Below are 62,734 nucleotides of genomic sequence, written 5' to 3'. Positions count from 1 at the left end.
GCTCCATCCAAAGTCCAGCAGGCTGAAACTGTATGGTAAGCGGGGGCTGCGTGGGTTAGTGAGCATCAGAAACACAATCCAGAATGGAAAAGAGGCTCATTCACAAGTACATCAAGAAGAGGCCCCACGGGATGAACAGCTGAATGAGTATTTCAGGCAGCATAAGAGGAAGTAGAGGAAGTATCATGGAAGACTGAACTCCTTCACTAGATGTAGATAGAAGAGGTGCCTGAAACCAAGAAATCCTAGCTCAAGAAAGCTTGACTGAGGGATGTCACAGAGGCCCTGATTATAACAGTTAGTCCATGAGCCAGGGGGGTTGACCGGTATCAACGGGGGGACAAATGCTATCATATTTTTTTGGCAAGGTATACACCCCTAGTACTAGAAAAATCACGATAGCAGTGCAGGGGTGGTAGCGAAATCACTTTTTTCAGCTCATGAAGTTACTAACCCCCTAAAATAAATTCCGTTTTTGAAATCTGATGTATATTTAGTTTAGGCTCATGGTACGGATATTGTCAATATTCCATAATATAGTGCTTGGTATCGTTGGAAAGGGGACTTTTTAGGCTTTTATTTAAGCCCAGTACTGAATCTGTCTGACAAACACAGACGTCACATGACTTCTTTAAATCAGAAATAACACACATTTTCTCACAATTTCCGCCCAAACTGTATGCTATCTTTTATCCCAGTGGCATGAAAGAACACCAGGGTGACAAAACTCAAAAACTTCAATACTCAAGGGATATGTTTCATATTTTATTAAGTTATTTTACATTGGCTGTTTAGATTTTGATATTTGATAGTCGCTAACGGCTGTCATTTCAAAGTGACTACAACTAAGTGTACAACTGGCCCTCAGCACCATGAACCATCACGTTAACTCCACGGAGTCTGATTTTACATACAAAACTAATAATCACACAGACACCCACACAATCATCTTAGAAAAACAATACATCCAAAGTATTTTCACCACCGGATTCAAACCCACACATTACTTTTTCACACAGCTTGAGGGAAGCTTGATTAAAACAGAGGTTGACTGAAAAGCGCTGGCCTTCTCCAATAAGTGCTCCGTGCTGGATAAAGAAATAACATCGCTGTCGAAATGAATGATGCGTTACCTTCACTTCTCTGCGTGCAAACAGTTGTATATCTCAAGGTCACTCTTGCTCTCCATCAGCAGCTGGAGTGAAACGGCGGCCAACTGCTGCTCCTGGTCATGCTGCATTCAAGGCTCATATACTGGGTTGTTTGGGATATGTCTGTGTCATTATATTATAGATTATGATGCACACATCAATTTAAAAAGATAAGTTCACCCAAAGATGAACATTCTGTCATCCCCCCATGCAGAGGGAAAGTCAGGTGAGGTTTCGTAGTCCACACAACATTTCTGGAGCTTTGCAACAAAACAGCATTCTCCTAAACAAGTGAGGTATATGGGGACTTGTTTTGTAACATAAAAACCTCCCAATACTCCAAAACAAAATGGCTCCACACAGCTTGTCGATCATAATCCAAGTCTCCGGAAGCCCTGAGATCTAGAATTGATTTGAAAAGATGTTATTTGCATCTTTTTAAAAAACAAAAACAAAATCTTCACTGCCGAGCTAAAGGAATAAGCAAGTAACCAGTCTAAAGAGGTTGTGAATTATGTCTTTCAACACAGTTTGGAATCACAGTTCTTCTGTTGGATGAGCTGCATGGAGCCATTTTTTTTCTTTTTCTTTTTACATTTTAAAAACAGGTCCCCATCCACCTCGGCTGTTTAGGAGCCCCAGAAATGTTTTGTGGACTACAAAACCTCACCAGACTTTCCTTCGGCATGGGGTGAGTAGATAATGACAGAATGGTCATATTTGGGTGAACCTATCCTTTAAAATGATGTAATCTTTAATAGGCCTATATATTATTCTGACATTGGCCACTTTGCATAATGAGTACTTATTTATATAGGACCTAGCATTATCATGGTAATACTTTTGCACTTTTACTAAAAAAGAGTTTGAATGCAGGAGTATTTTAAAGGTGCACTATGTAGTTTTGGGGAAGAAATGTAATGAGAAGGGAAAGATCTTCATTGTTTGATTATTTTTTACTGTCTAAACAAACTAAATAAACAAACTCTCTTTGTTTTCATGACTGACTAAATGGAATAAACAAACGGATCTTAAAGGACAACACAGTTTTTATACTATTTTACTTCGTTTACATGCGGCGGACCCTGCCACCTCTATAGCTTCAAACAGTGTTCTGAGGACCTTATTTTCCTCTGAGAACAGCTTGTTTATCCAGTATAGCGGAAAAAATACATATACCTGAGTTTGTATTATCACCTCATTAATATAATCCTGAGCTTGAATGTATTCTCCAAAACTACATAGCAGCCCTTTAACCTTGCATTTCTACTTCCATTTAAGAAAAAAATCTAAATGTGTCATTATGTTTTGGTGCCACACACACTTTAAGCATGCTGTGCTTCTGCCTGGAGAAGACCTGAGTGAAGCCTGAAGGAAATCACACAGCCTGCTCAGAGCGTCTGTGAACATTAGGTGGCGCTGTTACCAAGCTGTGGTCCTTGTGTGAGGCAGAAACCCCTGGAGGGAGAGAGCTACAGAGAGAGAGAGAGAGAGAGAGGGAGTGGGAGGGGGGAGAGCTTTGTGCCGTGCTCAGCGGACTCTCTCCTCTCTCCCTCGCAGAGTGCTGGACCTACAGGCGGCAGGTGTGCGCACCGGAGCTCCCCCTCACTTTCACCGCGCCTGGGACCCGATTCGGATACTGAACCGAGCCTGTACCTGTAAGTCGGCTGCCCGCGGTGCGTCCCCGGCTGTGAGGATGTTGCAGTGATCAGACGGCAGAGCATCTCCTCCTCTGTATCCACTCAGCCGGCATCGTCAGCTGTTGCTCTAAGCAGAGAGTCCGTGGAAGAGTCGGGAGCAACAGAAAAGGCCAAACTATGCGACTGACTTTCTGCCGGTAGCCGTCTTCCACCCTTCAGTCGAGCCGGAGCGGATGCGAGCGGAGGTTGCCAGCGAGCCTCTGACGATTTTCTGCGCGTTGTCGGTGCCGGAGGAGCCGTGCCAATGGAGAAAGCGACTCCGCCGCCCCAGCCCCAGCTCCAGCTGTCGATAGCGAAGACCGAAAGTCCGGCGGAGGACGTCTCCGGCCTGACCGACGAGGAGCTGCTCAAGTGGACCAAGGAGGATCTGGTGCGGAGGCTGAGGCGGTCCGAGGCCGACAAGATGAGCGTGATCCTGGACCACGGCAATCTCATCCGAGAGGTCAACCGCAGCCTCCAGCTGCATCTGAACGAGATCAGGGGGCTGAAGGTGAGGGGGCGCGCGTCGGTGAGGGATGAGATCATAGGTTTGGAGCGCACCTGAGAGCGCGCATAGCGGGAGGGATGTTCCGCTGCTCGGAGGATAGATGGTATCACTGAAGTTCATTGTGCAGGCCCCGTATGGCAGTCTGATACGGATGGATGCGGACCCTGAGTGAACGTAGGCTTTTGTGGGCTTTTGCTCAACCTCAGGCAGACTTGTAGTGCATTTTAACTTTTGCAGGGGAGCCGACAATTGACAAGCAAAGGGACACTTTTGGGCAAAATCAATTCTAAAATGTATCCTAGGAAAAACAAACAAGCACACAAACAGTGCAGCATGAGGTAGAAACTCATCCTCCTAATACTGGAGTGTAGGGCTTGTCTGTCTCTAAATCCACTCCTCTGTTCATATGCCAGTGCTCCAATCTGGCATCCAGATCTCTCGCTCCCCCCCCCCCTGTGTCTTAGCCACACACACCTCACATTCCTAGAAAATCCCTGCCCATAAATCTACAGCATGCGCCTTAGACCAAACGTGGCATTTCCTCTTGAAAGCACATGCGAGTAACCTTTTTCCCTCCTGCCTTCATTTTTCTGCACTCCTAACAAGAGGGTTGTCACACAGTGTTCACAATGTTCACAGGGAAAGCTGCAGCCTGAGGTAGAGCCACAGATGCAGCGCGTGGGGATCATTTGCCTTTTTTCTCTGAGACCTCGTCACCTCTCCACCCATGCTGCCCAAGCTGCCTAATTACACAGGAAAGAGCTGGAGGGAGGGTGAGGGAGGGAGAGAGCAGGGGGACAGAGGGGGGGAGGAAAAGAGGGAACTCCTGGGGAGGTGAGGAGGGGATGTTTAAGTTAGCGTCGCTGGGTGTAAAATGTTTCGGGGCGTGTGATTTCCCAGCTCTAACCCAGGTTTTATTTCTGTGTGTGGCCTCCTCGTCTCCTACAGAGCATTCTAATCTTCATTATGTACTTCACATTGAATGGTGCGCACTGACTCAGTGCTTTTATGGGCAAGGCAGAGAGGATTAGGATTTCATCTCATTACGATTGCATACAGCGTTTGACTGATATCTAAAAGAGCAGTGAAATGGATTGAAATTGGACAATGGTTGCAGCGATTTGAGTTAAATGGATAGAAGACAAACCATTTAGTTTTTATACCAAATTAAAAGCACATTTGTGCTCTTGACCGGCATTGTCTTGTTTTATAATGCTTCCTAAAGCTTAGGCCTCATTTGAACTCTCTTCCTCCTCTTCCTTTTCAGGACATCAATCAGAAGCTACAGGAGGACAACCGTGAGCTGCGGGACTTGTGCTGCTTCCTGGACGACGACCGCCAGAAAGGCAAGCGTGTGTCCAGGGAGTGGCAGCGCTTGGGACGTTACAGTGCCAGCATCATGCGCAAAGAGGTGACCCTCTACCTCCAGAAACTCAAGGAGCTAGAGCTTCGACAGGAGGAGGTCATCCGGGAGAACCTGGAGCTCAAGGAGCTCTGCCTGCTGCTGGATGAGGAGAAAGGGGTGGTGGGTGGAGGAGGTGGAGGTGGAGGAAGTGTAGGGGGAGGGAGTGTAGGTATGGGAGGGTGCCGTAACTCTATAGACAGCCAGAATAGTTTGCTGCTGGTGCCCGGGCATGGGCTCCTGATGAGAGACGTGGGAGACGGGAGCAGCACCTCCAGTGCAGGGAGCGCCGACAGCTCCGATCACCCTCATCATAAGCAGGTTCACCTGGCTCCAGGGCTGGGCGGAGTTGGTAGTGGTGGGGAAAAGGGGAGCCCTGAGCTTGTGCACAAACCTAGGTGTAGCAGCATCAGTGGACTAGGCAGTGGAAGTCTAGGAGACAGGGATGTGTCAAGCCCTGAGCACCCTGCTGGGCGCCACCGGAGTACCAGCCTGGAGTACCCCTACACCCTGCCCCAGCTCTGCCGGCCCCGCTGCGGCTCCATATCTGTGCCTGACCACAGCCGAGTCATGCGGGGCCTCAGCCCGGAAAAATACGGGAGGAACGTGGGCCGACGCAGTCCAGAGCAGCACCCCAAGCACCACAGCTCTGATCTGGTCCTGGGCCAGAGGCAGCACTTCCTGGGTCAGGGAGACAGTGGGGAGCTCTATCAGAGGCACCACAGGAGCAGCATTAGCAGTACCGGCTGCGGGAGCCCCGAGCCCAGGCTGGCACATTTAGGGGCCGGTGAGCACCATGAAAAGGGCTGCGTGGTCCAGGGGGGCAGCCCCGAAACTCATAGGCACCAGTACAGCATGAGCCCAGACCATGTGAAGTTTGGCAGCCCTGTGAGGGACGGGCAGAGGAGGCAGGCTGGAGACGAGCTGTCGCCACATCATCGGAGCATCTACAATGGCATGAATGGTAGGTGTGTGCATGGTGATGCTGCTGTGTGAGTGCAAGTAAGGAGGTCCCGCACTACAAATCCCGCACTATGTGAACAAGTGTGGCAAGAAAACACTCATCTTTTCAAAAAATGACGCCAACGCCGATCCAATCAAGCAAGCTAATGTCAGATAGGTTATTAGGCTGAGCTAAACATATATGCTAACTGTTCATAGATGCTAACGTTAACTTCCACAACTGACCAATGATGGTTGATGGAATGACGGTCAGCTCTCCGGACTTTAAACAAAGATTGTTCACGAGTCCCAGACCCTGAGACATAGTCCAGTCTCAAGTCTTTTGAGCATGAGTGCGAGTCAAGTCTCAAGCAGTCAAAGTGTGTGGCGACTTAAGTGCCAGTCAAGTCCAAGTCACAGACTCCCGAGTCCCCACCTCTGCACACAAGCCCTTAATCGCAGTGGACGACACTGCGCAACATCTTTTAAACACAGAGATGCAAAAATTCACATTGACTCAAGCCACACAGAGGGAAGACCACATACCGCAACGCCCACACACACACGAACGTGAGCACAAAAACCGCTCAAGGTTTTTCCAGTTTATTGTATTCTCTTTATACAGGAGGGATGCAGTAGAGTAGAGTTTTTCCTCTCCGGCAAAGCTGTAAAGATTTAAAAAAAAAAGAAAAGAAAAAGGGAATATGCTCTGTGATACGCGACAGGAAATGACTTGTTTGATTGAGAAAAATAGAGATACTCTTCTGAATCTTCTGACTGTGGCAAAATTTACAGCAATATTGATTTGTTTTTGCCGTCTCCAGAGGAATGTGGGTTGGCTCGGTGCATGAGAGGGAAAATGAAGGATTCAGAAATATTTATTTTGCGTGTCCTGCCTCTAAGTCGAGCAGATTCCGCCCAAATGAACCACGCTCAGATTTCAGTGCGTGGTGTCGGCTGACGTCGCAAACTGTTGGCCCACGCACGGGCACCTCCCAGACGACGAAATCACCCCCAAAACCTTTGCTGCAGCGATGCCTGTCTCAGCGAGATCAGTGGGCGTTAAGGATGTCAGAGAGAAGGAGGAATATCAAAGTACCAACTTGGCTGCTGTTTAAATACCCCACAGTGGTTGATAATGATTTCTGGAGTCCGGGAGGGAAAAAAAAAAAAGTGCTGAGTGGCACAGAGCTGGCAGAAGCTAAAGGACAAATTCCTCAAGGTGAAATATCCGCCTGAGTATGCAATAAGAGCCTGAAATTACAGGAGAAAACAGAAACAGGCTAAACAAAGCGGAGTAAATCCAGCACTTACAGGGAGGATTTCATAGGTGATCACGCAGTAATGTCCACAGTTATGTTAGATTATGTGCTGCCGTTCCTGAATGATGAGTCGTTTATGCCCATCGATTGTTCGGATGGATATTTTTCTCTCCACGCTCCTTTTTTTGTAAAAAAAAATCTGCAAAGACACACGTATGCAGGTCAGAGTGCTGTCATCTGCAGATCTGCAGCAGCTCTTTCAAGAAAGATAACCCCCGATGATGTAATGGTGATGTCATCGGGGTTACCTCAGCAGTGGTGTCGGAGAAAAATGATGGCAGTAAAGTCTGCGTTACCAACTGGAGTTGTAAAAACACGGATATTCAGGAGACAGAGCTGGTCTTTACAAAGAGACAAATATCAGGTTGCTTTCTGGGAATTGGGTGACGTTTTGTTTGACTGGTCCGCCTGCCGAGAGTTCACACGATATTTGTAAAATTTCAGTAGCTCATCAGCTGAGACTTGACAATTCAACTGTTTCTCTCCGCCTGTAGGTGTCCAACCAATTAACTATAGACTGTATGTGGCGATTCATCAACAAACCTATGTATGTCGGAATAATTTTGTTGGACTTGTACGACTCATTCAACTCATGCTACACAGATGTTCAACAGAAAACCATTACAGTAAAGGTGCACTGTGTAGTTTTTTCCCCCCTTTGTTTCCATGAGTGAACAAACAAACTTTTGTCTTTTAAACTGTGCGTTAATTGCTTCTTTTTTCGCTGACTTCATTTCTGATCCAAACGTTAGCTACTGTTGCTCTCTGTTGGCAGAGCGGAGAGAGGCACTGAATGTGTGTTAAGTCTCCTCCTCTGCAATGTCGCGGAAAAATCTGACCTGAGTCCTTTGTCAAAAAATCCCCAGTCCAGCACCGTTAAACAACAAAACTAATCGTCCACCGAACTGTATAGGCAACCCATACGATCTACTCACAGATGGTCGATAAAAAATGTGATTAGTACATGTCACATACCTTAATTACCTGTTCTCTGCGGCTCTTGTTACAAAACGCAGAAGTAGCCCTTTAAGTTATAAACACGGCCACTGTAGCCTCAGAGGCAACAGCGTCGTAGCAGACAGTCTCGCAGTCAACATGCTGTCTCTTGCCATGTTGCAATCTATGGATTGCAGCGGATTATTATAAAGACACACATAAACGTTGATTCGGATCGTCGCTCTTGCTTCTATTTTCGCTCTCTCTGCGCACTCTGTAGCTCTATAAGAGATTTCAATCTCGATGCAACCTGAAACCCGTATGATGTCTGCAAAAGGCCACGGCACATTAATGCCTCGCAAATCCTTAATTGGAAAATGTTGTGAGTGCACGGGGCACTCACTGGCCCTCGAGTCTGGTGGTTTGCCAACTGTGGCATAACTGTTGTGAACTTAGCTCGGTAGGGAAATGCACGCAGCGAATAGTCTTTAACCAGGTTCATAAAGGCTTCATTAAGCCTGTGTGTGAGAGAAATATGAGTGTGTGCGTGTTGCTGCAGAGTCATGGTGGTATATCAGGGCTAGTTGTCTGTCAGGACGGCTGTATCTCTATCACGGACGTGTCTCCGCGGGGCCTCCGCTGATTTGACAAGGACACTAACTTAAAGTGTCACAACATGATATTTACAGCTATATCAGGGTGTACAATAAGCGCTCAGCCTCAGGTTGAAGCTTTTTGGAATTTATTAAAAAATGTTACATTTTACTGAAAATAGCTGAAAATATTAAAATAGAAAAAGACTACATTGTAGAAGTTAAAGGAAGGAATAGATTTATGGGGTAGGAGAAGTGAATATTTGTGGCCGTGGCCGTGTGTGTCATCCACTGACCCATCCTTACTGCCATGTCCTTTTTTGGACGAAGAGGGAATTTAATTCCTGTGACGATGTAGTACACTCCACTCACTTGGATTATCCTCTAAGCCCTTTGCGCAGTATTATTTTTTTATGTACTTGCATGTGTGTGTCTGTGTGTGTGTGTGTGTGTGTGCGTGCGTGATTTGGATGGATGTGCCTCGGCGTCCCATGCAGGGTCACTGTAGCAGTGTAGGTCTTCATTTGGACAAATGAGTGTCTCACGTTCACGTGCCGCTCGACACTACAGAACCTCGGGGGCCATTTCGGTTCCTGACAAAATCCAAACAGAAAGCAGCACAACACTCTGCGACCTCTGCCACCTTTTAACACAATCAGCTTTTTACATCTTTTAGGAGACTTATCACACGTATTCTGTTGTGTTTACAGCAACCCCAAATTGACAAAAAGCCCTCCTAGTCTGCTTTGTAGAATGAGAGAGATGTGTAATTTTTATTTGTCAGAAGAGGCCTGCATAAAAATGACCCTTTCAAATAAAAGGTGATCCCCAAAAAGCATTTAGAGAATTCAGGGAGCGCTAAAGTGCTAAAATTAGAGCTAAAGTAAATGCACGTCACTGTGGGATGCCTGCATAACAATGAATATTGTCTTGCCCGGAGCCTGTAAAGTCACTTGAGTCCCAGCTGTTTCACCGGTCAGTACAAATAAACAATGAAACCTTCAGTTCAGATGTGACCCAGATCAAATACGTCCGGCTTTCCATGTGCTGCGTTCCCTCTTAGGGGAAGATAATCAGCCATGAAACACTGTAGTCTCCTGACCCAGACTGGATGGGTGACTGTTGGCTAAGCCCATAGGATCTCTGCACTGCAGAGGTTCTTTTTCAAACGGCCGAGAGACTTAATCATGTTTTCTGCTTTCGCGATCACAAGTTCTGCATATTAGTGTAAGCTGCTCAGATGATCGGGAGGAGGAAAAGAGGCCGCATGGGGAAAAAGAGACCCTTTCTGTGTGTAGGAGAACCTCTGCCCCTGTGGCGAAAAACACACACACACACACACACACACACACACACACACACACACACACACACACACACACAAACGCACACACACACAGTGTAAGACAATCACAATGCCCCGGCCCCCCATAGTGCCCCAGGCTTCCGGTCGTGCATGGCACATACACAGTTCACAATGATAACAACATGTTTACCTGAAAATACTTAGAAGCACTTGATGTCACACAGAAGTAAAGAAAAAACAGGCTCTTCATTTATTGTTCGCAGCCACTGCCATGTGAGATGACAACTGTTGCTCACAGATTTTAGCAGCTGTACTAGATAGGTGTCTGGATATCACTAACTTGTATGTTGAAATCTCTGTCTCTGGCTGAGTTGTTTTAAAATGAAAACCATATCAAAAATCTTCAGAAGAAGACGAAGAAAAATCGACATTCATCACAACATCATACAATCTACAACTTGTTCTCTGCATGTAACACATCCACATTATAGATATGCAATTGATGGTGCTAAGAATTTATGATGCTAAAAGACAGTGGTTCAAGATATTGAGACATAAAGACAGCATCTGCAGGAGTTAAAGGCAAGAATATGTAAGAATTCCAGTTGAAAACATTTGAAAAAACTCTCAACAGAATTTGAAGGAGCTTCGATGTTTTGACATCCATATATTGTGTTACAGAGACATCTATTTAAGTTGGCGTGCTAACTAGCTACCACTGGCATATTCCGGTCCAAAGCTCCCGAGCTAGCGGCTTAAAGACCAGCAACTCCCAGTTCAGACTGCTAGCTTCTCTGCTAACTGAGCTAACTAGCTAAAAGCAGATACAATTGGCAGCATTATCCAGTACTCTGGCTGTCCCCTATTTAGTATGAATTCAACAGGTTGAATTCAACTTACTTATTGCAACTTTATCTAATGATCCAAAAAGAAGCCATCGCCATAAAGGAAAATTGTTGCTGTTGTATTGCTAGGTAGTGCTACTTATGTGTAGTATTATAAGGAAAAATGTAGGGTCAAGCTATTATTTTGTTCTGGCATAATCCCTATTTTAAAGCTTAGCTCTTTGTAGCAAAATACTTGGACAGGAAACAGATAAATACATGCAATATTGTTCAGGACAGAGCTGCTAATGTTAGCCTTTAAACTCTGATCCAGAACTGTGGGGGAAGGGTACAGTGGATCACCCATTCATGAACACGTGTTTTTGTGACGTAGCCTGGAACCAACCAAAAATGATCTAATGCTAGCTGATGATGTGCGTATTAATGTCTAACTCTGTTCGGTGTCTTTTGATTTAACGAGATCAGACCAACGCGATTCTCCGTTCTTCAGCATAAAATATCCGATGGAATTAGCAGAGATCTTCTGACTGTCTAATCGATTCTATTAATGTGTGTAATCGCAGCATCAGTTCAGACGATCCAGCTCCTCTGGCTGATGTGTAGGAGTGCTGCTGCCCGTCAGTGCAACAGGAAATCATCACTGAGGCTTTGGCCGCAGATAATGTTCTCCCTCTCCACCACTGTCACTGAGAGCCAGGCTATCTCCCTCCCTCCTCTCCCTCTTTCTGTCTCCCCCTCTCTCCTTCCATCCTAATTGGCTGCCAGTGTGAACAAGCAGCTGTCGGACGGAGGGGAAACTCTGATTACAAAGCCCTCTCTCTGGAGGAAGTTGGAGGATGTAGCGTTTGCCAGGCTGAGCTGAGCAAAGAGGGTTGCGGAAGTATTTGAGTGGATTACTGGCTGTTTTCTTCCCCTCCTTCTTTTCTCTTTCTTTCGTTCGTTCATTCTTTCTTTCTTTCTTCCTCCTGCGGGTGGCTCTGACTGGTGTCCCGTCCACCTCTTCCCGCGACCGTATGCCAAGGAGACGGACGGAAAGCATCCCCTTGACAAATTGTGGAGTCTCGCAGCCTAAGCGGCGTGAAGAAACTCAACTGTTTGTCACAGCTGCTTGGCATGAAAGGATTTGGAGGGAGCATTAGGCCGCTGTAACTCACATGGATTAGTATTATTATCACCAGATAGCCTCTTCTGTACAGCTACCATCCCAGCGTCACCTTTCACTACGAGTAAAACACGCTGAATGGCGTGGCGTTGTGAAGATTGACACTGACTCAGACGGGTGTCGCAGCCATTATGTGCCGCCTCGTTTTTAGCTTTTGCATCCATCCTGCATGATTATTAAGAGAATGCCTGATTTAATGAAACTCCTCACTGCATTTTAACCGCTGGCTTGCACCAAGTCACAACGACAAGCAGCTTGTCACAGAGCACGAACATTAACTAGTCATTGAAGTGCGGATGCCAAGTGAGGGTTAAGGTGGGTCGAAGAAGACTCGCACAGTGAGAGTAAACTAGGCAGGTAGAAGGGAAACATGACAGGAAAGAGGAAAGGATGATGGCAAGTGAGACTAAAACAGAGGGAGAGAAATAAAGGGATGACGTGAGGAGGTAAAGAAGAAACAAGTGAAGTTGACAGTAAGGGATGAGTGAGGGGAGGAGCTCTAGCAGTAGGACTTACTGTTACTACCGTGCTGCTGTTACATAAGATGAAACAAATGGACTCTTTATGATAGCGTGAGGTTACTGGATTCAAGAAAAAGTCAAGTACATCGTGAACCTGTGCCACAAAGCTATTATAAAATAGTCATTGAATCATTTTTGAGTCTTTGTGCAGCTTTAATTATCTTCAAATATGTGATCTGGGACACTTCTAGCCACCTTGTAAAGGGCACCAGAATACATGAAATTACATTTTCGAGGGGAGAACCCCCAAACCTCTGTTGAAATTGACCTACTCACATTTAAAATGCTTCCTCCGCCCATGCGGACACATAATCCCGTCTTTCAGTTTTCCATAGATAAGAGTAGTATTTGTCGTTTTGAAGTTGAGTCATTGTTCCCAGCTTGATGTAGTTAATCATTTGAAAATAGCAAAGGAATGAGAGCCGGGGTGAAACGGTTCAGAGATAGTTCTCTAGTTCAGAGACGTGCGATTCTCAAGGTGGATGTCTGTTTCACAGCCCCGCGACGGGGTAAAATGTTACTTTTAAAAGCCATCATGGCATTTGAATTTGTAATCACACCTGAGACCAATTATCCCAAACACCCTTGCCTATAGGCCATTAGAGCAGCCATTAACCGAGGAGTGCATGATTAGGCATTTTGTTTATCTACCTCTCGTGCATATCATTGTCATTTTTAATCAAGCCGCCGTCAGCTTTAAACGCTTGCTTCTCCTGGATGGAGGGAAGAGGCGCGGATTGCATCTTTGCCTTTCAGATACTCAAACAATGCACATTGTTTTGTGGGTCCTTGCAGCCGTACATTTAGCTAAACACTCGTGAACGCAGCAATGTCAAAGGGAAACGGAGTGTGAAATGTCTCCAGCAAGAGGACAAAAATATTTTTGGCAAGCTAAATTATAAATTAGAGAGAGGCAGGAGAATGATTATGTACCGCAAATATAGCCAGGATGAATGTTTACAATACGAGTGTGTGCATGTGCGGCATTTCGGTACTTCGATGTACGCCGGCGCTATTGTTGTCCGTTGAAAGAAAAGGTGAAAACAGATAATTCAGTGTTTATTTATGAGCATGTCGGGAGGTTAGCCGCCGTCGGATGTTCCCAAACATTCCTCCCCACCAGTGGCTCCTAAGTAGCCGTGTGAGTTATGAAGCGAGCTGCCTGGCATGTACTCGCGTCGCTCCGGCTCAAACCCCAGAGGTATGTGACAAATGTTCCACAGTAGCCCCAGTCATCCGGTAGACACGCGAACCCAGTGGAACGGAGAACAGTCTTTGTCCTCTTACGTCGCGCCAGTGGGGAGCGGCCCACTGAGCTGAGAGGAAATTAGCTTGCTAGGCCAGGTAATTAACTGGAAGTTGAGTGGCTGCCACGTATGAGGGCAGGACTGGGCCTGGGGGAACCTCTGTCAGTCCCAAAGTCACCAGCAGTAACCACATTTAGCTGTGTTGCATTTACTTCAGCTGGAGATGTGTGTCACGCTGAGAGCTGGCAGTGTGAGGGGGGATCAGGTGATCAGGTGGGAGTGAAGGGAGGAGGGAGGTGAGCTGAGCCAGACAGATGCAGAAGAGAGCATCGTTAAAGTGTGGCAGGATTATTGAGCTGTTTGTTTGGCAAGTTATATCTTCCGGGCGCCTCTTCATCGCTGTACGACTCAAAGCAAGTCGAAGTGTACATTTTGGGATAATGGTAGAATGGTGGAACGCGGTGGAGGAGTGGAGCAGGTCGAGAACAGTCAAGAGTGAAAGAGAGGTGCAATGAATGTGTCCTTAAAGATATTATATGTCATTTGTGCATGAAAAGTCTGAAATCGATTAGACCTTTGTTATACTTTCATTTACTTGTTTTCTCACATAATCCCAAATGTTTCCACCAGTTTTCATACACCAAGTTGACCTGTTGCTATTGACCTCTGGGAGAGAGTCAGAGAGTGAGGAAGGAAGTTGGGGATAATGGCTTAACGTAACCTGAATCACAATTTAAGAGATTACCTCATCTGTGAACATGTCTGTCATTCTAATCAGCAATGGCTGTTTAACAATGAAAACAACAACTACCATGATCCCATACTACTTATGTCTTTTGTTTTGTCTTGACAGAAGGACCCCTAGCAGCAGAAATGACGTACTGTGCCTTTAACTGTCATCCATTCAACCCTTATTAATAATGGGCGGCCCAATGACAGCAGTTAGTCTCTTTTTCCTGGTTGCCCTGTGTAAACTATTACTTTGGTAAAAGTGAAAGTCACCCATTAAAACTGTACCTGAGTAAAGGTCCGAATGTTCTTCACATTTAATTATTGTATCATTATATTATTTAGCATTTTTTCGATCATTGGCACCAGTATTGCTGTGCTGCTAAAATGTAAAAATGTGCTTCTTTGGCTCTGATAGAGTACGGACTGCACAGTAAAGAGTCACTACAGTTACCAATTAAATGCAGAGGGGTAAAAAGTACAACGTTTGCCTTTGGAATTTATAAAGTGAAAGTATAAAGTAGCAAAAACTCAAAATACTCCAGGAAAGTACAAGTACCTCAAGATTGTCCTTAAGTACAGTACTGAGTCATCGTACTTACAGTCAAACACTGCCTGTGTATGTAGGACAGAAATGACAAGAATGAATGCAAATGCAAAAATACAGTAAAAACATGTACAGTATATTTAGTGTTTCTACAGTATAAACAAATCACACCAAACACTCACGCTGCTCCAGGCCAGCTAAAAGGGTCTTAAATTGGGTCAAATGGATCAGCGTGTCCGGCCCTTCAGGTGTCTGTGCTCGGTTCCACTTCTGTGCAACATAAAAGGTTAAAGCTAATTTCCTAATCTTGGCATGCGTACAGTAGTTTTAAAGGACTTCATAATCTTGGGATCTAATACAGTGTTTACTTGATCTATGAGCCTCTTATACACAAAGAAAACCAGAAAAATCTGTTTGATGGATCACAAGACACTGTGAAGTGATCTTGTTTTGTTAGGAAAAATCCTCAAAACAAGCCCACTAGCAATCAGATCACCACTCTTTTTATACATTTCCATCAGTGTCATAGATAGAAATATACATGGAGCAATTGGGCAAATACAAATTGATTGAGAATCACAATTTGATATCTTTAAGATCCTGTAATTCAAATAAATGGTGGGAACATTTATGAGGGGAGTCAGTGTGAGGGGCATCTTCACTGATGAAGACTTCGATGACAAAGTCAGTTTTTAAAAAAATCCATCACTGAACACTTTTCCGTCTTAGTATCATTAAATGTGGTACTCGCTGCTGCACTCCCTGTGGCGCACAATGTGCCAAACGCAGCACAAGCACAGTCCTGTCAAGTGTGAATGTAAGGCACAGAAAGGCATCTCTGTAACAGACGGACGGAAGACAGCAATGTTATAGATTATATGTCTGAAAAGGGATTAAAGTTAGCCAACATCAGCCACCAGACGCTATTCGCCGTTAAGAATACATCATGGCGGTGTTCGTGTTTCTGAATTCAACATTTAATCTGTGTGTGAGAGAGAGAATGTGTTATTCCCTCCTCAAAAAGTGGCATCATCTTGCTTCGGTGCTCGGTTAGCTTTGGTCTGTGGTGCCTGTCAGTTGTACATTTGTCTCGCTGATCAAGCAGCAGCGGTGACCTGCTTTGCTGCTGCCATCGCTGTGATGGTTTTTAGAGCCCCACCATCTGTTAAAACAGGGATAGAAAAGTGAGATAACACATCGTGACGGTAACATGTCAGAACCGCTGCAGCTGACAACATTATTATCCCTCCCTTACACAACACCCGGGATGTAGTTATCCATTTCCTGGGGCATAAATTTATCTCCGGCCCATATTGTGCATTATGTGCATCAGATGTAATGTCTTTCCTGATGAGGATGACAGCGAGGCACGTGTGTGCAGCTCCCATTACCGTGGACGGATGGGCTGATCCGACCAACCTGAAATGATTGGCACCGCACCCATTATATTTATATCATTATCTCTTACCCGTTCTTTTGGTGATGTCTTTTGGTCTGCGAGATTTCCTCTCAGAGATATTGAAATCAATTTCATTACCCCCCACCGCTCCAGACTGACTGGCTCATTTCCTCTTCTGTTACAGCCAAAAAAAGAGGTACATTTAATTATCTCTTTCATCTGGCTTTGCGAGAGCTTTGGCTGCAGGTAAAACATGTAATTGAGACAATTCTTGGGTCGCTCTGAATTAAAGAATAGGTCATTTTCTGTGCTGGTATGTTTTATATTTTTTTAAATAGTTTCTCTAAATGTAGGCTGATGGGGTTCTTTTTCCAAATTTATAATGATTAAACTTAAAGGGGACACATTATGCGAATGTTCAGGTTGCCCCCCCGCTGAATACAAAGTCTGCTCTGATCGGTCAACTCACACACGCCTGAGCCAGCCCGCTCACCATGTCTCCGGTTGGCTGTGTCTTGTTTTCAGCCACCAGTTAGCTCGACCTCGACTGCTGATATAGGCCAAATGATGCAAATGTCTGACACGGTGGCATAGTGTGATGTCACAAAGTCACGGAACTGAAGGCAGGACTACTCAAGAGGCGTTTCAGGCCCTTCAGGAGCAGTGATTTCTGTGGAAAAGGGCAGACTTTGGTCATTTTAACTTTCAAGACCTTTTTACATGCAATAGCTCTCCATTAAAGGGACGATATGTGAGCATTTTATATGAAAAAGTCAGTCTCCTAATAGATAAGTCTTCTATAGATGACACTTTTGACATTATGATGTGACATGTTGCAGAAGTATCTATTGAAGTTAGCGTGCTAACTAGTTAGCCCTGACCTGTCCTGATCCAAAGCTCCTGTGCCAGTGGTGAAAACACTGACACTCACCTGGGCCGAGCTCCAAGTCTGCACTGCTAGCTGCACGGCTAACAGAGCTAACTGGCCAAGAGAAGCTACAGTTAGCAGCCGTTAGCTGTTACTCTGGTGACATGCCGCCCCCTATTTGTTTTGAATTTGAGGTGGCCAGTTCTTTCATATTGCACCATTAGTACTGTACTTTTATTCTTGTGATGCCGTCTTTTTATCCCATGTGGCAGACAGATCTTACTCTACTCTTATTCAGTGTAACTGCTAAGTGTGAAGCGTGCAGTTTTTTAATAGCAGCAAAATGTAAATTCATGTCCACAGCTCGATGTAACCCCGACGCCTCCGTACACCAGCGTCAGTGTCAGCTCATCCTTCAGGCCACGTGTGATGAAACGTTCCCTCTATCCTGTATCTCATCGCGTTGTTCTGAAGCAAACGGCCTCTGCGTGTTTTCTTCTTTTTTTCATATCTGATGCAACACATCGCTTTATTTCTATCTCAACACAGAGGGCATATTAACATGACACAGCTACAAAAGGATTAGTTGATTTCGTTGGGGAGGGGAGAGAAAGTGTAAACAAGCCTCAGCCTCAGGACGTGGGTCATCGAGGTCCGAAAGGCTCGTGGGAGCTGGGAAGACGCAAAGTCATTAAATGCAGACACGAGGCAGCAAAGAGTTTCTGGGCTGCTTGAGGTCCCACATCATTTAAAGATGGAGAAATTAGCAATACCGCGACTCATCCCCACTCGTCTGAGCTACACACACACACACACACACACACAATGTTCTACACGCTGCTGTGTGCCCGGCCTGTTACATTATTCAACAGCATCGAGGAGTGATGGCTGGCGACATGCTAAAATAGGACAACAACAGTTTATCTTGCAAAAGTCTGCTTAAATATTTAATTTACCTTTGAGAGTCATAGCAGAATGCATACCACACCCATGTGACTGGGGGGCCCTTGTACGGCTGCGGAGGGATGATGATGTGGGGGCTTGAAGATGGAGGACGGAACCAACAGAAGAAGAGTCAAGGGCCGATGTTGTGACAGCTCTCGCTTCTATAAATCTTTGTGACAGTATTCTCTTTATTTTTATTTTTATTTTTTTCTCCCCCTGCTCTGTTCTGATCTCTCTCCAGTTGATTTCAGGACAAAGGTTTTTTTTTTTTTTTTTTAGCACCCATCCGTGAAGCTAAACGAGCATGTGTTTGATCACTACGAAGCATAAAAACCCCGGTAAATTTCAAAATGTGACGCATGAGGTTACGCGGTTGCACGTTGAGTGCATGCTCCTTTTTGATTGCGATGTGTGAACGTCCGCGCGAGAATGCAAAGGCAGAATAACTGTACACACACACACACACAGCACTCGTAGGCTTGATCAGCCTACAGGGCACCAATTATCCAGCTCTACTTCAGTGAGTTTCATGCTCTCGTCTCTCCACAGTCTCCCTTCAGCCTCACAGTGAGCCGAACTGCAGCAACCACGGCTTCAAGTTATTTGCTGTTTCTACCTGCTGCCACTTCATTACAGTTGTTTCGCGGTAGGCAGAAGACACTTACAGCCAATTACAGCAGCACGACAGATTTTGCTCCCTTTTTACATTTTTTTTTTTACCCCCTGACGTATTCTAATGTGACAAGAAAATGTGAGCTTAAATAATAAAGATATCGTTAAAGCGACGTTAAGATGGATTGCTGTGGCTGTAAACCCATTTTATCAGCCTAAAATACAGATAAAATACATGTGATGAAGGAGACACAAGTCTGAAAAACACATTTTCTCCTAAAAGCAGCAAGTGATTTAGGGAACTACTGTTTTATAGGAAACTAAATGGGCAAAAAGGAAATATACAAACTCTAATGATGATGAGTCCACCTGTTTCTTGCAAGGAATAGCTTCGCTCTTAGATGTTTATCCATCTTCTTGCCAAGAATGAGACTGATAACACTTTCATGTCTCTGCATTAACTCTGGCAATAGAGCCCGGAGTCAGTTAGCTTGTGATCACACAAAGAGCTTGTGGCGGGTGGTGAAAAATCTGAGTCGAGACGTTGCTGTTTAGTTGGAGTTCCAGACATCATGGCATGCTCATTTGGGTGCACGTTTTTGAGATGTGCCCTCATGTTGTTAGCGGTGGAATGGTAAGCTAACTGTAGCTTACACAGCTTGCGTACAACTTTATCTCGTGGCGTCACATTTTTGCTGTATACTGAGCAAAATCTGAGTATTTCCAAACGGGGCTTTTTGGGTTGCTTGGACTCCAAACCACTCTCTCTGCTGCCAAGTTGGGCTCTGAATTTTCTGCCATTACGATTTTCTCTCTGCCATTTGCATCTGCCACGGTTTTTGTTGCGTCTCAAATTCAACAGTGAGTGACGCTTGCAAGTGCAACACCTGTCCATGACCTGTCATGCAGTGCACCCACTCGCAAAGCAGCCGCTGATGTGTTTTTTTCCACAGTTGAATATTAATTTTCACAATTGAATATCGGTTTTTTAAAAATATTCATTATATATTCAAATTTAGAATATTCGTTAACAGCCCCAGCTCCCAGTGAAAAAAGGTTAGTCTGGAGCCCTAGGCACCATTACTACTCGGTTAGGTTTAGGCAACAAAACTCACGTAACATAAGTTACTTATGTCGTGTATTGCAAGTTGCGTCACTTACGTATGCTAACTTACTTAAGCTGCATAATAAAGTTACAAGTTACTCTTGGTCACAAATGGGACACAAATTCCAGTCTTTGTAGAGATAGTCCAGGGAATGATCCATCCAACGACTCCGACCCCCTTCTGCTTTTTAGACTACCAGACACAGGCGGGATGCATTGACAAGTCACACTGGAGCAGAAACGACAGCGTGAAACCTAGAAGCATAGGGCCTCTGACCAGGCTGCCTAGTTTGATGCTTTGGGTGAGAGAACGGGCTGCAACAACACGACTAGAGCAGGATATGTGTCATACAACTGCCTTCTCTGGTGTTACAGATGTTCAAAAGTGTTTTTTCTCCTTTCTCATAATACCTCTGCTTTAAGCATCGTAGCCATTGTATTATTGAGTTTGAAAAGGTCGGCAAATGACACCTGGAAATGTTTTTATTTTTCATACAGATTCCCCCTTAGTGTAATTCTATTGATTGAGAAGGAAAAGGTCTCTCCGACACTGACAGCGACTACGTACATGACTGACAACTAGCGAGTCGATCACTGTGTCGGCGCTGCAGTGGATGACCAAAGAGATGAGACTCCTCCCGACCTGAAGGGGTATCGACTTGGAGCCCGGGTCTCCTGTGAGACTGTAGCTACTGACCAAACACTGACTTGACTCCATAAATATCCTGCACTTTGTTTCCACTGGCTGTATGTGCACTGGCCACACATAATCTCGACATTTTGCATGCAGAACTTGCCCCTTGTGCTCCGGAGTTGCACATAAAAGCACTGACTGCAGCTGCCCGAGGGACAGCGAGACAAGCAGCTCTCCTGCCAAGCAGCCTCACGGACCGACCGACTGACTGACAGACCGACCGACTGACTGTCTGTCTCTCTGCTTGTCTGACTGACTGCTAGCTAAACGGAAGGTCACTGATCCACCGTGCATCTCCATGGGCTCTCCTGCCCAGCCGGCCTGAATAATTTATGTGGCGGATTTTTAGGAGATCTGAGGGAACGGCCATGTGAAATTACCTTGCATTGATCCTGTAAGTCGAGAGAAGGAGGGAGAGGGAGGGGAGGACGGATCAAAGAGGACTGAGAGACGAGGAGCCCCGAGGAGAGAGGCTTCATGTGTTCACTGGCTTGACGCAGACATCAATAACAACTTGATTACTGGTTTTGACACTGCTCATTCAGGATTTATTTTATTTTTTTTCATCTTCCCAGAGCTGCTTTATTGTTACTGCCCGCCCTCCGAAATCATTTATTCAGACTTATTTCACCAATTTTCATTAAAACAAAAGAGATCTCAAACAGCACTTTCTTGAACTGTGCGTTTATGAGTTGCATGGAGTTAATAATTGGTGTCTGGCTGCCGAGGGAAAAAAAAGGGTGATTTATTCACTGTGGGAGCAGAGCCTCCCCAGCCAATCTCACAGATCTCTTTGTGGGGAAATTTAGAGGCTTTCACTCGAGCCCTGGCGTACAGGGGTGGAATTTAAGGGAGCTTTGGCCCCACATTGTTCTGGAGTAATCACATTATCTATATACTCTTGCTCTGACCCACAAGGATCCCTCCTCCCTCTACACATCTCTCACATCCCGTTAAATCCAATTTTGGTTTTAATGCCCTGCCCGTAACTAAATCAACAAACACCATCCGAGTGTGCTGTATGTTTTCTCACTTCATAACTGTCCTTGAAAAGGTCGCGGATGCTGGCCCGGGCTCAGAAAGAGCCGAGTTTGAAGGTTGGCTTTAAAATGGATTCTCTGGGTTTTGGCACATGCCCGCTGTGCGTTAACAGGACTGCTCCATCACAAGACAGCAGTTTGTAATCTTGTGACCTGTGCGTGAGACAGCAAATCCATTTACACTAATTGTTCTGGTGCTTGACCGGGTGAAGCCTGAGTCCGAAGACCCAGAACTAAGTTAGCTTGATGCGTTGAACAAGTAACCGTATTGTTTCCGCTGGCTGGCTGCTTCACATCTGTCACGCAGTGTCCTCGAACAGATACCTGTGGGCATCACGGTTTTTGTATCTTGCGATCGACCGAGCGGCCAGACTGAAAATAACGCATTGAGACAAAAATATCAAGTGTGTGAAAGTGATCTAGACATCCCAGACGAGCTAATGAGCTGGGGAGCAGAAGGGCGCCAACCTCCGTACAGCAGGGCGATGACAAGGCCCCCGCCGACATGTGTTTGTTATGAGGCATAATCTGGAACACATCTGGAATGAATCTGGTGAGCTTAATATTCGTTCTGCCCCAATACAACATTCACATGCGCATTCGAAACCTGCTGGGATGTCATTGCTAGTCCACTCTACACTGTGTTCATATCGATCCATCAGAGCATGTTCAGACGGCTTTCAGATGAACCATCTAAATAGCCATCAGCTGCACTTCCTGTAGACTTTCTGTGCATTTGCGCTGGGAGGCTCTCGAAGCACCACTGCGAGGGGTCAGAAGGACGGAGACAGCCAACAGCGTCAGCGGGCTACTCTGTTGATGGTCCCGCTCGGCGCTTCATTTGTATTAATTAGTCATTCCTGGAGCACAGAGAGGGGGCTGCTCAGGCGGGTCAGGGGGAGGGAGAGAGTCAAAAAGCCGCAGTTGGCTGGGTGCGGAGCAAAAATTAAAACTGTCAACATAAAAGGAGCACTATTTATCTGCATTTATTAAAGTCAAAGCATACACAGTAATCACTGTGAATCAGCAGGGAGAGGCCCGCACGCTGCACGCTGCACGCTGCACGCTGCACGCTCTCGTTTCACCATTTTTAAGTGAGAGGCAAAAGTTTTGCTTGGATGTGCACAGGACACATTAAAAACACATCACATCACACTCAAAAACAGGATGCATTAAAACACAGTAACATAGAAACATGATAGGAGCTGCATAAAAAAAGGGCTGCAGGTACTCTATGTGTTGGACTGAGTCAGAAAGAAAGGAGATGCTGTGTGATAGAGGTAGCAGACAAACAAACCGAGATACCGGGACATGGTGGCTCTCTGTCTGCTTCCAGGTGGACTCCTGTGTGGTTTGTTTGCGGCGTTCAAGGAGGCGGACCTACCACAAGAGTTTTTGCTAATAGACATGTGATTTTGGCGCAAAATACGAAGCTATTTTATTAATAACTCTATCTGCTGGCTGTGAACTGTTCATGACATGATCTAATTATTGATCTGCAGCTTATAAGCTATGTATTTCATGGAAGTAAAGTAGCCCTGCTTGTCTTCACGGATACTTTCAGTCAAAAGCTCTTAAAGGGACAGTGTGTAATATATCAAGTATTTAGCGCCATCTAGCTATGAGGTTCTACATTGCGACACTCCTTTGCTCACCCCTCCGGTTCTGGAGACGTTCCGGAAGCTACGGTGGCCCTGACAGACAAGAAACTCATTTTCAAAATATGGACTCTTTCCCAACAACGTCGAGTATTTCTACTGATTCAAGTAATGAGGTAAAGATGTAGTTAGTTATTAAGGCTATAAAACTAGAGGTTATAACTAAAAAGCTCCCTCTCAGTTCCGCAGTCAAGCTGGCTCTGAGCGAAAACGCGTTAGCCTTACTACGTAGTACCACGTAGTGCTTTGTGTCCCTCTCGGCAGTCCATAGTTTTTTTTAAAACCGGAAAGAAATGGTGGCCTCCATAGAGCTTGCCTGTTCTATGTATATTCAGATAGGTAATTCTTCGCTCAGGAGGATAAGTCAGATTGTTGGCAGAGGTAATTGTACACCAATGAGGACTTACTTATGAACGAAGACGTTGATTTGAGTTAATAAATGACTTAAATCGTTACACACTGTCCCTTTAAAGCTGCTTTTAACCAACACAGTGTAGGATAGGTTGTCAGTTCACTCAGTTTGAGTCCATCAAAAACATGTGTACCAGCGATCCCTCAGTGACACGAACCTGATTCTTAACACATGATTCTTAACATGCAGTAGATGTGCAAGGGTTAGAATCAATTATTTCTGACCTCTCTGTGACACACCAGTATATGTGTTTGATTTCATGATGATGCAGGATGACAACCACCAGAACTGTCCGAACAGCAAGTTACCTGTCAGTCCGTATGACTTCATGTTCCCTCTTCACGGTTCGTTTGTAAGAAGTCGATGTGAACAGGAACCAGACCAGAAATAAAATGCAAAAATTGTATCATTCTTTTTCCTAAATGAACCGAACTGCAGGTGTGAAAACATCCTTAATCTGGACCAACCAGACACGGCTCTGAGCTCAGACCGAGCGTGTGTTTGTTATGAAATTCATCTGGAGCACATCTGGAACTGATCACACTGTATGGCGGGTACTCGGCCCACTATTTATTTTGAATTAATACGACCTGCATGAATTCAGACCTGCGTCTGAAGTCGTCTCACTCATTGTTTTAGATTTCGATAAGTACTGGTTTTATTTCTAGCGTCAACTCAGAACCACATGGGACACTGCTCGGATGTCACCGATGGACCACTCTGTATTGATCCGTCTGAGCATGTCCAGGCAAAGTCCTGCATTCGGATGGACCACCTGAACATCCATCAGCTCCACTTCCCCCGGACTTTTCTGCGTCTTTGTTTGTGTTGGTGCGTACGAAGGAAGTGAGACGCGACCGTATATTTACCTCCCTGCAACCGGTCTATGAGCCCCGCTTTAGCCGTGAAATCAATTCCATTCCACACACGCTGACCTCCAAATAAAAATACCCTCCGGCCCACCGCTGCATCCCCCGACTCTTTAAAGGGGTTTTTCATATCCTCGCCTTCTTGCCCCCCTCCCCCCCTTATGAAGATAAACAGAGTGAGGGAAGGGGCAGCGAACGTGGTGAAGGTGGCTACTGGGATCTTTTGCAGAACTCGGCGGTCACAACAGCGTTATGAATCTTTAATGCGAGATGTTAGCGCGCCAAGGAGAGGAAATGTGCTGAAAACATGATTATGGGCTCATGGGGAGGAGACGGTTGGCGGAGAGAGAAAGAGAGAGAGAGTGAGATCTCCAGCAGGGGAGCACGGATAAAAGAATTGTTTTGAAGGGCAAAGGAGGTACAGAGGGATAACAGTTTTTTTTTTGTTTTTTTTAAAAGAGCTCAGACCGCTTCAGGCAAATAATTTTTTCCCCGCTTCTTAACAGAACCAAGTTGTGACCAGATGTGTTCACAGAGCCGGAGAGTATGATGAGAAATATTGTGTGACCTGTACCTTTAAAACTGCTTCAGATTAACGCCCTTTTTTTCCGGCAGCGTCACTTCTCCTGCCAAACAAAATAGGAGCGGTACAGGAGCGTTTGGTCAAGGATGTCAAGATAGAGTCAAGAGGCCGCCTTGTGTTAGAGTATAGTCATTTTGAGTGTGAGTGGGTGTGTGTGTGTGTGTGTGTGTGTGTGTGTGTTACACTTCAGGTGGACAGCTGTTTCAATCTGTCACTCCTGACGCAAAATAAATCAGTCTCACTATCTGCCCCCACTTCGATAAACTCTGAGATTAAGGGCTGGATAAATCAGTCTGCCTCGTAGGTGTGCATGTGTGTGCGCATTATGATTCACAGGAAGCGAACATGTGAAGGTTGCAGCCACTCCGCTCGCTGTCACTTGCATCGTTGCAGCAGAGATTGAAACAGACGAGTGGCGGGATGGTGGTGGAAACAGTTGCTGCTCCGTACGGCAAAATCTGAAGTGGTGGCCATCCTGATGCTCCTTAACGAGTCCGTGTCTAGCTCATCTACTTGCCATCTACATTGTTTCTTTTGTCTTGCCATGCTTTGACTTTATAGCAGGAAAGATATAAGATAGTTAAATGAGATGTAACATACTGTACAAATTCACACAATTGTGCTAGAGTTAGATGAGAATAGGGATGTTGGTGTCTGTGCGTGAAGGATGAAGCGAGAGGCTGGAGGCAATCATTAGCTTAGCTTAGCATAGAGGCTGGAAGTAAGGGGAAACACCCAGACTGATTCTGTCTAAATCAACCAACTATCAGCCAACATCCGTTGTTTGTATTCAATATGGATGAAGCTGGCATTTAATAACGTTTGAAATGTAAGTGACCATTCATGGTTATCTCTCTGCTCAGCTCTGATCTGTAAAGATGGAAACCACAACACCTGGGTGTACATCCCGACTTCCACCCCTTTTCTGGCACGGTGCAATGATATGCATTTCATTTTCTTTTTGAATTTCTCTTAAGCAGCGCTCTTAAAATTCAGTTGGTGTTGCGTTTTAGAGAGAGCCTATGAAAAAGTACCCGTCATAACATTGTCACTGGCCTCCATGTCAGTACCAGATCTGTGTTGGCTGCGCGACGCACATGTACAACTCTCAGCAGAGATTAGAAGGAAACGTGATGTCTCGCTATCTCTAACTTGACGTGTCTAATTCGGAATGTTTTGAAAAACAAGTTTTAACATCATGTGGTTGCAAGTCTGATGAGTTATACGGTCTGCTGTTTTCTACTCGTCCCTGGTTTCCCGGTGCATTTGTGTTGTCTACCCTGACGCGCCAGGAAACGGAAAGGCATCTCGTCTACTGGAAATGGGAAACAAGTGCATGGCCTATTTTTCGGTGTTTTGCCTGTGTTTGAAGAACCTGCATATATATAGTAACAACAAACTAAAAATGCAAAAACTTAAATTTGTGGTTTTGTAACATACGCCCTGTTGCTATTTATTGGTGAGCAGCCGCTTGCAATGACTTTTCCACGTCTTGTCATCTTCAGTCAGGGTTGCCAGACAAGCTGCACCGAATTCAATAGCTTGAAGAGAGCCAGGCTAGCTGTTTCCCCCCGCTTCCAGTCTTTCTGCTAAGCTACGCTAATCACCTCCTGGCTATAGCCCCGTACTTCACACAGACATGACAGTGGTATCCATCTTCTCATCTAATTCTCTGTGATAAAGCATGTAGCTCCAAAGAGTCAAAGTATGATATATGGTTATGTCAGGTTGTGGAGACAAAGATATGGTCGCTGATAGCCCAAACACTCCCACCTTTTGCGCACGTTTCTGCTGATAACAAACAAACTGGTGCCCCTCCGTCACCATGTTTTATTAATGAGTCACTTTCCCTTGTTTTGGCAGTCCGAACAGACAGACGTCAGCTCGAAGTCATGCGATTAATGAGGTGCTCTTCTCTTGTCACAACAACACATTTAAAACTCACGTCCTCCTGTGTCTCTCTCCCCCGTCTGTCTTTGTCACAGCTTTGATATCAGCCGGCTGCTGCACCAACAACTGTAGAAATGTCAAGCTATGGGACAGGTAAGCACCCCTCTCCACCTTGTTTCTTTTTTCATGAGCCTCTTTTCTGTTAATTAGAGTCTTTGACAGAAGAGGAGCAGCCGATGAAGGTCATTGTGCATTCTTACCACAAGGGCCCATAATCCCGTAATTAGCCGCCATTATTCTATTTTGCCATACAGTGGGATTCGTTTAGCGGCGCCATCGGAAGCCTATTTACGTGAAGAAGTCGTCTCGGAGGGTGTTTGTGATTTATATAAAAGAACAACTAAGTCACACAAGCGCAGTTTCTCTCACTTGTATTCTGCCTTGATCCTGTGTCATCGCGGGGGTCGGTCCTTGAGTTAGTCCAGTGTTCCGGCCTCAGATGAGTAATGTGTTTGCGTGCTCGGTCTGGCCCAGGTGTAATCACAGTGGGTTTACAGTGGGACTACAGAGCTAGAGGTGACCCTACGCTGTCCCCGTGCGTATCCTACATCTTCAATCAGGCCCCAGTGGGAGGGCGAGATGGCTGTGTTAATATTTAATGACTGCAAGACAAGACACACCTCCCCCCTCGAGGACTGTCACGGCAACTCCCTCGTGCAAAAACTCACACACCGTCTCGCGGTCGTTCCCACACACGGTGACTTTTTCTACCTGTGGATGAACACGTCTGTCGCCATTCCTTTCACTCAGGTCCTTTGACCTCGTCTTTGCTTCTGTGCGTGTGCCCCGGTGACTCAGGTGAGGCGACGAAGAAGAAGGTGTTCTTTATGCAAGTAGACGATTCGTGAGCTCAGAGAGAAAGCAACAAGGATGCGCAAACAATGGCGACAGAAGTCAGGTCCCCTGGCTCTGCGCTGTGGAAACAGACGCAGGCTGGAACAAAAGGATCTGTCACCGATAAGCAACACAAAAGCCCGCAGTGATGAACATCTTACTCGCCCAAACTCTTTGTCTCTTTTATTTGCTTCAAGGGATTCCTTCAGCGAATCTATCTATCTATCTATCTATCTATCTATCTATCTATCTATCTATCTATCTATCTATCTATCTATCTATCTGTCTATCTATCTATCTATCTGTCTGTCTGCATGATGAGTTCTAAATACTGGCAGTTAAATGCCATGTAGATGGTTAATGGGTTCAGCTACGAGCCGAGAACATCTCTCAGTTGTCAGACCTTGAAAAATCCCCCTGGCTGGTGCATGTGGACCCGAATCCATTTATTAACAACTTGTTAACATTTACTACTGCAGACAAATGACTACTGTAAGAACAATGGATGCCAGGATACAATTTTGGAAGTTTTTCTGCACTTTCATATTTGTGCGTGTCACAGGCTACACATCATATTGACATTTCAGCAAAAGGCGTCAAATCACATTAACATTACACTTTCGTGAACTGAATTCCATTTGGTGGAGTAGAAGCAGTAATGGTGGAGTGACAGGTAAGAAAGCTCTCAAGCCAGTGACCACAGTTCAGGACTGTGGTTCAACAAGCCGCAAGACAATATCCGGACGTGTTTGTGGCGACAGTGACCGGATACTTTTAACCAGACCTCATGGCATCTCCAGCCATGTTTTTTTTAGCAACCTAAGCGGGTATTTTAAGTCAAAACACAATATTTTCCGAGTTTCAACTACAAGTTTCAACATATTCATGGTTTGTAGAAATGTACATCGCCCGCATTTGCTCTGGGGACTGGGCAGAGGAATACTAAACACCTTAAAGGTGCTAGATGTAAGAATTTTAGATGAAAACATTCAAAAATGTACTAAAATTATCAACTTAATGTGGAAAAACAACATTTTTGACTTCATGACGTCTACGTGTTGTGGTGCAGAGATATCTACCGTGGTTAGCATGCTAACCAGCTAGCCCCGTCCCATCCTGGTCCAAAGCTCCTGTGCTAGAGCTCCCAGTTTGAACTGCTAACTGCACAGCCAACTGAGCTATCTAGCTAACGGCAGTATAGTTAGCAGCAGTTAGAGACTATTCAATTTATATGCTGCCTGAGTATGAATTCGACAAGATGCCAGTTCTTACAAGCTGCACATTTAAAGGTTCAGTGTTTGTGTTGGCGTGAGAGTCATCCGCTTCAGTTTCAGGCGCCTTGTTTCGTGCTTGCTGGCTCTCACACTGTCACACCGCCATGACTTACCAGGGCATTTGAATAGAGCGGAGACATTGTTAATGTTATTAGTTACACCTGTGCTTTTCCCACCACGACCAAGTGAAAATGACTGCGGTGAAACAGAGAATTAGGTTGGAATTTTATCTGTTTGTATTGCTAATGGTTGAGTATTCATCACCGTGAAATTGAGTAATGCTTTCTGGGAAATGCTTTGCCGTGCAAAATGTTTGTGGTGCCGTTCTGTGCCGGCAGTTATTCAGCAAAATAACTGTGGTCTGGACTTCCTATTAAAACAGAAGAGTAATCCTGACTTCACACAGCTGAACGAAGCAGAGAGACACGGCTCATATAAAAAAGGTTCATTTAATATCGCCATTACATATTACTTCTCATGAAATACATGTGTACAAGATTCTTCACCATGCTATGAAATCATGTTGCTACAAACACGTTCTAGCCACGTTTTTTTATATATTTCTGCAGCGACAAACCAGCTGTTTTGTTTTTGTTCAAGGTGGAGGCTGGTGCTTTGACTCACCAACATGTATAGCACATGGACCAATGATGAAGTCAACGTAAAGCTCGCAAGAATTATGTGTAAAACTGTTAGGTTTTCATCTGGCAGCAGACTAATTTGCCTGATCTTCATGGTTCCTTACATCACAGTGGAACAACAATGGATGAACAATGGATGTACCTTTCATTTACCTGAAAAGTAGTTGCTGGGACTAAAAATTGGGTGGCGACCTTCACACAGGGAAACGATTACCTCTAACCATTAAGTTGTATGAGTTAAAATGTTTTAACAAGTTAGTTTTAGTCTATTTTACTTGGTCATTTTGAGGTAATTGGTTTCCTCAAATCTTTTTGTTTTACATTGTACTTTGGGTTAAAACTTTCCTTAAAACTGTACATTAAAAGTGTTGATAACATTTTTAAAAAATCTCCTTACATCCGTTTTGTACTAATACTACTTAAAAATGCTAAATTCTGAGGGTTAGATTAAAGCCCCACCAGTGTTTGCTATCACTGATGTACAGTGAAAGGACTGATCTAACATGGAGCATCTTGGGAGATGCAGTTTGACTGAATTGCCGACTATTTGCAGAATGGATGGTTTATTAAAACGATTGAATCAAGTCTGAACAAGTGGGGCGAATTCAAAATTTGAATGATTCCACTCTGCAGTGGAGGGAACGTGTAGCTGTGCTAATGCTAATGCTAACAGTAATGGTAGGTGACAAAGAATAACAGAGGGAAAGTAATTATCTTAAAAATACTAAAGGTAGACTTTTTTCTTTTGGATTGAAACTAGACTAGAACTAGTAAAAAACAAATAACTGCTAAAACTTGTACATATTTACATGTCAAAAGACAAGAGCTTTATGTGAGAATAAAACATTTTTTTAAGAATCAGAAATCAATGTATGAATGACAACATGTCAAGTCAGATGAGGGGTGATTCTGTAGACGAGCTGTGTTTGTGAATGCAGATGTTAAACAATCTTAAGGCTGCCAGCGAAAAGAACACTGCTGACACTTCAGACCAAACATACATACAGGCATTAGGTGTCACAGATGCTTTCCTGTGTGAGGGATAAATAATGCCCCTAAAAGAGTTATGCTGTAATAATAAAAACTTTTTCTCTTCTTCTTTTGTTCCTGTCCAGCTTTGATGCCTCCTCTTGACCCCAGCTTTCCCAGCTAGGCTCCTCGAACAGAGGGGGGGTCGCAGTGGTACAGCCCTCCTGCGTCTCTGGCCTTGACAGACACAAGGGCCCGTCCACGGCTCCGGATGGTCCGTAGTCCATGGCCTCATCCGCGTCCACAGCCCTGAAACAGCCTGCCTCCATGTTTTCATTTCTACATATCGAGAGTTTTAGGGAAGGGATTTTTTTTTTTTTTTTTGGGGGGGGGGGGGGGGCGGAATGCTATAGGACGGTTGATAAAACGTGTGAAGACTGCCACCGCTAAATGGACTAGAGTGGATATCTCTCCCTGCCAACTGTGACACGGCTACCTCCCGGGAGGACACCCAGAGGAGGGGAGGGATGCCGGGGATGGGCGAGAGAAGACGAGGGGAGAGGACTCTGCACTGTTTGTGCCGCTGCCCCTCTGTTTACAAATGCAGATCGCTGGTGGAGAAGCACATGACGTAAACTTTCTACACCCCGCTGCTCTGGATTACTCTCCCACACTTTCCCTCTCTCCCCATTTTTCCCTCGCTGTTTTCCCAACTCTCTCCCCCCTTCGTCCCCTCCATCTTCAAAGTGTGTAACGAGACCGGTGTAATTTAATGTTCTGTCTCTCAGTCTCCGGATCCAGCCACTCTTCGACTTTTTCAGCCATTTCAACTGAATCTTAAAAACGAAACAAAAACATATTTGTCAAAGATGTTCTAGCAAAGGAAAAAAAAAAACAACCTCTTTCTGTGTCTTAAACCAACATGGTCACCATTACTAGCTGCTGACAGATGTTCTAGTTCTATAAGATGCAACGTTCAGGTGTAACCTTTCTTTTTTGTATTATCTTCTTTGCTCCCTTAAAGCGCCTATATTGAAGCTGGGGATAAGATTATACGTTTCTCCATGTTGTTTTTTACAAGGAAGTAAAGTCCAAGTAAAAAGTAGATTATTGGATTAGTTTTCTATATATCTATATATATAAATATAATATGATTATTATTTTTGACTTACTGGTATTAGAAGTATTATATGAAGATGCATATGATATATATATATATATCAAATAATAAACAGACTTCTTTATGTAAAAGTGCATCCCTTGTTCAGGTTTTATTTCAGTGTGCTGAGATGACTCAGAGGTGAGTGTGGGCAGACCTTTGACCCTGCAGTCAAAGGTCACATTGAACACATTGTAAAGCTGATCAGGAGGTTAGGAAAAAATCCATGAGTCACAAACAACGGCAGCCAAGAAGAAGGATCAGATTGTTAGTTCTCCTTGTTTGTGGAATAAACCAATTCTGGAAAGTGTGATTAAAGAAATCAGACACAAGCAAAAACACATCCCGATCACAGCATGTTACCACATCTCATCCTGCCAGGTCGGAGACAATGGGGCCAAAGTGGAAAGAATTTCCTGTGAAGTCACTGGAACTGAAAGAGCCAGCCCTCCTTCCTCTGCTCCCATCACCGTCCCTCACGTCCTGACCAGCGCACCATCCACCTCACTATTAAGGATTTCCGACACCATTGTGTCTGTGTGTGTGTGTGTGTGTGGGTGTGTGTGTGAGTGTTTGTGATTTGGGGCGAAGGATGATGCTGACGATGTTGTTCCATATATTTGGGAACGTCAACACATTTGATGAAAGAGACCAGATCCAAGAAAGCTGTCGTCCATCTCTTTTCTTTCCAACTGCACAGCCCTGTCTGTCACAGCGGGCTGAACCTGGCAAAATCCGAAAGAAATAAAAAAAAAAAACTTGGCTCAGTAAATAAGATAAAGATGCACATTCAATCAAGTTAAAGCAGAAATATCTAATTCTGTGCATTTTTGCATTTAATGACACTGACTTATTTATTAAGGCCGTTTATATTTTCTTCTTGATGTATTTCTGGTGGCCATAGTCTGCGGCCCCAAACCCAATTCAATCAGGAGAGAGCGATCAAATTCAGTTATTTGACATGTTTATATAATGTCAATAGATTCATGAATATTAAAGAGTCTTCAGCAGCTAAACAACGTTGTGACATCACCTTTAAGTGGCAGTGAAGCCGTGGGTTGTGCAGAATATCCCTGTGGTGGTGGTGACGGGGGAGCGAGAGCTGGAGATCTGGATGGATGCAACGCGACACAGGTCTCCTGATGAGCTCAGTGGATGGACCCCTGGGCCTAGACTGTGATGAGGACTGCAGGTGAATGAGGTGGAGGCCGGACAACTGATCGATTTGACTGAAATGACAGCAGCAGCGAGAGGAACAGTGATGATGATTGGCTCACAAAGGTCGTGGTAAAGTGTGATGGGATTTAGCTGAAAGAGAGAAATGCCTACGGTCAGCTGAGTTGGTAGTGGGAAAAGAGTGGGGCGGGGTGTAAATGATAAGATTGTCACTCTCCCTTATTGCAAAGCTGTAGTCGTTCCTACTCGATACGTTTATTTTTCCCTCATATTTTGTGTTGAGACTAATTAATTTCACGAAGCAGCTTGGCGCTGTAGGAGTAAACATTGAATTTGTTGGGAACTATTTTCAGCCGCAGATTAATGATCGTTTGGTATTCTAGTGAGAATTTAAAGCAGCAGGACAAACTACGCAGGTCTGACGCAAAACAAACTGACTTGCCCATGTTTGTCACAATCAGGGCTGAACAATAGGTATAAACAATCTTATTACAACTATTTTGACAGATTTTGCAATTTCATCACGAGTTATGATTCAGTGGGGACGGCCATTTAAAAATAATGTGATGTTTGCTGCGGCCTGCGTGGTACAAGCTTGTCCCCTCACATTTGACTTCTATGCCAGTTTGGGAATTGGATATTGTTTGTATTAACTGTTCAACCCTATAATGAATAATAATAATAATAATAATAATAATAATAATAATAATAATAATAATAATAATAATAATAATGATAACTAAGGAACATGTTACTTTAAGACAGATACTTGTTAGCAGGTTCGATCCATGGTAGGTTTATGGTCTTTTTGCGAGATTTGTTTACAAAGAGTAAAACACAGCCTATCAATCACGTTTTAAAGGAGCCGTGTCACATTTTTATAGTCCATTTTTAAACGGTGACGTGACAAATGAGATCTTCGCCTTCACTCTCGGTCGCCTGTACAAGCCTGTGGACCATTCATTTGTCGAAGCTGTTTAATGCTGCTGGGCTGTGGATCTCTTTGTGAGGGACTGGGTTCAGATTCTCCGTGACAGTCTAACGGATGTCAAATCAAATCAAATCAATTTCATTTATCACAGCCCAAAATCACAATCCCATGGCCTCAGTGGGCTTCACAAACTGTATAGTGAACGACATCCTCTGTCCTTAAACCCTCGATTAGAGGGAGGAAAGACCTGCCATATTGAGAAAAAAAACCCTAAACTTTTGACAGGGGAAAGATGTCGCATGTACAGAACAACAAAATCACAGTGTAAAAAATAGCATGATGGTGATTTTGTGAGCTCTCTCCACGCCGCTAACAGAGGGCAACAGTAGCTAACGTTTGCTTACAATGGAGTCCACCAACATAAACAAACAACCGGCTTCCAGCACTCCACAGAGCCCCTTTAATATTGGCATTGAGATGAAGCATCGAGCTTTATGGACAAGGTTAAGTAGGGGTACGCCCCCAGGAAATGAATAAAAGTCAGCCCAAGGTCATCACAACTACCAGTGTGCATTAGCTCGCCCACTGGGTTGAAGTATTACCAGTACACTCACAGCACAAGAGATAGCAAACTGAGGCTGATCTGTTTTGATCTGATGCTCAGAGTGATTAGGGTTTGCTTATTTGCCCCAGAAAGTCTCTTTAATGAGGGTCTGTGCCGTGCTGGTACTTACAGCAGATGTCTTGGCACGGCTGTTACATATTGTCCTCCTATGGGACGCCCCACTGGGGTGCCTGGGGGATCTGGTGGCTGATGGAGCTGAGTGATCGCCTTATCTATAAAAGCTGTGAAGTAACTGTTGACACAGTTCAAAAGAAAAAACAAACACTGACGGCTTCATATGTATGAAAAGAAGGACTTTGCTTGCATAATTTCTGGAAAACAGGCCAAAAAGGGTGGAATCAGTGCATTATTATTAGTTGGTGTGAAAATGTATGTCCCAATGTGTATTTTGACCATTTACTTCCTACCTGCTACTTCTACACCTCTGTAGTTCATATCTTGCGTGTGCATCTACAGCCATGCTCCTTCTAAAGGGGTGTGGATGTAAATGTGTGAGCGTGTGTGTGCTTACTCGCTGCTCATTATGCAGAGTCATGTGGGCGGTGTGTGCATCTCAGCCAGCCAGCGGCAGGTTGATTAAGACACACCCATGCCTGCTAATCCAGGAAGACATAGAGTGTGCGCGTGTGTGTTCATATTGATTGTGTGCATTTGTGCAAGTTCTTGCCGTCTATTTGTACTCATGTGCAGTAAGTGTGTTTGTGTGTGTGAAAAGTGTTTAAGTGAGCTGCAGTTTGCAAGCTTGTGTGTGTGTGTGTGTGTGTGTGTGTGTGTGTGTGTGACAGCATGCAGCGCCACTGATCTGCTCTGCTGCATTGCAGCATGTCCTGCCCATCCCGAGGTCGCTGTCGTCCTCCGCCAGGGCACTCTTCCAAGGTCGCAGCAGGTCAATCCTCCCCATCTGCATACCCGGCCGATGCAAGGGTAAATCTATAAACACCACACCAAATCTGTCGGCCGGGAGCGCAATGAGACACCAGTAAGAACCAGAGCTGGAGGTAGCCATGCTCGGACTGTGTGGTCTCGTTAATCTATCAACAGCGAGATCAGACATGTAATCTACCCAGATGACCGGTCGATCAACCGGGAACACCTATCATCACAAGATGAACTGCTGCAGCACACACATTCTACATGCAAATGCACGCAGATGAAATCAGATGTGGCAACACTGTTGGTGTGTAGGAATTTACTATCAATCTGTGGCAGATGAGGACATTTATGGGAGCCGTCAAATAAGCATGTGCAGTCGAGGATTTATGGCCAAAACTGTGATATTATTATTTTATTTATCACGACATGAGGGTATTAATGCTCCATATGTTACTGACTGAGATAACATGTAGAGAAAATGAAAAGGACACACCCCGCTGCAGATTGACTGTTTTACTGCCAAGGACAATGCAAAGTTCAAGGGCAGAATCAAACAAATAATAAAAAAAATGCAACCATGGATACAAGTAATTGCACAGTCTAAGCAGATACGCACTGAGAGCTTCCAAAAGCATCATTCTAATGGTAGAAAAACCCAAGAAAGGGTTTCTTCAGTTGTGGTGTTAGCATGTCAGGTGACTGCAGTCATGTGAGAAGAGAACACAGGTGAATCAGGGTGCAGCCATGTCTGTTTGTCATCAAACATAAACATGAGCAATGCTTCAAGAGTGATGCATCGCCACGAGGGATCCCCTGATAAATAAAGAATTACCAAAATGCATTATGAAAAAGATGCAAATGAAAACATGATTTCATTAAAGAGAAGCTGTGGGCTGTAATAAAGGACGTCTTTCGGTGTTACATTTAAGTAGAAGAAGAAGAGGAAGAATCTTTATTTTATCACATATCATACAATGTAAAACAGAGAGAAACTGGTACTCTGCATTTAACCCATTCGGAGCAATGGGCAGTGTTTGCACCTGGGGACCAGCTCCAGATATTACACAGTGTCTTGGTCAATGGCACTTAATAGAGAATCAACCTAATGCACATCATTTTTATCAATCATGATGACGCTGTCCTCACCAAACTGATAATTCAGAAACGAGCATTCAGGCAACCAAACAGGTTGTAAACACGCCAACACTTGAGCACTTGGAATCTTTATTTGCAGCTAAAACCTCCTTTTGTCACTGTGCTAGCTTTTTTTTTGTTTTCTTTTGAATTTTGTTCATCCCCTGAAGAAAACCTTAATCATTTATCTGTAAAAACAAAGCCTTTGATTGTGGATATACTATAAGTGGTTTTCACTGAACGGCAGTGTTGTGTTACTTGCCTTTCTGCATGATGGCCAAAACTAGGACGATACAACCCAAGTTGTGTGACAGTATGATCTGAATTGTAATACGATCTATATTGTAATACATTTGTGCTAAATAAATAACAATAATAAATAAGTAATAAATAACGGTAAATAACGGTAAATAAATAACGGTGCTAAGCCAGATCTTTTGGAAGAATAAACACGCCGAAGCACATCCAATTCTGCTCTGATCCAGGAAGGGAGCGACCGGGATTCTCTGGTGACACACACCCTAGTTGCGGGCTGCTGCTTGCTATCTTGCAGCTAATTTACTGTAAAGTAATCAGACTGTTCGGGGCTGAATAAACATTTGTGCCAGTAAAGTGAAAAAAACACAAATGATCCTGCGGTCAGACTCCCTCAAGTGAAGCCCTGCTGGTGGTGAACACGCCATTAAACAAGATGAAAATCTGTCCGATGTGATTCAGGCACAAACTTTCACAGATGAGGTAACGTTTTCAACATATATTAATGTTGAGTTTAGTCTCATTTGCCGACTTCCATATCCCAAAAATTAGCAATGAGTGAACGAAGAAAACGCATCATTAACTTTCTCGTGGGTTGAACACTGTTGGGAACATTTATTTTTTATATAAGAGAAGGCAATCCTAGCTCTGTCTGTCACACATCGTCCTCATGCAAAAGCAAAAAAAGCTACCACATACACATGCATTTGCCAGTCCTTCGCTTTTTTTTTTTATTTTTTTTGAAAAGAACATTTGAAAATAAATCAGTGTGAGAACCTCTGGAAATGCAGTTTGTGACAGCGGAGTGGTTTCCCTTCTGACTGCGTCTCCTGCTGGATGTGGCTTCAGGGAGCTGTTTGACAAGGAGTGGTTTGTCGTACAAATACTCAACCTCAGCTCATCTGCCAGGATGTTCAGGGTTTTATTACATTCTCGCAGCGGGAGGATTTCAACGGGGCTATCAATGATTTAGTATCTAGACACAACGGAAACAAACAAATAGATCCCACCTATGATTTACTGTATCACAGCGAAGTCTCAGATTTCTCTGACATGAAAGAAAGTTTATCAATGCGAATGCGTGGCGTCCCGGTGTGAAAATGTAAACCGTGTCAGACATGCTGAGCAGAAAGATAAAAATATGTCACCTATTGCTTATGACATTCTCCTTGCACTCTGACTGCTGACAGGAAGAAATAAGGAGTATGTTAACGCTTCGCTGATATGAACAAAAGCACACACGCGTGAGTCCTGGACGGGCCTTTTTGCTTTCCATATCCGTTGACTCAAGGCAGGCCTTTTTTTTACTCAGCACAAACACTTTAATGAAGTGATAAATGTCCTCATAATGCTGTGTCTGCCTGTGAAGTGAGGAAACAATGTGCTTCATCTGCTTTTGGTAGGCGATCACAAAGACACAAGTCCTTTGTGTTTCACGGTGCTGTAAACACTGCATCATCACAGTCTCGCAACAGAGCGTGTCTAACGTCGCGCCCCATGTAGGTCACCATCACAAGAAGGAACATCACGCAGATGCTACATGCGTCTTAGACCCGTTTGATAATGACCTGTCTCTTGCACAATAGGAGTTAATTACATCCTCTAATGACTCCACACACTAAGGCTAATGGCCGACAGAGATAACACATCTCTCATTACCACTCGTCCCATATCTTGGCTCGAAACAGAGGACTTATTAAGCAAACTGAGCACACTTCATTGTCGAGATACTCTCCACATTTAGGGGGGTCCTGCAGGGAAGGGACATTAATGTATTTAAATCTGTCATGTAGCGCTGCTGCCGTTAAAACAAGCACTTAACCACTTGTGAGGTAGCTGTGTGCTCTCGTGACCGGCAGTGCAACTGTCACGGAGAGTCAGAAAACTATTTTAATCCATATTCCTACTAATAATCTGTGAAGATATAATACTAAAGAAATAAAACAACGCTTCAGCTTTAGGAACAGCATTTTATCTATCAAACTAGAATGGAGTCGCAAACTCGTAAGGACACATATCTCTGACACAACTTTTTGTTGTTATATAAATTTAAAATGTTCAAGAAGTTCAATGTGGAATGGATACCTAAAACCTAGCGCTAGGTACAAGAATGAATTGTGCACAATGTTGAGTGTTGAGTAAGAATAATCTGTCATGACTTGTAGCCTTTACCTTCATGTTGCTGTAGCTCCATCTACAGCATATGTAAGGCAGAGATGGGACCAAGTCACATATGTGCAAGTCTCAAGTAAGTCCCAAGTAATTTTTTCTTGGGCAAGTCTATGGAGCCAGAACGGTGACTTTAAAATTTGGCATCCAAAAAAAAAATTGGCATTGAAAACAAAACCAGTACTGAAAAAGGAAACATTGTCATTGAAACATTTGTATTGAAAACAATTGTACTGGCATTGAAACAAGTATTGGCACTGAAAAAAGAAACTATTTAAAATAATTCAAATCCGAAAATCTTATCATTTTATTTTATTGGGATTGTTTTGTATTTTTCAATGACAATCTTCACTTTTTTTTCAGTGACAGATTTTTTTACAATGTCAGTTTTTTTTCAGTGTCACTGATTTTCAGTTTCAACTCTCTGTCACTGTTTTGGCGTCGAGAGGGAGGGGCCTGAGGGGAGGGGCAAGTAGAGTGTGGTTTGCATATCATTTGAGAAGGTAATGGCAGCAGCCTGCTGGAAGGCGGGGCTGGACGGTCCAGCCACAGTACACCATTTTAGGGCCCGTGTGCCGGCCGTCTCTGGGCAACACAGAGTCAAACTACCTCGCGGACTTTTCTTCAAGCTCTCTCCTGATGTGTCCAAGTCTCTGTGAATCTGGTTCTGTCCCGGAGCTCCCTAGCTTCGGTCTCTATATGCGTATGGAGTGTGGGAGTAGTACCGGGGCGCCAAGCACGGAGCATTGGCCACAGTTTGCACAACAATACAACAGCAGGTTGTTCTCGCTTGTTGTGTTGTTCCGAGCCGGAGCTGCAGCGTCGACAGCAGCGCTCTGGTCTGCTCTCTGAGCTCTGTGCCACCATACCACTATCTATATACGTATGGAGTGTGGTAGTAGCATGGAGCTAACGAGCATTAGCCCCAGTTGTGTTGTTCCGAGCCGGGGCTGCAGCGCCGACAGCAGCGCTCCGCTCTGCTCCCCGAGCTCTGTGCCACCATACCGCTACCGGAGACCGGAGCTCCCCTATAAACTCAATTCATGTGAATAATATCACTGTTCCTACAATGACTCCTTTGAGTCGAAGCGAATAAACTGAACAAGTCAGTGCGCGGGGAAAGTCAGCTGTGATTGTGCTACTGTGGTTCATAGTAAAGTACAACAGATGGCTGTAATCAAGTAACAGACACATATTTTCATAACTGACTGACTTTTCTCCAAGCACTCTCCTTTATTGTCCGGTCTCTGTATGCGTGTACAGCAGTACGGTGGCACAGAGCTCGGGGAGCAGACCGGAGCGCTGCTGTCAGCGAGGCAGCCCCGCCTCGGAGCGACACACCTGGGGCTAATGCTTGTTAGCTCCATATTACTACCACACTCCATACGCATACAGACCGGTCTCCGGTAGCGGTATGGTGGCAAGAGCTCGGGGAGCAGACCAGAGCGCTGCTGTGGGCGCTGCAGCCCCAGCTCGGAACAACAGGCTGTTCTACTGTTGTGCTAACTGGGGCTAATGCTCCGTGCTCGGCGCCCTGGTACTACTACCACATTCCATACCCATATAGAGACCGGAGCTCGGGAGCTCTGGGAAAGAACCAGATACACAGAGACTTTGGCACATCAGGAGAGAGCTTGAAGAAAAGTCCGCGAGGTAGTTGGACTCTGTGTTGCCCAGAGACGGCCGGCACACGGGCCCTAAAATGGTGTACTGTGGCTGGACCGTCCAGCCCCGCCTTCCCGCAGGCTGCTGCCATTACCTTCTCAAATAATATGCAAACCAAGCTCTGCTTGTTCAGTTGAAACTGAAAATCAGTGACACTGAAAAAAAACTGACATTGTAAAAAAATCTGTCACTGAAAAAAAAGTGATATGAAGAAAAAATCTGAAGATTGTCATTGAAAAATACAAAAAAAATCCCAATAAAATAAAATGATAAGATTTTCGATTTGAATTATTTGAATTAGTTTCTTTTTTCAGTGCCAATACTTGTTTCAATGCCAATACAACTGTTTTCAATACAAATGTTTCAATGACAATGTTTCCTTTTTCAGTACTGGTTTTGTTTTCATTGCCAATTTTTTTTTTGGATGCCAAATGCCAAGTCACCATTCTGGCTCCATACAAGTCAAGCCAAGTCAAGTCACAGGTTATATCAAGTCGAGTCAAGTCAAGTCCTGTACTAGGTCAAGTCAAGTCCAAGTCAGATCACCTTATTATTGCAATTTAACCCCCAGAATCTGATCTTAATAAAGTGAAAAGACAAGATATAAGTAACTGTCAGTAAAAATCAATGGCCAATGTGTCCAACCTGTTTAAAAAATGACAATACTTCGGATTTGCATTGTAATTACTGATATTCAGTAAAATACGTAATTGAATCAAACAAAACAGAAATTTACATTTACTCAGCTGTTAACCCAAATCAACTTCATATGCTGTTTTTTAACTAGGGGTTACTTCATTTTAGAATCCTATTTATTTCATGTACTGTTTGAACATATGTATTCCATTTTAAATTATATTTACTTACTTTGCTAAGTTTTAAAACCATATTTGTGTCATGATCTGTTTTTAAGCAGCATCTACTTTATTTACTAGTGTTTTAGCTTGTAGTAATTACTCAATTTTAAGACAATTGCTTCATTTAGTCCATCTCAAACAGTATTCATTCAACTTCACAACCTTAGTTACTACTACTACTACTACTTTTAGGTGACTTCATCGCTGCAGTATTTACTTTGCAGGGATGACCCCCGCGCGCACACACACACACACACACACACACACACACAGAGGTAGCGGCCAAAATCACGCAGGCGGCCCGCCGTTGCTTAAGAGGCAGAGAAAACACTGGGTAATGATTCGGTGTTGGCCGGCTTGTATGTTATTTAGCTCATTTAACCCTGTGTTGCTCGTTCGTAAAACGTACAGCCAGTCTTGTGATGAACCGGTCGGAAGGTTCGCTCACGTTGTCTGGGGTTGATGTTGGCAAATTAAAAACAAGAAGTTCCACCAAACCGACCCTTCCCACCTCCACCTCCGTATCATATCAAGCTAAAGTTAGCTAACTACTGACTAGGCTAACAGGATAATATTAGCTAATTGACAAGCACTTACTGGGCAGAATGGCTCTTCAAATGACGAACAAAGTTTGAAGTTGTCGCTTGGCTGTCCGAGATGTTTATGTCGCATGTCTTGCACTGTGCTGTGCGTCTTTTGTCATCAAAATGGTAATTCCGAAAGCCAAAGACGATGACTCTCAGCACCCCTCCCGCTGCCATGTTGACGCAGATCTGATATAAGAGGGCGGGTTTCTCAAATAAACACATAAGGTACATAGAGAGGGCATGATTGATTGACAGGGTAGTGATCCAATCATGACAACGCCATTCTCAGCCCGCGCTCCTACCGGGTAATCGATATATATATATATTCTTTTTAATTAATGTATTAATTTATATTCAAACTGAAATGAACATGAACTGAATAACACTCAAGTCATTCAAGTCATTGTGTCTCAAGTCAAGACAAGTCCCGAGTCATTAACTTCCAAGTCCGAGTCGAGTCTCAAGTCTTTTATTTTTTTTCAAGTCAAGTCACAAGTCATCAAAACAGCGACTCGAGTCGACTCGAGTCCAAGTCACAGTGACTCGAGTCCCCATCTCTGGTATAAGGCAAGCATATTTTGGATGATTGACTCGACGTGTTTATCCTTTAACTTAATTTAGTTGCAGCAGACCCTTTTCAAGGCAGATATTTTCACTTGTCAAAGCAGAAAAAGAACTAGCCACTTCCAAGGCTCTACTATTGTTCACGCTTACTCACCGACATGGCTCACTGCGACACTTAATGGAATGGAGCTATTTCTAACGTTAAAACCAGTGCTTTTCAAAATGTCTGCCATGAAAATGGTCGACTGCAAAATGCATTCAGTCAGTTAAAGGCCCCATATTATACTGTTTTTCATCAATTTCACACAGCTGTCAGAGGTCCAACAACACTGTATTCGAAATGTATTGCCTCAAACCCATCTGTGGTCCTGAATTTCAGCTGTCTAAAGGCAGGAACACACCGGCCCAACCGTTGGACGTCTGAAGCGTTTGGGGAGACTCAGACGAGGTCGGGAACAAATCTGTTTGGTGTGTTCAGCTGCGTTGGAAGCTTTTGGGAGCCGCGTGGACGTTGTCTGCTCCGATTCAACATGCAAAGTCTGACGAGGTTGGCTGTCGGCCTTCTGAGCCATTGGATTCTGTGATTGGTTGTGTGCTAGCTGTATGACCATTCTGATTGGTTGTGTGCTAGCGAATGTGGGAGGGGCAGAATACTGTGTGCGCTTTGTTTTTCTGTGCACTCCGTTCTGTCATTTCCTGTTTTCATGTAGTGCCACCCTCTCATTGCATCTTGCACAAGCGCGGAACATACATGCTACTGTGGAGCTGGCAGCAACTTTTCTGCAGAACGGGTCAGACAAGAGGCAATGGAGTGGTCGGATAAAGGCAGTTGACTGTTGGTTTGAGTCTGGGCGGTATGTGGGGGCCTTAAAAGTAGCTCAAGTGAGCTCTACTGTGAACAGGCTGTTTCTGTGCCTGCACCTTTAAATGCTAATGAGCTCCGTCTGTCAACGCCTGCCTTGCCTGCTACATGCTCCTCTCAGGGAGATGATGCCGCTTACATTAGTGGTAGCATGCGCTAATGTTTTACGGTGGAGGTATCGCTATGGCTCACCGAGATGCTGTCGTTCAACCATACCAGTTTGACCCAGAATGGGACCCAGAAGGAGAGGCTCCTGAAGAAGTTCAGACTCTGTGGCTGCAGCAGGACGTTTCTGAATGGTTAGCGTGTCTGAATATGTTACTTAGTTTGTTCTATGTATTGTTACAGTTACTATCATGTAGCTAAAGGCTAACAGCTAGTGAAAGCTGTGTTTGTCTCAAACCCAGACTCCAAACTCTGGGACACTGTTCGCATCGTCTCTGTCTCCAGTCTGCACGTTTCCAGACTTTTTACTGTGACAACCAAGCTCCATCATAATATTATTAACATTAAACTCACTTCAAACACCATTGCATAGCGGACCGAAGCGGCGCTAACTAGTTAGCCAATTTGCAGCTGACTTCACCATACTCGTAGGCAACTGTAAATACTGTCAAAACGTGGCGACGCTTACCTGTGGCTCGGGTGCAGTTGCTGGGTGCTGTATGTGTGGGACTGATCCTTTTACGAGGGTCAGTGTCGAGGCAAAGCCAGCTTTGTACTGACCCTCGTTACTGAAGCAGTCCGATGTGAAGTGGTTAGCACACACATACAAACTAACAGGAAGCGTAGCCGGCATGTTGTCGTTAAAAATGAAATGCAACCACTGTCTCTTCTGTTGTTCTGTAGCTGGGACAGAATATAGGCACTGATGTTGATTTATACAACCAACAACAGAGCAATTTGCATGTCAGCTCTGAGCCACGACATTGCGAAACACTGCTATCTTACCGCTGGAGACACCGAACTTCACCTCGGGGATGGACGCCCCCCTCTCAAATATCACCTATTACCTCCTATGAAAATGACTCCTTTCGATACGTAACAACAGGAGCTGAATCTGAACAGCCTGTAGGAGCACTGTTTTACCAGTGGGTGGGCTGCAGAGACCATGCGGGAATCGTTTGCTTTCCTCATTGTGGGAGTTGGCAGGCTCAGGGAGGACCAGTTTATATATGTAGAAACCAGAGAAATCATCTTTTCCATAATATGGGACCTTTAAAACAAGTCACACCTGAAAGATATTTGGATATCTGCTCAATACTGAGATGAAAGTTGTGAAATACACTATGTTTATGTTGATTTCAAAGTTAGCATTCAGGTTTCCTAGTTACTGCTCGTAACTGCTGCTAACTTTAGCTGCTACGTAGCTAGATACCTTGGTGCATCTAGTGGTTCAGAGTGGGAGCTCGGTGCAATAGACTAGTGCTGGTGATTACACTCTAGGCACAGGAGCTTTGGAGCGGAGGGCCAGTGCTAGCTGGTTAGCATGCTAACTTCTGGAGTAGAAGCGCAATACATAGACGTTATCTTAATGTAAATGCTGTTAATTCTTCACATTCTGTTGATAATTTGAATTTATTGTTTGATTCTTTTCAAATGAAATTCTTACATATTGCCCCTTTTTGATATATTTTTTGATTTAGATAAATGTTTGGTAGTAAAATTCAAAATGTAGTCTCAACAAAGTCTAAAAATAATGCACCATGCATGCCATTGTTCAATTTGGATGCTCGGTGAGGTTTATCTGTCTTGCAGTGTACATAAAAGCCACATTTGTACAGCTGCACTGAAGCTCTGCTCCTAGTTGCTGAGTAGAATAAAGAACATTCAGACTGACTGAAAAAAAAAAGAAATGCCCCCCGATCCACCACACGTCCACACTGCTGTCTTCTCAGCAGTGCTTCAGGGTGCCAAGCCACGGGAAGAATAACTACTGGAACTATTTTGTCCAACATTCAAAAAAACTAACCAGCCAATAAAGCATACTGAGGCAATGAGGCGGTAAACTAACTCGTGTTATGGGCTTTGGTGACTTGATCATGATAGACAGACGAGCTGATTGATGAATGTGCAAGGACTCAGCGCCAGAAAGCATTCATTCTATTTGCAGTCGCAATCTGTGTGTAATTAGCATCTGATTTACTAAAGGCAGCAGCTAATTATGCAATCAGAGACAGCTACTGCCTGCTTTCTGAGCGACGAAGAGCTTAAAAGGTGCAGATCGGTGCGGAATTGATGTGAAAACTGCTTCTTTTCTTTCTGATTCCCCCCCCGAGACTTATGTGATGTGCTCACACTGTCTGCTGTCAGTGAGATTTCGTCGGGGAAAAGTTAATTAAATTTTCTCTTTCAAACCAATATGCCTGCACGATCTGTACCTGCATTTGGAGTTGTAGAATCACAAAGAGACCCTCGCAAACTCAATGAACCTTTACAGCCTTTATCTTACCTTATCTTATCTTATCTTATCTCGTCTGTGTTTGTGTACTGTTGGCATTTTGGGCATTGCTTCTACAATCTCACTGTCTTTCCCCTTCATCACTTGTTTCTTTCCATCATTTGTTCCATCTCCTGAGTGGGTGAGCGGTGTCAGGAGGGGTGAAGTGAGACGTTAGCATTAACACAACGCTGATATGCAGTGACAGCGGCGGAGGCAGGCAGAGGTGGGAGCCGAACTCGGAGAGAGACCCAGGACTGACTCATTGAGACAGGGGTGAGAACAAGAGACCAGACCCTTACGCAGAACTCACACATGAAACGGCCTGCACTTCCGCGACCTCACATCCTTTCTGTTGCGGCATCTCTTTGTTTTCATTTTGTTTTGTTTTTTGTCCTTGAGAATCAGCAACTCGGCCAAGTGTGAAGTCTCTCAGTCCTAAGTGATATGTCTGTGTGTGAGTGTCACTGTGCTGCGAGTGTCTCAGGTGGCCTTGCAGATATTACAGCCCTGTTGCCTCTTAAGTAATCCTCACTAATGCTGGACAGTGCTGATCCGGGAAAGCTATTTCAACAGCAACATCCTTTATTTGCTCACACTGTGATACAGAGCTGGGACCAAAGCAAACTGAATGAATTAAAAGAATGGGCATTCACTGCGATGGAAGGATATTAGAAGTGGAGAAACAGTGGACCGTAAAGGTGTAATTTGTAGAATATGGCCAGAATTTGTAGGTAGCTCCAAAAACATAGGGGGCAACAGAATGAACAAAAGGCTGCTCTTGGCTAAATATCTTTGACTGTAAATAGTAAAGTATAGTAAATCGTTAGCAAATTAACTCATGGCTCGGTTAGCAGTTGTATCTTTTTGTGCTAGAATTTGCAAGATTTTAGGTATATATATATATATGTATATAAAATAATAATAATAATAATGCATTTTATTTATAGGCGCCTTTTAGGACTCTCAAGGTCACCTTACAAAAAAAAAACAATTACAGAACAACAACAATACAGAACATATATATATATATATATATATATATATATATATACACACACACAAGTCAGCTGCATGAAAACCACATCATGCCTGCTAAATTAAAATATTTCTCAAGAAGCTAGCAGGCAGAGAGCCTCAGCTGGACTTAAAGCTACTCAAGGAAGTGGATTTGAATTCACTGCACTGCTGGAAGGCATACCATGTATTGGATGCACAAACAACACCTGGTACAACGACAAATTCGTATTCTCTGATGGGGGGAGAAAGTGCCTTTTGCCTGTCTCTGTCAAAGATCACATTAGATTAGCTGACTCTGAACTGGGAGCACCGGGGCAGTGTTATTTTTGTTTACTACCACACTTTCAACTCAAAAGCTAGCTAGTTAGCATGCTACCATCACTAAATATCTCTGCAACACACTGCATAGAATGATGTCCCCTACATGTTGTCAAAACATTTATTTCTTCACTTTCATTCGATAATTTTAGTTAATTTTTAAATGTTTCTAACAAAGGTTCTTACTCATTGCACCTTTAAATGATCTGGTCTGATTTGGATGTCGGGTTATTTCCCGCATGTGATTGGTAAGTCACACAAAAAAAACTGTCTGTGCATTACTTGCTAACGTTTCCGTGGTGTGCCATTGTGTGAGGTTAGCAAAGTTTAATCTCCCGCAGAAAGGAATATATGGACAAAATGCTTAAGCCAACAGGGTACGATTTTCGCACCTCTCCTCACAATGATCAGGCACAAGGGTGCATTCACGGACGTGCATGTACACACACGGACGCACAAATGCATACACCCAGAAGATGAGGTTGAGAAATAAAAGGCCATCTTAGATCGTTTCACTATATTACTTTAGCTACGGGGCTTGAAATAAAGGATGAGATGAGTCCTTGGGGATATTTTTGATGACTTTGTCCCCTACTGTTCTTAACCACACTGATATTCCGAGTCCCCTCTTTTCAGTGGTTTTATTGTTGCTTTAAAAATAGTGGATCCCCAAGAACCATGAGCAGACCGATGCCGTGCAGCCTGACGAAGGAGATGCATTTGCAAAAGTAAACAGTGATTGAGAACGGACCTGACATCCCTGCATTTGATTTTTTGTGTGATAATCTTAATAACTATGTCAGTGAAATATTAAATAGTTCAGTTACTGTAGAAAACTCTGCAAAATGTTGTTTTCACACAGCTGCAGTTGATTATGATGCACCTTTCGAGCTGAGTCAGTTCCCAATGAATCAAAAAGGTCTGAACAAAGTCCCTATGAATCATCATGCTGGTGGTAACTCATGCTAATGTATGCAAGTGTTAGGTGGGAGGGAAAAAAGGACAAGTTGAGATTTCTTCTGAGTGATCCGAATGATAAAAGATGCTCGGAAGTTGGATGAAAACGCACACTGATGCGACTGTGCACTCCCCGCCCAGTGTACACACACAAATACAGTAATCTGTTAATCTGCATGCACGTCAATATGCCATTAGAGTCATTTGAAATGAGAGGGAATAGGTATCATTCCTGTGAGACCATCAGCCCCGGCAAAAGGCTTTAGGCAGATTTGTTTGGGGCTTATCCCTCTTGTTGATGGAGGGACTCTGAGACAGAAAGGAAAGAGAGTTGGAGTAAATGAACAGAGGGCACGAAGGAGACTCAAAGCACTGAATGAGTTAGGATGAGATAAAATGGGCGGGCCCTTGTGAGGCCAACATGGCAACACATCAGTGAGCCTGCAGAATGGGCATGGATAACAAAGGGGGAAAAGACACAGGATTCATAGTTATTTAATTATTTGGGAGATTTTCTGCAGTAATTGACACTCAGGCCATTGCTCTTACTCCTGCTATGACACTGCAAACAAACCCCCTTTTAGAGTGTAGATGAATACTGCTAGCATCAAAACAATCCTCCAAATATCTCTATCACCTCAGTCTAGTGTAACAAGGCCATGCTCGAACCTCTGTGAGGCTGCGCTGACACACAGCGAGGCTTTGAGCTAAATGCTAATGTCAGAATGCTAACATGCTCACAATGCGAATGCTAACATGCTGATGTATAGCAGGTTTAATGTCTACAGTGTTTACCGCCTTAGTTTTGCATGTTAACATCCTAACAGCTGCTAATTAGCACAAAACACAAAGTACAGCAAAGGCTGATGGGAAAGTACTAAATCGATAGAATGGGGAATTTGACCTTATTATGGCGCTAGATGAAAAGTCCAGGAATCAAAGTTATTGCAATTCATCCTGTGGAGACTCTGGATGTGTAATCCATTCAACAACCTTAAAGGTCAACCTTCTGGTGGCATTAAAGAAAAAGTTATGGGATCACCAATGGCTGCCTCTTAAAAGTGTTTGATATTTCACTGAATAAGTGAAAACTCAGGAGATCATCTAAATCAATATTCTAGGTGATTTCAATGTCTGTACCAAATTTCCAGACACACCATTTAACCCGAAAGATATTCCTACTGAACCACAGTGACTGTCCTGATGGTGTCACTCGGTGGAATGTCAGGAGATTACCAAAGTCAGAAGGAATAGTTCTCAATTGCACAAAATTTCATAGCAAAAAACAGCCAACACTTCTAAATGAGAGAGGAGAAAACAAGGAAATTTAAACTCCTATAATCCCATGGTAACTGGCTCATTTCTATCTGCTCACTGAGATCATGTGATGTGACTAAAAGTAACAGAACATGTTGTAAATGGACCTGAATGAAAGTAGATTTAGATAACGTGCTATACCATGCATTGTGTTGGTAAATTGTCTTGCATTTCTGTAGCACTTTTCCAGTCTGCTCCAGTCTAGTACTTGCCACATTCACCCATTCACACACACATTCATACACTGATGGCAGAGGCTGCCATGCGAGGTACCAGCTGCTCATCAGAAGCAATTTGGGGTTCAGCATCTTGTTCAAGGACACTTCCACATGCAGCTCAGCCAGGGGGAGCTGGGATTCGAACCAGTGACCTTCCGATCACTAGATGACCTGCTCTACCCTCTGAGCGTGTGTGTTTTATATTATTAGTTTTATTAGTTATAGTTATAGGTTTTTGTAATGAAGAATTTGCTGTTGAACTATTATACAAATGAAAAATGGTTGCAAAACTTTAGCTAATCCATCTTGTTTCCTCTGGCTAGATGTTATGAAAACAGATTGAGTATCTTAATAAGATAAGTCAAGTTCTGTTACTTTGAAATGTTTTTTAATTCAAATGGAGAATAATTTTTTTAAGACCTAAATAGTTAATCATACTATTTTCATTTATAAGCATTATTAATTATGTTTTCTTTGGTTCGATGGTGTTAGTGTAACAGTTTACGTACTCAAGATGTCCCGATATGGACAATATTAAATGAAGCTGAAGGAAAGCAATCAGTGCCTTTCTTTTTTCTTTGTATTCTATTTATTCATTCTGTTGTAGTCCAGTCTAATCAAGTCTGTTGATGTGACGCTCCAACGCTGGGAGGAAACATCGCCGAGTGTAAAACAGTGCGGTGGGTGTGAAACAGTGGATGACGCGTGAGGAGCTTTGGGACAAGAATCAGAGGGCCAGAGACAGGCTGGAACAGCCGTCCTGCTGCCCAGCAGGCCTCGGCCTCATTAGAATCAGCTGCAGTTTGGTTCTGAGTGCGTGTGTGTGTGTATGTGTGTGAGAGTGTGAGTGTTTGCTTGCACTAGCTGGGAGGCCCAGTGGGCAGGAGCAGATGCTCCATCCTCACACTCAAACTCCCCCAGTAGAGTGTGTTATCTCTGTCTGAGTAAGGATTTTTGCTTGCCTCGTCTCTTTCTCTGTTTCACTCTCACTTGGCCTTTCAACCTCTGATACTCTGATATATATACAGTATATACAGTTGGCCTCGTCAAACTCATAGTACAACTTCCACTTTAGCTGCAGCCTCTCCTGTTATTCTTTCCTTCTGCAGCACTGAGATCACACTTGCATCATGAACAGTGATGGTTGTAGTGCCTTCCCACTGTTGGCACTGACAAAGTGAGTTCATTCACTGCTGTTTTCTAGTTATCTGCTAGTTATCTTACACTTTTATTATTTGACTAACATTCCTTGGCATGCCGTGCTATGCAGCGCTCATCTGCATTTCCCGTTGGATTCTCACAGCAGAGGGTTACGCGCTGACCCGTGCTAATACGGCCGTGCTCCCAAGCAGAGCCAAACTGTGATGCTCCCTGCCCTCGACGCACGGCGCCGACATCACAGTGACCCGATTGGCTCCACATGTGTGGTCATGCGGTTGACAAGAGACAAGGTGCCTATTTTTAAAAGTTCAGCATTCAGTCATCGTTAAGCTTTTGTGTAGCACTGGAATTGTTTGGACACTTCACTTCTGTTTGTTCATTCCTTCAGAGATAGAGCTTCGCAATTGTCTTCATCTGCTGTCTCGTGCTTCTGCTGTGATTTCAGCGTTGTATAATGTTGATGCAAAGATTACCATCCGGAGTGTTTAGCCAGGCTGGTGGCGTGACTCTTGGGATGACAGCGTCAGTCTTCGGGTCCATCACTCATGTACAGACTGAAATAACTCAACAACTATCTGATGGATTGGCATGAGATCTTGAAGACATCCAAACATCTAATGGATATAGAAACGTGACGCATTAAGAGGCTTAATCGCTGCAACATGATGCGTGATGTCATTAGCAATGAAGAAGAAAGCAGGTGTTTTAGATCAAGAGCAGCGGACTTTGAGACCCCCATTATCTTGTATCTTGTATAAATTGGCACAAAATCTTGTCAAGGTGTATAATGGTTCCTAGATGATGTGTCCTACCTACTTTGATTACATTTTATGTCAGCCATGGATATCTTTAACTTTACTGTTCTTTATTTAACTTCATTTTATTCATTTTATTTTATGTTGTGACAACGATGCTGTGGTTTAATTTTTGGACAAAAAAACACTTGATAGTGTTAGGAAATTATCATGTTTTGACTTAAAATACCTGCTTTGGTCTCCATAAAGCACTAATAAATGTTGAAACACAGTCTCAAACTGTGGTCACTGGTTTGGCAGACTTCTCACATGACTCCATCACCATCCCTTCCCCCTCCCAAAATGTAAGTACTTTTACCATATGACACTAATTGTAACGTGAAGTATCATTATGACATGTACAAATAAACTACTGGACTGGACATTTTCGCTTTCTTATTGAAACATCTTGACTATTGGTTGGATTGCAGTAAAACACACCCAATGTCCCCAATACTTTCTCTTAGTGTTAGTCATAACCACATGCAGTGCATTGAGTAGTACATTTTGTAAAAACTTTTTGCTGCCCATGGTAACACCAATCCCACTGCATTCACTGTCATGTGAAAACTTGACTGGTGTGTCTGTGCGTCATGGGGCTCTCATCACAGTGGCTCACAGTGTGGCACCAAGCTGTTAGGCAGCCGTCTTGACAGCCACAACGCCGCAAGTGAGACGTGTTTGAAAATAAAGTTTGTTGGACAACATGGTTTCGAGGGTAGAAACTTTTGTTTATTCCTGCGGGTGGCGGATGACCGACATTAAGCTCAGGGTGACATGATGTTGGTACTCATAACTCTCAGCTATGCTTTATGAAGCAACAATGAAGAAAGGGGAGCTTTGACTTGATGTAACTAAGGGAAGGGTTATGAAGTTGTTGGAAGGTGATCATCGTACAGTTTTCACAAATATCGGAAAATTACCTCTAATAGAAAAAGGAATGCTACTGCCAAACTCCCACATCATTCCAATTTTTTTCAGGTTCAAACTTTTTTTTTGGTCAATGCTTTGCTTGATAAATGCTTCAAGCTTCAATGTTCAAAAACACATAATTTCCCTCATACTGTCTATTGCAGCAGCACCTCTGTTCACCCTCTGTTCAAATGCTTCCATTTTAGCTTTAAGCTCTGTGCATTTCTCTGTGGACTGAGTGATTGTATAACTAGACCTGCTTTATAATAAAAAAAAAGAGAGGAAATCATAGTTTCTACAATTTCAGATCTTTAAGGTCTTATCATTTCAGCAAAAACAATAATAATATTTACACATTATATATTATCTTCCTCTCACGCTTCGTTTAGTAGAGAATCAAAAAACAGGAGCATCATATGTGTTTACATATTAATAGGAGCATTTGAAATCTGATGACGCATTCAGTCAAGCTTTCATCGTATAAATGCGGCACGCACATGTAGTGTGCGCGCATGCATGCACACACCGTCCATAAGCTGCCTCAGATCCCCCATTATGTCTGCTGCCTCGTCCTTGTCTCTGCCAGCGTCGCTGCCTTCTCTTATCTCCAACACGGAGCTTTATCATTTGGTCTGAGCAGCAGTGTCAACAGCCCAGGCTTAATGGCCTTTTCCAGGACCCATTTGGCTCCACATCGATTAAAGACCCTGCCACCCTGATGGGCGATAGCAGCAGGAGGAGAGGATGTCAGCGAGAAGGCCCACTGATAGAGTGACTCGGCCTGGTCAGAAATATAAACTTGCTTGGGTAACACCAGTAAATTTCGAATGGAAGCTGTTTACTGACCTGTCAGAGAGCAGTATTGATTTCCCCTTGTGTCCAGGCTAAAGAGGTAAACAAGAGAATATGTCTAACACATGGTGCCGTGCCCACAAGTCCTTGTGAATCAATGCGCGCAGGCACAGTACATTGTTCCTTCACCTGGAAATAAATAACTGAGCTGCAACCCGTGCGAATGACAGTTTTATTTGTAATGACAACTGTTTTATTGGGACATCTGTGCCACCATCTTCAGCAGCTTACAACCGAACATGTATCAAAAGAAGATGAAGATGTAGTCATGTTTGATGAGCACCGGCGAGGAACCAATCTGAACTGACAGCAGTGGAAACCATGATGTGACCTTCAGAGGTTAAACACCAAGGTGACATCATGTCAGCATGGCAGCACACTGATATACTTTAGTCAATGACGGAGCAGAGCATTATGGGCTTTAAATTAGAAATCAGCCTTGAAAGGTGCGACCAAGCATTTTTTGAAAATCATTTTTCAGAGCATCATCTTTCTGTGTCTACAGACAGAAGGGAGAGATGACAGGAAACAAAAGCGAGAGAGCTCCCAGCATAGACTGTGCACTTCATGACCTTATTCTAGTCTTTTAAACTCATAGTTCAACATTCGGTACATACATTTGTTTGTTTTTTTTACCAATAACAATTTAATATCTATGCATTAGATATGGAGACAGCAACTAGGAGGTGATTAGCTTAGACTGAAAACAGCTGGCCTACTCCGTCTTAAGTCCAAAATCAGGCCTGCAAGGACGTCTAAATTCAACTAATGAACATGCTTTTCTTGAGAGACGTGAATATGTTTGTTTTTCTTGTTTTTAACCATAAGTTGAACTATTTATTTCAGAAAACTTGGACAAAATGGTGCGCCCCTATGCTTTGCTTAGCACAATCTGATTATCACCACTCCGATGTTGTCGACGGAACATCATAGAAACTGACCAATCACATTTCAGTAATGTCATAGCTCTGTGACTCTGCGGAAAAAGGGCAGGAAAATACACACATGGAGGGGTTATTGTCTCTGTTGGAAGTATTTTAGTTCCCTAAACTTACGGCCCCTATATTGACAAAATGGCTGGATCTGTAAAATAACAGATCCATGGGCCGATCCAGTTTTTTTTTTTCTCCGTCGCAGCACATCCTACGTCATTCGTCAGCGGCGCATGTGTCGCATGCTGGATAGCACAAGTTATTGATTGACCAACTTTTTATTAGTTTAGTTCAGTTCGGTTCAGTTCAGCTTACTTTATTAATACCCGTAGGTAGATTTGTTGTGCAGTAGCAGGAGAGGGCGTCAGTTTATTCTCAGGTTCAGCTGCTATGTTTTATTTTGAATTCCTGTTTGCAGGACTTTGCACTTACTCACGTCACATTTCTCCGCTGATTAGCTGTTAGCCCCGCTATCAGGTGTTAGCCTCACCAATCAGCTGTTAGCCTAGCAACGCTAACCTTCAAACCGACGTACTCAATACTATGTGGGCTGTCCATCATTGCTCCGTTGGTCGTCCCTCCACCACAACCTCAGGGTTATTCACCGCCTGGCTCCTTTGTCGCTCTCCTCTGCTACTGTGGTCTCCCCCGGCTCGTGGCCATGTTGGATGGTTGCTACTCCGCCGTTGCTGGCGGGGTCTTCAGGTGTTCAGCACAGGAGCACCTGGACCTCTGCTATCCCTTCAACCCAGGCTTCATCGCTGGGATTGGATCTCTTGGTCTCCTGCGTCGCTCCTCTGTGTGCACGGAGCCTCCGGACACAAGTTTGTTTACGGACGGTGCTACTGACGTGGGTGCTAGTGTTTCCTCCGTGCGGACTGACAGGCGCTCCATTTATTCTTTGTTTTGTTTGTTCCACTTTGTTAAGTGTCCTTGGTAGCCCTGAAAGGTGCTATATAAATTAAATGGTTTATTATTATTATTAATGTTATTAATGTTACACATGTTTACAATGTTCGGCAACTGATTATTTTGTCTTAGTTAGGAAAGTCTGGTACCTTTAGTCTCTTCCACATGGTGGAAGGTATACAGTTTATTATTAATTCAACAACAGCATCGGATCGGTATCGGGTATCGACAGATACACAAAGTCCAGGCATTGGTATCGGTATCGGGACTGTAAAAGTCGGATCGGTGCATCCCTAGTTATATCTCTGTGTCCAGAACAATGTGGCCCCTGTGGCCTGACAGCAACACGTGTACCGGGCCTTCATCATATTGTCGCAGCTTGGTTAGGTTTAGGAAAACATTTTGGTTTGGCTTGTAAACAGTATGTTACTTCTGTAACTTTCATTAAGTTTCTAAGGTACTTACATCACATTATGTATATGACAGTACTTCACAACATTAATAAGTTGAATTAACTAATCGTTGACTTCTGGTTTCACACAAACACCAGCAGTGTTCTCCTAGACTAAAGTCCAGTGGTTGTTTAACCTGACCATTCATCCGTGATCTTCTCCCTGTTCAAACTTCTCACTCTTTATTATATGTTAGATCCCAAGTTTACCTCTGTCCAGGAGGTACTGGACCAGCTCTCTGGTATAAAGGGTTAGGTCCCTGAACCTACAAGGCGTAACTTTAAAATGGGATGTGTATGGGGACTGTTAAGCTGGTAGTGAGGAGGCTAAGCTGGCTTCTAACTGCCTACAGCTCTCCTCTAAATGATCTGTGTACTTGGTAGGGTGCTAGGTTGAATATTAAGGTGCTTTTGGTAAACCCTTAGGGACTGTTTCAATGTGTTGGGCTCATTTGATAACTACTTTTCCTCACTTCCTTCCTTTGCAGCTATAATAATTACCTCAACTAATAGAGGCCGCCACCAAACGGAAACAGGGGACGTAACAAGATGCTTTATATATGTTGACCTGTGTGGTAATTATTCTTGTACTCTTTAATACGTTGAAATTATGGTCCTGGAGGGATGTTAATGTTTTAGAAACAACACCATCAAGGTGATATCAGGTACACCGTCTAACTAGATAACTGGGCTCATCACTTTTTTCTGCTCCAGCTTTGTACTTTAATGCGCATGTCTTCTCATCTAACTCACTGACAGGAAGCAAATATCTGGCTGTTTAAAATGTTTTTAATAATTCCTTTAAAATTAATGCCTGCATTAATTGAAGGTCCTAGCTGTCGGAAATCCCCATCCCCATTCTCTCAGTCTTTGGGACTGTAGGACAGGGCGGCCGCATGCCAAAGCGTCAGTTTTTGAGGAATTGGGAGGAGTTTTTTTTTTTATTACAAATAGGACCTTTAAAATACTGATAGTGTTGTCATCTCAGTGGCTACTTGCAGTTGATTCAACATACAGTTTACTCTTGTGGATTTTTCAAAGGACACTGGACTCAAAAACTCTGTCGTACAGTTGTTTCCCCCATTTTTCTGCAGTAAAATGTGCCAGACTGTAAAGTACCAGACCCTGAACAGCAGTTTGGTATATCGATGTAGAAAACACAGTGGAGTAAAAGATTGATGATTACCTTGGCTCCCATATGAATGTAATGTTTGAATATACAGTTTAAGCCAAAAATATGCAGAGTGCATCTCCTTCAGGATGATGTCTGCCTGTTTCTGCTCTGAGAGCCAAGTCTGGAGGGTCTGCAGAAACAGGCCAAGCTGCTCTTAAAATGGCCACCGTGGTGGGAGATTTATCACACCACCTGCACACCAGTAAAAAGAGATCATTTGCTCCCCTTCCTCCATACATAAACTGCTGTCTTATTCCGGGGGGCACAACATTTATCATGGCACACTTTCTGCCTCTTGATCCTACCCCCGTTACCCAGACATGGTGTTGTGTGGTAACAAGGAAATGCATCGCTCAGTTTTATGCCTTTGTACAGATGTCGGACGGGAGCCACGGCGATGGTTAATCGTATACTGCCAGTTACAGTTGGCATCACATCTGCATAAATGTGCCCAGGACAGGCATGAACCGCCTCGGGGGCAAAACCATAGGTGAGGTAAATCAGAAAAAAAAGCTTGAGGGCTCTAAAACACCAAACGGATCAAGCTCTGTTTCTGAAACAAACAGCAGCAGACAGGCTGTCATAAAAGAATACACAGCATATCACAATACCAATCCCGCAGGTCCAGAGAACCAGCTGTCTGCTCAGATTTGTCGATATGACCCCTTTAGTGTCTATGACACAAGGGTGGACTTCTGTAAATGAGGCCCTCGCCGCGATGTTTTGTAGTAATACTGATATTCAGCAAAGCCTGTGTTGGAGCATGTCAGCCTCGGTTTTACTCACACAGTATCCTGGAGGACGTTGCTCAAGGATGTAACAATCGTTGTACCGCTGCAGCGCGGAGAAAAGAGAGCTCTCCAGCTGCAGCCGCACTAGCTGCTGATAGTCCTTTAAATAGAAGTACTTGTAGGGTTGCTTTAGACAAAAGTGGGCCTTGACATGCTGTTGAGTGTGACGATGCAAACACACAAGCACACACACACACAAACACGCACATGCACGCACACACACACACACACACACACGCACACTTCTCCTTAATACATACACACACACACCCTCAAATCAATAGCCTGATTGAATTTGGTTCTCCCCTTCTTGCTCCCCAGGGGTCCTGTTGATTGGGCTTGGCAAACGCAGTGTGGTGTGTGTGTGTGTGTGTGTGTGTGTGTGCGTGTGTGTGTGTGTGTGTGTGTAGCAGAGAGTGTGGGGATGTGTGTTTCTCTCATTGTGCACACAGTAAAGTAGCGATTCTGATCTACATTCTGAGAAGCTCTCCAGTCCCCAGAGTGAAATCAAGGCAAATGTTCTCCAGCCATCTTGACAAATCGCTTCCCGTAAGGTCCTAAATGCGTCGCTCGGCCTCCCCCGGAAGTCGTGACAGGCAGCAGAGGAAGTTGCCCGCAGCTGATGCAACCAATTAATCCAATATCTCGGTGCGATCCAGACTGAGTATGAGTCAATGGATCATCATTTGGCTGTGCCTCAACTCTGTCCACTCTGAATCAGTCATACGGAGGTGGGTTTGGATATCATCTCGAAACCACCAAATGGAGGTCAACAGGCGACTTTGTGATTTTATCTCCAGAAATATGGAATGACCAGCCTTTTTTTCACCTCAAGAGGAGAGAAGGAGAATTACTTCATTCATTGGCAGTTGAGCCAAGAGTTTGAGGAAGAATCAATTAGACGTGACAAGCTATGACAAACTAAAAACACTGTGCTGGCGTGCCGTTCAATCCACAGTGATGAGTCAAATTTGGTGCCTGGAAACCTCCGGCTTTAATAGCCTGCGACTGCCATTATCTTGCCAGTCCCTTTGCCTGTGTAACAGCTTTTAGCACCAACCTCGAGACGGATCACAATGAGCAAATGAGAGAAAAAAGGAGAGGGATTGTGTCCTCCTCCTCCCCCTCTCTATGACTCTGCACTTTTCTCCTTATTAGTGTGGGCGGACCTGCCAGCGTCCTGTCGGGGACAGCCGCCACCACTGCCGCCACCGCAGCAGCCGAAGCAGCGGCAGCAGCAGCAGCAGCAGCAGCAGCAGCAGCAGCCCAAACCTGTGGCCAGAATCTCTAATGAGAGGTCTAGGGAGATAATTGATGGCAATTTTGAATTTGCTAGCCATTATGCAGGCCTTGAACACTTTGGCTTAATGAGAATTAAAGATTCAAAAGCAATGCATTTTATATCAATCAGGCAAACAACCCGTGGGAGAGGAAGAGGGGAGGGGAACAGAGGTAAGGAAACAACAGAGAGGGGGTTAAGGATCTGAAATCAGCAGGCAGGAAGGATCAGATGATCAGCTAAAAGTGATGTTACTGGTTATGTGTCTTTTTTAATATTATTATGAAATTCTATAAAAAATGATTTTCATGATATGATATGGCAAGTTTTTCCTCACTCAAATCGAAGGTCTGAGGACAGAGGATGTCGTTCACTGTACAGATTTTAAAGCCCACTGAGACAATGTGACTGTGATTTTGGGCTGTATAAATAAAATTGATTTGTTTTGATGTTTGTGTGTAAAAATGTTTTCTTTATTTAGTTCTGGAAATGCATAATAAGTTATCCTAAAACTCCTACCCCAGTCTCGCCCGAGTAAATTCAGAGCTGTTCACTAGCCCAATGGTTTGGAGCACAGGCATGGTTCGGGGGCTCTTTTAAAGAGTTGTGCTTCGGGCATTAATCTATAGGAGTCTGACCACAATTAAAAATTTTAGAGCAAAAATAAGCCTGCAGATGACCTGTAACATTAGGTTAAGAAATTAACCCCGGTTCTCTGAAACATGAGTGAGGTATCTCACTATGGGACACGCCCCCTGCGCTTGTCTCCAGAAGCTATTTTCCACTACGCCAGTCTTGACTGGCAGATAGACGTGACGTCCGCTCCCTGGAGGAGGGACTTCCTCCTCCTTATAAAGCCGGGCGTATCGTCAATTCTTCAGTCTGAGCAAATACACCTCTTCCTCGCGCCAGGCAAGGAGGGTGGTCTGGTGAGATACCTCACTCATGTTTCAGAGAACCGGGGTTAATTTCTTAACCTAATGTTCTCTTTCAACATTCGTTTCGGTATCTCACTATGGGATGTAGAGACTCCCGTATTGCCAGACAAGCTCGAAGACCAGTACTCTGCCAATCAAACAGACATACTCGCTACTGACCCCACACGCAAAACTGTGTGAGACAGTGTGGGTGCAGTAACATCCAATTTATAGAATCTCGAGAAAGTGTGAGGCGTAGCCCAGCTGGCAGCCGCACATATCTCTTCGATAGAAACGCCCTTAAACAGTGCCCATGACGCAGCCACACCACGGGTGGAATGAGCGCGCAGCCCCGCAGGGGGTTGCAGCCCCTTGCTCTCATAAGCCAAGGCAAGAGCCTCCACGATCCAGTGTGACAAACGCTGTTTCGTAAGAGGCTTCCCCAAGTGTGATATAGCCCATGACACAAACAGCTGCTCTGATTTCCGGAAACCAGCCGTCTTGTCCACATATACGCGTAATGCGCGCACCGGGCAGAGCGCATTCAGGCGTTCGTGCTCCTGTGAGGAGAAAGGAGGAGGATAGAACGCCGACAGCTCAATAGGGCGACATGACAGTGCCGGGTTAAAAACCTTGGGCACAAACGCGGGGTTGGGCTTCAGAAAAACCCCCGAATCCCCCATTAAAAACTGCATGCATGTCGGGTTCACCGACAGCGCATGTATGTCACTCACGCGCTTGGCCGAAGCCAACGCGATTAGCAGAGCTGTTTTAATGGAGAGCAATTTAAGCTCTACCTGATGCAACGGCTCAAAGGGTGGGCCCGACAGTGCATCAAGCACCAAGGATAAATCCCACGGGGCAGCCAGACTCCTCGACACTGGGCGAAGGCGTCTAGCTCCTTTCATAAACTGACAAACGAGAGGATGCTGACCTGCCGTTTTGTCTCCAAAGCCTACGTGGCATGCCGATATAGCGGCTAAGTACACTTTGACAGTAGAGAAGGCCAGACCTTTGTCCAGCAACTCCTGTAAAAACGTCAGAATTACAGGGACGGGGCTCTGAAAAGCTATCACCCCTGTTTTGACGCACCAATCCTCAAACGCGCGCCACTTACCATCATAAGCGCAGCGTGTCGAGGAGGCTCTGGCACTCTGAATAGTGGCAATGACGCTCTGTGGGAGCCCAGTAATAGCCAGATTCAACCTTTCACGGGCCAGGCCCATAGAGCCATGCGCTCCGGATGAGGATGAAAAATCTCTCCGCGTGCCTGCGTCAGGAGGTCCCGGCGGAGGGGCAGAGGCCACGGCTGTCCGTGCAACAGTTGAAATATCTCCGCTAGCCAGTGTTTCCCTTGCCAGCGGGGAGCTATCAGGATTAGAGTCAGGCCCCTCTCCCGCACTCTGGCGAGAGTAGGAGTGATCAGCTCTAATGGGGGAAAAGCGTATAGGAGGACACGAGGCCACTCGTGCGCCAATGCATCCAGCCCCATCGGCGCGCTCTGGCCAGTGAGTGAGTAAAACAGAGGGCACTGAGCGCTCTCTTCTGACGCAAAGAGATCCACCTTCGCTCGACCGTATCTCTCCCAAATCTGAGCCACCACCTCGCTGTGGAGTTTCCAATCCTTGTAGCGAGGGTTGCCCCTGGATAGCAGGTCTGCCCCCAGGTTCAGTACTCCCGGTACGTGAGTGGCTCTCAGCGATAATAGGTGTGAGCTGCTCCACATTATCAGTCTGTGTGCCAGCATGTGCAGATGACGTGAACGCAGCCCTCCCTGTCTGTTGATATATGCCACTACCGTGGTATTGTCCGTCCTGACCAGAACATGCTGCCCTCTCAAAAAGGGCAGAAAATGCTTCAGTGCCAGCGACACAGCCTGGAGTTCCAGGCAGTTTATGTGAAACACCTGCATCTGTGGGCTCCATGTGCCATTTATTATTCTGCCCTCGCAGGTGGCTCCCCAGCCCGCTCGGGAGGCGTCTGTAGTAACAACTTTCCTGGTCAGGACAGTTCCCATGGTAACTCCTGTTGTCAGAAAAGGTTTGCGTCTCCAAGGACGCAAAGCCAGGATGCACGCAGTGGGGATTGAGACCTGGCGCTGTCCGTGGCGCGTCGGGTTTAAGTTGAGCGACGCCACCCACCGCTGAAAAGGCCTCATGTGCAAACGGCCGAGCGGAATGACCGTCAAGGCCGATGCCATTAGCCCCAGCAGTCTGAGACATATTCTGAACTTTAGTCGCGTCCCTCTGCGAAAAAATGTCAGACAAGCCCGAAAGGCTTCCACCCTCTCCGCAGACAGACGCGCTCTCAGTGCGACCGAGTCCAGTGACAGACCGATGAAAGTGATGTTCTGAGTTGGGAACAAAACACTCTTTTCCCAGTTCACCGTGAAACCCAGGGCGGCCAGATGTGACGTGAGCAGTCTGGTGTGAGCCTGAATTTGTTCGGGAGACTGTGAGGCTAAAAGCCAATCGTCTATGTATGTCGCTAAGCGCATTCCCCTCTCTCTTAGCGGGGCAATGGCCGCTTCGGTGCATTTTACAAACACCCGTGGACTCAATGAAAGGCCGAACGGGAGCACCATATACTCGTATGTTATGCCCTGGAAGGCAAATCGGAGATATTTTCTGTGCGGGGGATAAATAGGGATGTGAAAATACGCGTCCTTCAGGTCTATGGATATGAACCAGTC

At 44.4% G+C, this 62,734-nt stretch overlaps 2 protein-coding genes across 3 annotated transcripts in view; one reads left to right on the top strand and one right to left on the bottom strand.

The window, feature by feature from the left end:
* The first annotated feature begins 2,654 nt into the window (after positions 1-2,654).
* ccdc85al (coiled-coil domain containing 85A, like) lies at positions 2,655-31,689 on the top strand. Of its 2 annotated transcripts, XM_030413267.1 has the most exons (4): positions 2,655-3,341; positions 4,606-5,704; positions 27,061-27,118; positions 30,890-31,689. In XM_030413267.1, exons 1-4 carry the CDS (start codon positions 3,096-3,098, stop codon positions 30,906-30,908), a joined length of 1,422 nt encoding a protein of 473 aa, XP_030269127.1. In that variant the 5' UTR covers positions 2,655-3,095; the 3' UTR covers positions 30,909-31,689. The 2 variants fall into 2 exon arrangements, with proteins under 2 accessions (XP_030269127.1, XP_030269919.1); XM_030414059.1 differs by lacking the exon at positions 27,061-27,118.
* Positions 31,690-61,165: 29,476 nt separating this feature from the next.
* The window catches only part of LOC115569969 (uncharacterized), a 2,443-nt gene continuing 874 nt past the window's right edge, over positions 61,166-62,734 (bottom strand). The window contains exon 1 of the mRNA XM_030398238.1: positions 61,166-62,734. This exon is cut by the window's right edge and continues 874 nt beyond it. Within this exon, the coding sequence (XP_030254098.1) occupies positions 61,244-62,734 (1,491 nt within the window). The 3' untranslated portion in view covers positions 61,166-61,243.

Source organism: Sparus aurata, chromosome 1 (assembly GCF_900880675.1).
Source record: "Sparus aurata chromosome 1, fSpaAur1.1, whole genome shotgun sequence".
In the NCBI taxonomy this organism is placed as follows: Eukaryota; Metazoa; Chordata; class Actinopteri; order Spariformes; family Sparidae; genus Sparus; species Sparus aurata.
This window is presented reverse-complemented; position numbering and strand designations above follow the sequence as displayed.

Bases quoted from the DNA above. Each gene is read 5' to 3' on its own strand.
- ccdc85al (XM_030413267.1), top strand. From the start codon at position 3,096: ATGGAGAAAGCGACTCCGCCGCCCCAGCCCCAGCTCCAGCTGTCGATA. The intron at 3,342-4,605 runs GTGAGGGGGCGC...CTTCCTTTTCAG, and splicing joins ACGAGATCAGGGGGCTGAAG to GACATCAATCAGAAGCTACA. The intron at 5,705-27,060 runs GTAGGTGTGTGC...TCTTTGTCACAG, and splicing joins CATCTACAATGGCATGAATG to CTTTGATATCAGCCGGCTGC.